Raw genomic sequence first — 70272 nt, forward strand, 5'->3', positions numbered from 1 at the left:
CTATTCTTTTGACCGTAGGATCTTGTTCCATGCACATTGATTTCGTTTGAATATGAGCACATACTTATGTGGAGAGGACCAAATTGGAAGTCATCTAGCCAGATCTAGGAGATGATCGCAAGGAATCCAATAAAAATTACGAACCACTGCCATCAGAGGCCCTAGAATTCTCAGCACTGGGCCTACAGATGAACCCAGTAGAGCATGAAAGCAATTTATTACATGACACTAGCATTTCCTCTATTTCAAGTGAAGGTTGAGGTGTCATATCCCAATGAAAATAGCCATCAATCTATGTATGGGGTTACTGAAGTTCCTTCACTTACAAAACTCTATGAAGTTGAAACCACAAACTCCTATGCTGATCCAGAACCTCGCACAAGCCTCAGTCCAAGTATGACCATACCACACTATAATAGCCATGCTGAAAGCCCCTCGAAAGCTATGAGTGAAAGCCATGGAACTGAGCATATAATGGATAGCAGAAGCTGCAGTGATGGTCTTTCTGCTTCAATTTCAGGATCTCATGCAACGCTAGATGGTAGTGACAATTCTACTGATGGCATGGTGGATTCTCATTCTGATAAGTTGCTAGATGCTTTAGGAGATGTCAGTCCGCCACCAAGGTCAGCTGCTCCCTCTATGAAAGCAATTTTGTTACTGTTGGAACAAGCTGTTGAGAAAGGCAGTGCACTTGTTTTAGATAAGGATTCTTTGGATGCAGACAATATTTATCAAAACACGGTTGCCTTTGCCAAATCAGCTTCATCCGGACCAGTTTTTAGGAAAAACAGAAAGGTTGAGGCTCAAAAGAGTCACAAGCAAGAAGGTTCAACTTTGGAGACTGAAGAAACTACCACTGTTCCCATGAAACGGAAAAAGGAGAACAGTACTAAAATTCCTAGACAAGCAAATTTTGATGACCAATTACTGAATGTTGTACCACAAGGAACATTAGGAGTTGATGAACTTGCTAAACTTTTAACATGATATTGGATGATTTTATCAGAAGTTCTAGTGTAATTTTACTTGGTGGTGAGGATCAACCAGCGACGTCCGAGTTGGGAAAGTGGAGGGCTTGGAGGAAGGCGCCAGACTGGTGGAGGGGGCTGTTATAGCGGAGGTCAACTTGGATCCGGGCAAAGAGGATGTCCATTATTTTTTATCCATTTTGTTTAAGTTTTTTCTGATTTATTGTTACTGCTAAAGTGGTAGATTCTGGTGTTTGTAAATTTTTTTCTGATTTATTTTTTATGTAAATTACATTCTTTTGTTGTTTCCAGAACAATTTTCTTAATTTTTAAATGCTAAGACATCAAAAGTGGTATTTTCTAGTGGTATTTTCTTAATTCATGTTTGATCCAAATTGAACAAGTTTTTAAGTTCGTTTTGATCAATTTACATTCAATTGTTCATAGTTGGTAATTAGTTCATATAAAATTATGAATATTTCTTAGTTTAATCCAGGTGATCTTGTGTTAGTTTGTGCTTAGGAGTTTTATAATAGCTTTATTTAAAGATCTTGGGTAATTACTTGATTTAAAGTGAAAAAATTCTTATCGAAAGCAAAAGCATCAAGTATGGACATATTTACTTTTAAAAAGGCACGTAATGTTAGAAATACAGGGGAAACGAAAGCTGTGTTCTGTCTCTATTGGATCAAACATAGGGGAGTTCCTTCTAGAGCGGGTTTTGGAGGAGTTATGAGAGATGCGTTTGGGAATTGGATCTAAACAACTTCATTCTGAGTTCATGGGTCACCGCAATGCTGTCAGTTACTCAAACTCAGCCTATGCTATTGCATAATCAATCAAGAGTGTCAGCACTTTCAATTTCAGGGAATCATCAAGACCATCCAATATCTTCTGAATCGCAACTAGGATGTTTGGTTGTTGCATACATTGCTATTGCTGATATTTTAGCCAAGATGGGTGCGGATCAGGAGGCCCGTTGGATCGTTTGGCCCCTTTTAGCGGATGCTATGGGTGTTTTGTTTCTCAGGTCTTAGCCTTTTCTTTTTGGAGGTGCAGAGTAAGTTATTAATGTGGTATGATGTGAAAAAAGGTTTTCTGTAACAGAAATTATCGAAAAAATTGTAGTGCTGAACGCAAGGCATTTCGTGAGTCCTGTCAAAGACACTTTGTATGCAGCTGTTGAAAAGTTGCGGCACACACCGATTCTTGTTGACATGTCGTTAGTATTTTGGTGGGGACCATATACTTGTATTCGATTTTGTTATTATCTCATCTTATTTTAAACAATGATAACTAAAATGTTTTTCCTTACTCTAAATATAACCTCAATGGTCTTCTTTATAGTACGAAGTTCTCATCCCTGAGGAAAAGAAATTCAAAGAATATTAAAAGCAAGAAACCATATTTAAAAGAAATATCCTAATAGATTTATTTTTGGACAATGCAAGTAAGAAATAATTGACTCCAAAATGAATAAAGAAAAAAAAAACTAGAATTGTTCAATCTATTTTGTTGAGAATTTTAAGCAGTCCCCTTTGATGTCTCTGGGTCTTGGTCAGTTACAAATCTCCTCCAGAACCAATGATTCTCAAAAAGAAGATAAATCTCCTCAATTGGAACTTTCTTGGTTTCGGGCAAAAGGAAGAAGATAAAGCAACTCATGAAGAAAATTAAGCCAGCAAAGAGCAAAAAGATCCCAAATTTGAGGTGGCAAAGTGACATGAGGAACAATTGAGCAACAAGTGCAGTGAAGATCATGTTGACACACACCACAATGCTCTGTGCAGCTGACCTTATCTCTAATGGGAAGAGCTCACTGGGAACCAACCACCCAAGGGGACCCCAAGATCTCCCGTATGCCAAAACGAACAAGAAGATCACAACAACCAGAATGGCACTCACTCCTCTCCCAAGTTCTTTGCCGTGTCCAAAGTCCACTGCCAAAACTGCACCTGTAATAATCTGCAAAGCAATCAAAAAGCCCAATTAGCAGTGGTTAGCATTGCACTTGTTGGATGAAACTCAAGGACAATAAACATGTAGTAGTAGTAGTAGTAGTAGTTACCATGCAGCAGATCATTTCAAATCCAGCTTCCAGAAAGAACTTTCTTCTACCAAACTTGTCAACCAAAAACATTGAGATGACAGTGGCAACAAGAAGAGCCCCATTGGTGATAAAAGATGAAAACAGTGAAGCATTGGCACCAAACCCCAAGCTCTGGAAAATGACTGGGGCATAGAAGAGGATGGAGTTATTTCCAGTCAGTTGCTGGAATGCTGGAATCCCCAAGGCACCTATGATCAGTTGTGGCCTGTACTTCCTCTTGAGGAGTGTCCTAAATGGGCTCTTCACGGCTTGTGCTTCTTCACTGGCTTCTTTAAGATCCTCAAATTCAGCTTCGACGTTCTCGGTACCTCTAATTCTCTGCAATACTTCTTTTGCTTTATCCAACCTTCCTTGCTCCACAAGGCTGTTTGGTGTCTCAGCACACAAAATACCTCCAACAAGCATTGCAAATGCTGGAAAACCAGCCAAACCCAGAGATATCCTCCATCCATAGGGATGGAGTTTTGCAGTAGCGTAATTCACTAGGTTTGCAATTAAGATTCCAGCACAAGTTGTGAACTGAAACAGTTGGTTCACTGCTCCTCGGTTCTTAGCTGGAGCCATTTCTGAAAGATACAATGGAACAGCCTACACAATTAAGAATAATACTATTAATGGAAATCCATTCAGAAACAACAAAATCAATGACTAAAATGAGTCTTATAATGGTTTTGGAGTATTTCAGCACTTACTTGGTTGCCAAATCCAATGCCTCCACCAAGAAGGACTCTGCCAATAATTAGCATTGCAATGTTCTTGGCTGCAGCATTGAGGATTGCCCCAGCCAGGAAGCTAAGGGCTCCCACAATGATACTGGCCTTTCTTCCCTTCTTTCTTGTCAAAAAGGAAGCAAAGAATGTCATGACCAGTGCTGAGAAATAAAGAGATGATGTAAACAGTGTCAGCACTTGGTCGTCATATTTACAATAGTCTGTTTCATGCAGATGCATCTGCTTCCTTCTGTACACATTTGGGAAGAATTCCTTCAGGAAATCATCCATTGAAGTCACCCCACCTGACGCATCACAAATCATTAATGCTTCTGATTTATAAAGACACTTTAATTGAAAGTTTTATTTAAAATTGAAAATTTTCATGGACGTAAAGCTACCATAAATTCACATTTTTTGCAATAATCTATTAACATGTGACATTTTTATTTTAAAGTTAGCTCGTTAAAATTAATAATCAAGGAATGCTAATCTGATCTGGGAATTGCTTGCCTCTGCATAGACTTTTGTGAATTTTCTTATTTTTATTGCCTAATAATACTGGATTCAATTAAAATAAAGTAAAATGTAAAAAAAAAATTATCGTTTAATTATGAATTATGACATATAGTTAGAAATTATTAATTTTTAAATAATTATTTAAAAATAATAATTAAGATAATTATAATTAATTGGTAATATAAAAAAATTATACTCCAATGCAGAAGCAGAAGCTAGCTGTGTTTGTTTCATTTCCTGAAGAATTGCAGAGTATCATGAAGGGAATTGCTTGGGGCACCCAGCAATTTTCCAAAATGTCAAAAATACTCTTATGATATTTTCGGTTACAAATGACCTATGGATTATTGATCCTTATAATTATACAAATTGTCAATCCGTATTGAATTGTCAATCCATACTTGGTCCATAAGATTTTTTTTTCAAAAATATAATTTATGATTTAATTTAAAATTAATGATCCAAGAAGGAATCAAACTTATGTACATGGCTATATATAACAATATTGGAAATTAATTGTTTCATCAATTTAATCTTAATTTTAGCAATCTAATCTTAATTTTAGTAATAACTACTATATTTTTAAATTCTTATTCTTAAATTTTGATTTTCATATTTTTTTATAACAATATTAAAAATTAATTATTTCACCAATTTAATCTTAATTTTAGTAATAACTACTATATTTTTAAATTTGATTCTTAAATTTTGATTTCATATTTTTTATAAAAATATTGAAAATTAATTGTTTCACCAATTTAATCTTAATTTTAGTAATAACTACTATATTTTTAAATTTGATTTCAATTATTATCTTAAACTAACAATCTAATTCTTAAATTTTGATTTTTGTATTTTTTTATAACAATATTGAAAATTAATTGTAAAATTTCATTAACATTAAATAATAATTGGCAAATCAAAATTAAAAAAAAAATCTAGCAGAGGAAAAATTGAAAAAAAAAATATTCAACAAAAAAAAAAAACCATACGTATGAACCAATTGATGATCTATATGGGGATTTTCCATAAACGAAAAAAAATAATATGGATGATCAATCCATATGGGGTTTTTCAAGAAACAAAAAAAAAAACATGCAGATTGATGATCCGTATGAGATTTTTCTAGAAACCAAAAAAAAAACCATTCATCATGTATGAGATTTTTTCATAAACAAAAAAAAACATATGGATCATCAATCTATGGGGTTAGGATTAACAATTTTTATGAAACATATCCATATGGGATTTTTCCAAAAAAAGAATCATACGGATTGATAATTCGTATGGGATTTTTCTAGAAACAAACAAAAAAAATCATATGAATTGATGATCCGTATGAGGATTCTTTCAAAAAAATGTCATTTTTTTGTTGGAGAGAAAGAAGAATAACAACAATGCATGAAGTAGAGAAAGAAAAAGGAAAGAAAAAAACCCACATCCACACGGGATGTGGAGAAAGAAGAAGAATCCTAAGAGAAAGTAGAACCGCAAGAGAAAAAAGTCACAACCACGAAAAAGAAGAAGGACAACGGTGGCAGGAACATCGGAAGAGGAATGAGCATATCAGAGGAAGACGAAGAGGCGATAGAGAATGAGCATATCAGAGGAAGACGAAGAGGCGACAGAGGAGAGAAGGAAAGTTATACGAAAGAATAATTAAGAGTATTTATAGTATCAGGATTAAGGACATTTTAGACTTTTCGGTATCGTTGCTGGTGCCCCAGCAAAAATACTGAATGCACCAAGTAACACCCAATCATGAATTCAACGAAGTACGAAATTCCAGCCGCGATTCTCGGCAACAGTTACACATGATATTGACAGGGAATATAGCATATGCTTGCTGCTGCTGTTTTATCATCCTTTCCACAATTTTTTTAAAAAAATATAAAATCAAAATCCACCATTTTTATTTTTCTTTCACAACAACGCGACAGAGGACGAAAAGATCATTAGTCCGGCGTGCAACTTCTAATTCGATCTAAAAAAATTTAAAGCAATCAACATTAATTAACCATTAAACGCAGGGCATATGATCTAACATATTCCTCTTCATAAAAAAATAAAAAAAAACCACCGACATTTTTAATTCCGGAGCATTATAATAATTTTTTATATATATATTTGGAGTACCAACGTATTATCATCATCATCGGCTCGGCCTGTCAAATTCGTCGTGAACGAATTTAAAATGTTTTGTTTCAATGAATGTGATTAAGAGGCTTCTGAAATCTCAAAGAGAAAAAGTGAAAAACGATGAAACAAATCAAAGCAGCTAGCAATCGGCTTTAGATCAGTGAGATACAGTCAAATAAAAATGAACAACCAAGACAGAAAATGAAATAAAATAGAGCAAATGGGAATGATGCGAAAAAGGATAAGAGAAACAACACCTGAAACACCAAGATCATAGCCAAAGAGAGAACCACCAAGGGCACCAACCAAGCATGTGTATAAGAAATAGCCATTGAACTTGTGCTCGTAAAGATGAGCCCTTTTCCCTGGCACTCCACTTTCTACTCCTCCACCAGCCATTCTCTATTCCTCTGTGTGTCAGAGAGGTCCACCAAACACAACCTTACACACAAAGAGCATGCTGCGTAATCAAACTTGAAAAGACAACTTTCATTTAATGGTGCTCTAAGATGCGATTCTTTTCCTATTTAATCTTGGCATTAATTTTTTTTGCCTTTTGAGATATTCCCACTGTCCTAAAATAAAATAATTTTCATATTAAGTTATTTGATGTATATAAAAAATAATAATTTATAAAATTGTTATAAAATTAAAATAATAATTATAATGCCAGAGGAGAAGTAATAAATTAATTGAGTTAAAATCATTAGGCACGAAATTTCAAACTATGCTATAGTAGCGTGGATAAAGACAGAGAAGAGACACATTTGAGTGTGGGTTTATCAATATGAGTAGAACGTAGTTCAGCTAGAATGTCCAATCTTATCCCGTCGTATGAAATACGTCGTAGTTCATGAATATGGTTTGTGCCAACTTGTCAATAAAAAATGCATCCTTTGTCTTATATGGGCTACGCTTGTCAACAATTATACATGTAATTTTTTTTTCTTAAAATAGTCAACTGTTGTCTGACAATGGGATGTTAAAGGATGCATTCCAAAAAATTATAGGGAAAAAAATCAAATTGGTTGGAAGTCAATAAAATTGGGAGATATTTAATTTATCTAATTTAAAAATTAGATTATTGTTACGAAATAAATGAGAAATAGTTAAGTTATCTCCTAGTTTGAGTAGATAAATAGGTGATGAAATTTAGCCATGAAGAATTGGTTTACAATTTCTTTGGATAAAAAAATTTAATAGGGTAATTCAATTTTTTAAAGATCTTAAAATAATGTATTTGGATAAAGAATTCGAAAAAAAAAATCAATATTTTATTAGGGTATTTTAATTAATTTAAATATTATGATTTCAATTTTCTTCAAAATTTAAAGAATTTGAAATTCTTTTTATGAACTCAGGACACAACAAACATATTCCTCTTTTACAATCGTTCTCTCACTCTTCTTTTTCTCTCAACGATGATCTCTCTCTAATTCAAAGAGCGCTCAATCTCTTTCTTGGAGGACTCTGACTTCTTTCGTGAAATATAAAGCTTGTTTGTCTCTCGAAAGTTAGTCTCTCTCGCTCTCTCATCTAAGTATTGTAGGATTTTTTCTTGTTCATCTTTGTTTCAATCCTGTTTGTACTGTTTGGTTTCATTCATTTGCATTTCGTGTATATAATCTAGGGTTCGTAGGTTGCATTTCCACCAAACTATGTTGGATTTGGATTTTTGTTTGTTTGATTTCATTATTGATATGCAATTTGTGTGTATATTGAGATTGGTCAAACTTAGAGCTAGTGTATATGAGGGTGTAAAAGAATAAGGATAATGTTCAAACTAATTGTATGACCCATAACACTTTTGCTTGAGTTTACACTTTTCAAAATGTTGAACAGGTTTTCTCTGCTCCAATGGACACTTTTTTGTTGGTATACTATTCTTTTTTTGGTTTGTTTGTATTGAAGTTCTGTAACAGTGTTTTCTAGCTTGCTTACTTCTAGTTTGCTTCTCGTCGTGGAGTGTTTGATGACTTTTAAAAATGTTATGCTGAGTTGAGGTTCCCCTTTTCATAGTGGTTTTGTGTTTATAAAAACAATTTTATCACACATCAGATGAGAAGCTGTGATTTATTGTTTATAAAAACTTGAAGATTCACTATTTGTTATTGGATCTTAAAGATTTACCATTGGCTATTCGCTCTTTCATTAAACCCTAAAAATCTCAAAAAAATAATTATTTCTTAATTTTGAGTCAATAGAGTAATTAATTTTGACAATTTTTACTTTCTTACTTTATCTCTTGTACAATCGATATATTTGCTACGATCCTAAGACAACACTTTGTATCATGGACCAATAGCGTGGAGCGTACTATAAAATGAGAGTGTAGAGACTCTCCTTGACACGTGTGAAACTCTAGAGGGTCATAGAGGAAGTATTTACCGAAAGCGTACTATAGAATGATCGAGTGACACTTACATACACCTTAAACTTGACGTAAGTACATATTTGAGGTGGAATTAGAAGTGACACCATTATTTATAGGCTTAAGTTTCGTAAGGATCTGACACGAGGTGGTTGCCTAATTTGGGTTAAATAAGATCCTATGTTGGGTGAGGAATTTTACACCATTGAATGGGAATCCTTTATAAGTAGGATCAGGAATTGAGACTTGTCTAAAATATTTTCAGCTAGTCGACATGGAAGACAGACAATGACATTTTTTTTAAGGTGGGATAGGACGTGTTTGAATTATGACGTTACCCGGCCAAGGTATCTTGACCTAGATGAAGGTGGCATATTCATGGACCGTAATACCTTCGTGACCTAGTCTGTAACCACACCCAATTTTAAAGTCTAATAGCTTGAGGTAAGCTTGCTCGCACTGAGATTTTGTGAGACCCATTCTGAAAGCAGTAAATATAATCTCATTTTGTTATAAAATAATATATAATCTCATTCAATTAATGATATTTTAAAAAATACATTAATTATCGATTTCAAATTTTTTAAAACATTTTGTTTTATACGGTTTATGCAGGGTGAGGAGATCATGTCAGCTTTATTGCCACTTGATCATTGAACTCATGTATTCAATGAAGTGATCTTTGTCTTTTATGGTGCATGTTGGGAGAGGGTTAGAAGGTGATTATGAAGGAGGATTACCGAAAGTATATTTATGGAGGGTGTGGCTAGTTTATAAAATGTTACTTAAACTTTTTAAAGTTTGTAAAGAAATATTAATGTTAATTTAAAGTATTTCTTGTTTTATTCCTTTTTGTTATTTTGTATGAGCCATTATATTTATATATTTGTTTTCTATTGTCTGTTCCTTTTAATTTATACTCCTTTATGTTTATATTTAAATTGAATTTCAATAACTTTTTGTTAAATTGCCAATAATTAAAAATAATATTATATTATAGTTTAAATTGTTCCTTACAAATTAAAAAATATAGTTTATAAATTTAAATTTTTTTATATAGCAGTAAAAAAAACTATTTTTATATACCTTAGACATATTTGTTTCCCATAAATGTTAATAATATAAAAATAAAACCAAAAATTATTTTGTATAATTTACAAACTAAAATATTAGATAAACCGACTTTTTAACTTGAGTATATGACATGTTTTGTTTTTTTTTACCAAATTAAAGCGATAAATTCGCCATCATAGTTCATTATGTAGAAACTAATTTTGTGAAACTTTCCATCCAACTCCAAAATGAGAGGGAAAAGGAATGAAAGAGGAATCAATAAACAATAATTCGACAGAAATGGAATAATGTAAGGTAAAGAAAGCAATTTGAGGAGTTATATCATTTTACAATTAGTTGTTATTCTCCCCTCACTCATCCACAATACAAGGGTCACCCCAATGGTATTGGTGAGAGTGGTTCCCATGGCTTCTTCTTCTTCGATTCGACCCACTCTCTCCTCCCTTAGATTCTTAACACCGTCATCTCTTTCGCTCTCCAACCCTTCTTCTCGTATCTCTTTCTCCCATCTTCCCTCTCCCTCTGGTAAGTTCCTCTCGCCATTTGTTTAACCTTAAATTTCACATCCAACTATAAATCAAACACCACTTTACTAACCTGAAATTCTGCACCCTTGCTAATTCCCTTTTTGTTTTTAAATATACTATAGTATTAGCAAAACTTGTCATGAATAATTGCATTATTTGATGAACTAAAATTGATTTTGGGTGCAGTGTCTCAATCCAATAGTTTTGGCCTCAAAGCTTCCAGAGAGTTGAGACAACATGGCAACTCCACGAGAATCATGGCATCAGGGGACGTGTCTCAATCGATTTCAGCTGCTTCACCAGAAAATGTGCTTGAGTGGGTCAAACAGGACAAGCGAAGAATGCTTCATGTTGTATATCGTGTTGGGGACTTGGACAGGACCATAAAGTATGTACTATCATATCCTAATTAGGTTCTGTTTGGATAAAACTTAATAAGCACTTATAGGATAAAATGAATTAAGCTTCCCTCACAAGTTAAAATTAACTTACGTAGAGGTTAAAATCAAGTCTTGGAGAAGCTAAATGAGAGAACTTTTATTAAATTGATTGAAAAGTGCTTATCTATGATATGATAAACTTTGTCGAGTGCATGTTTACTCTTGGTGGTTTCAGGTTTTATACAGAGTGCCTAGGAATGAAGCTCCTCAGAAAGAGGGACATACCAGAGGAGAAATATACTAATGCCTTTCTTGGATATGGGCCCGAAGACTCACACTTTGTTATTGAACTGACATACAGTAAGGATCTGACTATTATGTTGACAATGACATTCCTCTTGAAATGTGCAAAATCAAATCTATTTGATGACCTTTCCTAATAATTATAAGACTTTGTCTCTTTATGGAGTAAGTTATGTTGTCTCTTTATGGAGTAAGTTATGCCTGCTTCTGCAGAGAAAGCTTTCAATTAATTTTTGTTTTTCGTTTAACAACATTTCAGATTATGGAGTTGACAAGTATGATATCGGAACTGGATTTGGCCATTTTGGTATTGCTGTTGATGATGTAAGATTTCCAAACTTTAGTTCCTTCTACTGTCCTTCTTAGCATCTTTGCTGTCTCATGTTGGTGGCCTTTATTTGCAATCTCTTGTGACTAGTCATTAGTCAAATTGCGTCTTCTTTATTCTCTTGGGAATCGGGTGTGGAATAGAGGTGCAGTTTTGGTTGTCATTTAGGATTTCTTCTCTATTGGACTTTTGACTAACATATATGCAGGAATTTCTTTGTCTGTATGATTCTTTATAGGTTGCAAAAGCAGTGGAACTAATCAGAGCTAAGGGTGGCAAAATAACTAGGGAGCCTGGTCCTGTCAAGGGAGGGCGTTCAGTAATTGCATTTATTGAAGATCCTGATGGTTACAAATTTGAACTTATAGAAAGAGGTCCCACTCCTGAACCCTTGTGCCAAGTAATGCTTCGAGTGGGTGATCTTAATCGTTCCATAGAATTTTATGAGAAGGTAAGGGTCAATGCTATTTTATGCTGGTTCAGACTTTAGTTTTCTTGTTTCCTTTACTTTACATTAAGACATTTATGTTATTGCTTGCCATTTAGGCATTTGGTATGGAGCTGCTTCGTACACGAGACAATCCAGAATACAAGGTATGACGACTTCCCTTTTAATGTAATTTTCTCTGTGAAATATATGCAATTAATATGCCTTGTACTTAACAGTTAAGATGGTTTAAATTTAGGTTTATGAGATTGTGAAATTTTTGTTATGTATACTTCATGACACCTATTCTGGAAAAATTAAGCTTGAGGATAAGAGAGCTCCTTTCTAATCAATCCTAAATGCTTACATTTTTTATATCTTGTTATTATTGAATAACTACTATTACAAACTTGATTCTCATAAAATATGCACCTTTAGTTTCTTGCTATTTGATTGGTAGTGTACAAAAATATATTCAGTTCAGCATTATAGTTGTTTTGAATGGAAGAATGGAAGACTATTCCAAGTATCTGTCTTACCAAATGCCAATTTCATCCTTTTACTTAACTCTGTCAGAAATCTTCTGAGGGTGCAAGAATGAATGCGAGGTAAATATATTATTAGTGTGTTTGGATTAGCTTCATGGTGAGAAATAATAAATTTTTTTTCAGTGTGAAGGTAAAACAACAAATAGTTGCTTCTACTTTTTCATATATCACCATGATTTTGTGAGATATAATTCATTCCTGTGTGTTATCCAAACACACTGATGGGTTAACAGCTGGTAACTGGAAAATGACACTGTTTATGATCTGCAAAATTTGCCTTTTGGTTCAGGAGTGTCTACAAAGCTGTAGAATAAGTGTCTTACTTATAGATTTTTGTCCTGCGCAATATAATTATGAAAATGAATCCTTGTCAAAGTCCTTTCAATTTGTTCACTTGTGGATAATTCTGTGGATATCTTCTGCAAATGCAACTGCCTTCTGCTCATTTTTTTCTGATTTATGCTTATTTTGACATATTTCTATGACCTTTATAAATTTTAGGTTTTCATCTTGCTTTGTTTAATGGCCTCAATTGTTTCCCAACACCTTATTTGATACTTTGGGCATGTACTTACCTTCGTTTCATTTTCTTTGATGGCCTTCTATTGGGCAGTACACCATAGCAATGCTGGGTTATGGTCCAGAAGATAAAAGCACTGTTCTGGAGTTGACTTATAATTATGGAGTCACTGAATATGATAAAGGAAATGCTTATGCTCAGGTAAGCAGAAGTTTCTCTCTTGGATTGTTCTTTTTTATGGAATCTGTTGCTGCAATTGTGATGTCAGATTTTATTCTGTATTAACAATAACAGCTTCTTTTTTCTTCTTTTTTTTTTTCAATTGAAATTATTGTTACCCTGTGTTTTCGTATCCACAGTTAACTTCATACCCCAAATTATTTAGTACAATAATGGCAACAAGGTTTAAACCTATGACCCCATGCTAACTAGCTAAAATCTCACCATTGGCCCAATTGTAGATTTCAGCTGTTAGATTCTGTAAGGTGGTTAGGACTCTGGAATCAGTTGAACAACAATTTGTGTAGTATTCAGAGTCTATAATATAAAGAGGCTCCAACTCTTGTATTCAACTTTTGAGAAATAACAACATTCTCTCTTTAAAAACTCACACTCTACTTTGTTTTCTCTGTCTACACTTACCTCTGACCTCTCATTTTCTATCAAATTCATGACTGTAATACCCCATTTGCAGATTGCAGTAGGCACAGATGATGTGTACAAAACTGCAGAAGCAATTAAACTAGCTGGAGGAAAGATTACTCGGGAACCTGGAGCATTACCTGGTATCAACACAAAAATTACTGCATGCTTGGATCCAGATGGCTGGAAGTCGGTATGTCTCTTTGATCTTTATTATTTAAAGTCTCCCTGAAAAGTGAAAACTCATGAATGGTTTTGTTTAATACATCCTTGCATGTAATAGCTTGTTGGACTTGAAGCTTGGATAATGCACAACTCATTTTTCCCTCGTGCTGATATTCAACTTATGTATAAAAGAATGTGGATGACAATGATTGAACTCTTGACTGTTTGTTGACAAAGACTCTAATACCATATCAAAAGACACTATCTTAAAAAGATTAAACTATATTTCTAACATGCCTTCTTGCCCTTCACACAACATGCTCATTTTTACAGTAAATTTAACTTTATTTAGAAGAATAAAGGCAATAGAGATGAAAGTTTGAACCACTTGGTCATAAAATTTTTGATACTGTCAAATATAAAACCATTCATATGTCCTTTACTAGCAATTTAAACTGTTGGGATATCAAAGTTCTTAAGACCATGTGGTTTAAAATTCAATCCTTGTTGCCATGTTGCTCTATATAAAAATTAAATTTCAGTACAAGTTAGGGTGGACACCTTCGTTGTTCACATCTCAAGTCTAAAAGGACTCGTGTGAGGGGGTGGGTTAGATATAAAATCATTCATGTGCCTTTACCCAACAGCTTAAGCTTTAAGTTGTTTCATGTCAAATACCATGTAAGCGAGCAATTATCTCAAAAGCTCATTAATTATTTTCTATCTAATGCCTAAAGAAGATCCCAGTTTCTTACTTTAATGCAGATATCTCATTATGATACCATGCAATGGTATTTACAATATCAAAGTAGTAATACTTAGAGATGGTAGAAAATGTCACGGTATCAACATTGGTCGTGTGACATAAAACTTTTCCATTTATCTGCTCCTTTGTTGAATTTATTTATTGGATTTTGTGTTGTGATTGTGATAACGTGTTAGCTTAATCAGAATTCGCCCAGTATGATCAATGCCACCTAATTTTTACAAGTGATTACTATCATTTGCTTGTGCTGTACTTTCGCATTCAGTACATAACAAGGAGTGGAAGGTCTGTCTTCTGTTTGCTTTGGCATGACACATAAGAACATGTTGATGTTTTTCAGACAAAATTAAGTTTTCAACTCAACTGATTAAAGTGTAAGCATGCATTTTTCTTTTTTCATCATGTTTATTTCTCTGTTCGTCCTTTCATTTTTATGTTTGGAGATCTAGCGTCCCGTGCTCATTCATTCTTAGTAATCATCATCTTGTTCATTCATTCTTAAGTAATCATCATTTGTGACTAACTAGCTTTCCCACCTCCAATGTGCAGGTTTTTGTAGATAATGTTGATTTTCTAAAGGAGTTGGAGTAGAGTATTTTGGTAGGTCATCATAGCAATCTTGTGAGATCAGTATCAAAATCTGGCAAAGAATCGGTATTCTTTAAGAAAAATGTATGCATCAGAGTGTATCATATTCAAATCCGATTTTGTAGATAATGTAATAATGACAATAGCACCGACCCCTGTAAGCTGTAGCAAATGTCTTTAACTAAATACAATGAAGCAAGGTTGAGAAACATATGTCGTTTATCTCCATTTTCTTTGGCCTTCGTGATTTTGGCAGTAGGACAAACTTTGTCGTTGTTCACTCAGGATATTTCAGAGGCGTATCATGGAACATTACTCTTCTACTTTTTAGAGTAAATTTTGGACACGGGTCTTTGCCAATTGAATTAGAACAGTTAAATAAAATTATTCAATTTAATCTCATGATTTATTTTTAATTTTATTTTACCATAGTTGAAACTGTTGTTCATTTTAATTTTAAACAATTGAAAGATAACTTATACAATGTTAAAATCTTATTCATAATTGAAATATAACATTAAAATAGTATAAGAGAATAAATAATAAAATAAATTACAGTTTCATATTTTCAAAAGAATAATGCTTATTGTATAATTATTTCAATGAAAATTCAGTAAAAACTTAGTCCATGAATTATTGATAAGATAGTATAAATTTAAATTTCATAACCATTTTTTACATTAAATAACAAAAGATGAAATCATATTTAGTGATTTGATTATAAACAATTTGTGTGATTATGGTTCTACAAATTTTCTTACTACAACAATTACAAAATAGATTTTATTTTTATTTTAAAGATACAAAAATATAATTTATTTTTTCATTATTTTTAAGTTATCCTAATGTCAAAATTTTGCTCAAACGTTGGTTCTGCAACAAAGAAAAAATATTAAAGAGAAAAATATTGATGATAAATGATCATGTTCCCGCAATAAAGAAGAAATAACAAAAACATTGTGCAAGTCTTCACGATGTGTGTGAAATACTAAGCTTTAGGTTCGATTTACTTCCAGTAAAAATTGAATGCAATAGGTTATATGGTATGCAACTCACAGTCAAGCTTATTTTCAATGGTAGTTAACAAAATAATAATTTTCTTATTTCTTTCTACGCACAAAAGAAGGTAGAAAATGATTTGAATGCAAAAAAATTAGCTTCTCAACTATTTTCACTGTGTATATTACTACTACTTTTGTGTGATCATTTTTTGTCTTTTGGCGAAGAAATATAACCCTTCAAAAAAACACATTTTAACGATTTTTGGCAAAAAAATTATGTAAAGAGATACATGTTATGTATTTTGGTGAAGACACAAAGCCTTTGATGATAACATATCCTTTCATAAAATGATAGGACCTTTTACATTTACAACTTTTAACTAATAAACACATTTTCTTTTATGTAAAAGGACACTTTTATAAAAGGATACAATGTTTCATACTTACACTTTTATATTTTTAATCAAATTTAAGTTTTTCTATTAAAATAAAAGTTTTTTATATTATTTATTTATTTCTATTTATTTAAATAATAAGTATTTTTATTACAATATTTTTGTGATTTATTCTCTCTAATAATAACATGATCAATAAAGGTAGATTCTAAAGAAAGGATTACGCCAATTTTGGTGATTTTGGTTTGAGTGAGCGGGAGCAATTATATTTAATCTGGTCCGAATCGTTATATTTTGCCACCTTATACTAGAAGATAGATTTTAGGGTAGGATAGAAACTAGAAGAAACAGATTTGATTAACAGTAGTGACCATGGTTCAGGTAAAAAAAGAAAATTCGTTTGCTACTTTGCTTCCGCATCCTGAGTAATAATAATACTTAAATGAAAATTCCCCTGCCTGGACCCTGCGGTTTTAATTCAGCTATGTGAACGTAAATGTTGATGATGGTTTTTTTCTATGGGCTTTTAAAAGTGGGTAAACACTAAGTACAGTTTTAAAATAAAGTTACTTGACCTAATTTGTTTTTTTGGATTATAAATAATATAACTATTTTATTAGAATAGATAGAATGGTTAAGTATTTTATGTTTATAACTTTGAGGAATTAATGGATTAATTTTTTTTAGATCAAAGTGTTTCTGACATTTTCTTTTTCTTTCTCTAAAAAAAAATTCTTTTTCAAAAATGAATAATGCCTATATTTGTATATACACTCGGCCCGGGTCTCTGAATCGTTGCATGACATTCATTGTGTCTCTCTGTGCGCGCACATATGCATGCCTGGACGAACTCACCTGAACGTGCACGTGCGTCGCAGAGAAGGAAGATCATGGCTTATGGGGTGTCTATGGATTTTCAATTGAACCCTCATAAATAATAAGGCTCACTTGAACTTTTAATATATATATATATATATTTTAATTTTGCAATTTCATTCTTTTTTGAAAAAAAAAATTGATTTCTTACTATTTTAATTCTGCAATTGAAAAAGTAGATAAAACAAACATTTGAGAATAATATATTTGCAAAACCACAAAAGTCAAATATAGAAGAGCAGTGTCAAAAAAGGAATAATAAAACAAAAAAAGAAAGGATGAGGCTTTGCTCAAATTTCTATAACCAGGGTCCAAGTGAATTATGGTCATAATTGCCTTATTACTTTTACTTTCTACGTTTTCTTCATTTGACCTGACTTGATAACGCTCATCATTATGGCACTTCAAGACGAGTGCACTAATTCTTCCTATATCAACACATCAACTTTGTGTTTTCTCTTTCACTAATTAAGCACATCACCAATGGAAAGCAGAAAAAACTCAAAGGTGCTGCACACCTTTTCTTATGATCAACAAGGGCAATACACTTCTCCCTACCTCTCCTTCACCATGATCCATTCCAACAACTTGGAGTGCAATGTGCTAAAGAATAATTCTAATACCTTTTTACCAGCTGAGGCCTCATTTGATGTCCCTTCTATTCCTAAGGAACATTCTATTGAGATGTCAGAATCAGACTCTTGTAGTGAGGAAGGTGGTGATTCAACTGATGAAGAAGTCATGAGCTTGGATGAGTTGCTGAATGATGGAAAAGCACAGAAGAAAATTGAGCAATTGGCTGCACTGGTTGGAGTGGACACTACGGAGCCAGCAATTGTGCTGACGGAAGTAGTGAGAATTCTCAAACACTTGAACCACTACCACTATACTACTACTACTTAAATGAGGCAAAGAATTCCAGTTCTTCTCCCATCATGGGCTTAATGCTTTTTTTTTTCTTTTTCTTGTTGATATGATATATTCGACTTGTGTATTTTCCAGGTTCCTTCTACGAAATATTAGTTCGAGAATCTCTCTTCGGATCGTTTTTACTTTGTTTAATTCGTTTCTTCCCTCTTTGGCTAACTTAAAATCCTTCGTCCTTTGTCGTAAACTATTAGTTATTTCTCAGCTAAATGGTCCTTAAATGTAAGAAAATTATATAAGCAATCTCAAGTATTATTAGAAATCATAATAAGTAGTCCTTCAAATATTAAAAAATTCATCAAAATAGTCATTGATTATAGGGTAAATACTCATTTTTGTCCTTAAATGTGTAATTGGTTGATAAATGTGTCCCTACAAGATCAAAAATACAAAATTTAGTTTCCAACATATGGACATATTTGTCAATTGATATTTTTTTGATTTTTCGTCTTCCTACTTTCAAGAAAAGATAAATAGTTATTTTTGTCCCTGAATATATAATTCTTGACAAATGCATCCCTTGGTAATATTTATTTTGTTAAATTGGTGCAAAGTTTATTTTGGATAATTTTTATTGTGACAGACAAATTATGGTTGATAATCAATATTGTCGTTATTATTATGTTTGTTTTAAATTATGTTTGTCACTACATTTTTTTAAGTAAGTGATTACTGTAATGTTATGCTTTTAACGATACAAAATGGTAAAAATTTATCTTAAAATATAAACGAAATTTCGGGTCTAACAAATTATTCCAATAGAAACAAACTAATATTTAGGTCTAATACAAAATTATTGACATTTTCGTCCAATAATGGTTACTTATTGACATTTTAGTCTAACGAAAAGTACTGACATTTAGATAAAAAAACAATTACTGACATTTTCCTCTAATAATTTTTTTTGACATTTTCGTCCAACAAAAAATTATTGACATTTACGTTGAAAAATGATATCTTATTGACATTTTCATCCAATCTAGTCAGCATGACCACGTTAACAATCATTTCAGTGACAAATTCGTTTCTCCGCGTCGTGTAGGCTATTTTATTAACGGTGATACACGAAAGTTAACAGACAGATATATTTGTCGCACTTTTTTTACATTTTTTGGGACTAAATTTTGTATTTTTATCTTTTCGAAACACATTTGTCAATAAATTACATATTCAGGAACAAAAATGATTATTTATCCTTGATTGTAAAATGTACCAACTCCGAAACTAAACCGACAAATATTCAAGAGGTTATTGATAAAATTTTATTATTTTATTAATTAAATAGGAGAAAGAGTATTATTTATGGACTAAATTAATAATTTGTTCTTTAAAAATTATACTGATATATACCACGAAATGGAGAAATAAAATTATGGTTTTGGTTTGCCTAGTTTCTTCCCCCTTTTTCACTTACAAGTTACAACTAAAAATGGTGCTAAACATAAGTTTGGTTGTTTAAAAGCATTTTCAAAGAGCAAGCTCAAAATTAAAAAAAAAAAGGCTTAATGTCATTGTTGTTTTATTTTGGTACATCAACTTTTAAAAGTTTTATTATGCTTTATGTTTTTAAAATGTATCATTTTGGTCATTTATTCAATTTTCTATTAAAAATGTTAGTGTTCTGTTAATTATTAAATTTTAAAATGATTTAATGTCACTTTGGATTTATTATGTTTTACAATTATTTCGTTTTGGTACATTATATTTTTGAAGTTTCATTTTAGTCATATTTTCGAAATATATCATTTTGATCATTTTTTGTTTTTGGTTAGAAATGTCAATGTCTATCAATGTTTTAAACTTTAAAATAGTTAAGTTAACATAGTAGCGGTTAAAAATCTCCACTGACTTTTTATTTAAAAAATAAAAAATACTAAATGAATGAAGAAAAGATGGATCTAAAATTACGAACAACAACAACCTTCACTCTCTTCTTCTTCTCCTTCTTCTTCTTCTTTTTCTTCTTATCATCATCGAATTTAGTTTAATTATTCAAGAACGATAATAATTTCATTCACCAATTATTCTCAATCACAATGGTAAAGGTTTATTTCTCCTTCTTTCGCTCTGCCTCTCACCATCAACCCAAAAATATTGTTGCCCCCCTTCGCTTCCACCTCTGTTGCAACCTCCCTACATGGTTAAAATTGTCGCCTCACCTAATGACAACAACTGTCTCATCGCCATGGGCAGTAGTGCGTTGACGAAGGCGAAGAAGAAGACCAACAACTCCTAATTGTGGACGAGATTTGACCGGTTGGGTAAGTCAAAATTATTTTCAAATGAAACAATGGAAGTCTTGCTCGTAGACCTCACAAAGAGTCACATTGTGACTTCCTCTTTCATATATGGGTTAATTGGCGAGTTAGGATCACGTTTTTGTCTTTCATCGAAGACAACTCTTGCGTCGAACTCCCTTGCTTTTGTTTCTTATAGCATAGCTATATGAAAGATTTTGGTTTTCTAGTAAGGAGTATAATATTTTTTTATGGTTCCAACGAAATTATGTGTTGATGTCGTTCAATTTATGTGGTGCTCTATTTTTTACTTTTTCAGATCTAGAAGAGATTGGAGGAGATGATGATTTTTTTAGTTGTTTATTTTTTAAAAAATAAAGATAATGACAGTTTTTAGCCGTCATTATGTAAAGTTAATTATTTTAAAATACTTAATGTCATTTTTGACCCATTATGTTTCACAGTTGTTTCACTTTGATATATTAAGTTTTAAAAATTAACCAAATTTTAATGTATCTAACGAAAAAATGAAAAAAAAAATCAAAACGAAAAAATATCGAAGCAGAATAAAAATTATAAAATATAATGAATAAAAAATGACGCTAAACCTTAAAAAATGAAGTCGTTTCCAACATTTTCTTTTCTACATTCTCTCTTTTATATTTACTTTTAATCTTTTTTATTGGTGGTGAGCCTAGGATGAGAAATGCGATAGTCTTGTGTTCTAGCAACTGAGTCCTGTACAAGATTGGCTTTTGTTGATGCTGAGGATGTGTGACGACTCATGGTGGTTGGAGTTTGTTCTGAATGGAAGCTTGCTATCGGTAGAAAGGCGACTTCAAGGGAAGACTTGTGATGAGTTGATGAAGCTGTGACATAGATGAAACCGTGAATGCCATTCTTAAAGTATTATTAGAGAATTACTCATCATCCACGCCATTTATTTTTTGAAATCTAATGATTAATTATCCAAACAATAAGTTATTTCAAAAATACTTTTTTTAATTATGTTTAGCACGGAAGAGCTACTCGATGCATGTCAAAGCCGTGCATGTTTTATGGTGACGGATCCAAAAGGGGCAAGCAGCCCCTAAACCTCCAAAGACTACTTGTATGTGAGAAGGAAAAAAAATAGAATGTTAAGTTAATGTTTACTTAATTTCCTTTTAGTACTGATATAAAAAAAAAATCGTCCCAGTACTGAATTCTATGTTTAACTTTAGACAAAATTAATAATAAATATTTTCATATCTTTGTGAAACTCATAATTTAACAAATAATTTTTTATTAGAAATTAAAATATTTAAATAATTGCATAAAAAGTAAAATCCACCCCTCCTCTAATACATCTCAGGATCCGTCCTTGTATTTCACCCTGTCTCAATGCTATCCTACCCAAACGAATTTTCAAGCATTATTTTAAATAATGAGGGTTACTACAAAAGCGAGTTACCATAAAACTGCCAAAAACATATCAAAGATTGTCTAACAAAACCAATTTGCATAAACCCCTGTAATTGTGACACATCTCAACCCTGTAATTGAGACAATGAAATCTTAAATTAAAAGGTATCTTCAGCATACACAGCCAAGATCTTTAACCATACATTTCAATATGCATTTCAGAATATAAATTGCATTTGAACAACATTTAGCTCTGGCCGCAAACATTGGCACCCTTCTTCAACATAAATGCTACTGGTATCCAGATGGCATTCCAGCAAAGCACTCTACTAATCAAATTCTGAAAGTGCACCTCAAGGATGTGGCTTTCCTGTGTTTCAAGCACAATTTCGATTCACTCACCTGGGAAGCATTTGATAATTCAGCATTTTTCATGCACATACAACAGTATTATTTTGGCTATATATGTTTGAAACACTAACCTCATGGAAATGGAGGATGCCTTGGAATAATCTTTCACAATCCCTGCAATCTTTTTTATAGTTCAACATAATTTGTTTGTTGTTTGTACCAAAACATGGGAGATCTTTAGGAAGATTTAATGCTGGGGTTATCTAATCTAGTAGAGAGAAAAGGATGGCATATGAAATACCTCCAGAGAGTCTGCAAGTTCAAAGTTTCCATTCACCCAATCAATGTACTCTATTTGACACGGTTAGTCTGTGGCTAGAGAATAGTGGAAAACATGAAATACAAATTAGTCAGGAATAAAATCAGCAATTAGACTGAAGTAGAATAAAAGCTAGTGTATGAAATACCTCCAGATTTACTGATAAAGTTACAGGTAGTCTTGCTTATCATTGGAACCACATATCATCTACTTAAGAATGGGATTCAAATAGTTCAATTAAAACCAAATCTTGTTCAGGCTATGAAAATTAGCTGCCTTCAGTTACGTGGCCTCTTTGTAGAGTTTTTATTTTTATTTTTTGGAGACTAGTCTACACCAGCACCAAACAAAATGATAATAGGTCATTGTTATGAACCTTCATGTAGGATTGAGTCACAGGCCTAGACACATAATAACCCTTCTTGCCACCTATGGTGAAAGCAAGAAATAGACTCTTCCTTGACAGAGCCCCTCCTAAACTAACACATACAAGCTTTCAGAAAAAATATTTTCATTAATATTCTAATCAGGTCTTTCCTACAAAGATATCCTTAATTAATAGGATCATAACTAACAACTATCCTAATTGATAAAATAAAAATACAGAGACCCTTAATTAGTAGGATCATATCTAACAATTATCCTAATTAATAAAATAAGGATTTGAAATCAAGATTATGATATCAAAATCTTATTAAGATAGGAAAGATAAAGAAACAAGATAGACTGAAAAAACTCAGATGACCATTGATTAAAAAAATAATCCTACAGAGAATGATGGATAGAATCAAATAAATCAGAGATATATGTTCCTCAATAGACCTTTACCAACCAACATTCATATTAAAAGAAACTCTAGTTTCAAGCAAGTTACCAAGCCCTAGTAATCCTAAAGCAATGGAAATTCAATGAGTAAATTTTTCCTCTTTCCCAAAAAATTGATCACAAAATCTAAGCTCATCAAACTTAAACATTTATTAGAAGTTTCAGAACACTAGAGGACCATACAATACCCTGTCACATATACAAGGTCCTTGGGACCATCAAGCTGAAGTAGACAAACAGACAATACATAATTTTGGCCTGACAACTGAAGGTGTTAGACAGAAAACCTATATCTGCACTAAAAGTTATACAAACTTTACAGGTAGGTGACATTTTTGCATGGACTAAACACTAAGCAGAAACAAATCAATTCATCCCTCATCTTGTCAGCTGTAGCAGTAATTCAAATCTAATTATTACATATTTGGGCCAGCAAGAGAATTCAAGTTCTTAAATTGAAGCACCATTAGGTCCATTACTAGGTAGCTCTCTTGTCTACTGTTGAAGTCAATGACTACTTTCAATAACTAGTGAATTCACAATGTGATACGTATTGTATCAAGGGTGCCAGCAGAAAAAGGGAAATAACAGTAAAAGGAAGAAGAGAAGAGGTTTCCAGAGAGCTATAGCCCTCCCTAGTGAGAGAAATATCTCTGCACTCCCATTTTCACTAGTGATCTCGAGGATGATCCTCAATGGTTACAATCCCCACCCTTATAACAGAATTCTCCCTCTCCACTATTCTCTAACCAACTCAGCAATGCCCATTCTACCCCCTTCTAGAATAACTAAGTAAATGATAATAACAAAGCATCAGCTCATTAACTTGGTCTTGGGCCTACGACTATACACCTTAAAGGGCTTGTCCCATTTTGAGGCACATTTCCTAACACATTGACTCTTCAGCTCAGTGATACTGGCAGTATCAATATTACTTAATGCGTTCTCACCCAGACCTTGTATATGGTTATGCTGAATTATTTATCAGAAGTAGCAGCATCATGGAGTCTGTCAAAATTTCATCCTTCAGACAATATTGATTGGAAAAAGAAGTCCTGCTGTAAAAGTAAAAAAGTATGAACAGATAATTGAGCAGCCCACTTGCAGAATTAGATTTACCAGTTACCACAGGAACATGAAATATATACATCAGTTTATCCCAACATTGAACTACACTAAAATAAAACTAGATTGTTCACTTCATCCCAAGGACCGTATAAATCAACCAGGGAAAGTGTCAAATTTGCACTACCTACAAGTATAGCAAAGCTTCTTGAGCATCATAGTCGTATTTAAAAAAAAACACCAAAATGAAGCCATAAAAATATTGACAAAAATGAAAGACTATCTGAAGCAAGAAATATCTGATTATTCCAACTACTGTTAATTATATCTGACTATTCCAACTATGCTACACCAATCTTTTAACAGCTGTTAATTATATAAAATTACAAATTTTGATAGTGGCAAGATATTGTAGTTTTTCTCCCTTCTTTCAACAACAACTTAAAAGTTAAAAGAAAATGAGAAGTTCCAAATGATGAGGCAAAAATCTTGATAATTAGGTAACGACATTCTTCAAAGGACAACATCCTCATAATCATATAAGTTTAAAACATATGGCACCAAGAACTACCTTTGTTAACTCATAAGAGACCATAATTTCAGTGATCTTTCAGCCATAATGTTTGCTTCAGTATAGCTTACACTTTCAATAACCTGGTAAATAACAAGAAAGTGCAACTAACCATCATGAAATGCAAATCATGTGATCACGAGGAAATTGAAATACTTGACATGAAAACAATTGATAAATATGAAAATCTTTCAGACTATATATCTCATTCTAAGAAATTTCATATATGGATGCTTCCTAACGTGATGTGGGGGCATTGAAAGTGTAAATGTACCATTTTTTTGTATCAACAAATATAACCAGGTAAAAATAAATGAGAAACAGAGACTAAAATACTGTGATCAAAGATATCTAAATAAAAGAAACTGAAAATACATTTGCAATTTATAATATTGACAAATAATTTAGAAGTTTTAAAACACTCTGTCACCATTTATTGTATGGCACAATGATAATCATCATCAAGTAACATATCGGAGTAACAGGGCTACTACACACATTAATGTTACATGAAAACATGAATACAAAATATTGCTGTGTGCCAAATTTGACATCTATGTACAGCACAGGAGCCAAGCCTGGGAAGTCTGTTTTATACCGCACAAGCATTTGTAGTCACCTCAGGAAAGAAGCAACACTAAATGGCCTCAAAATAGGAGCTATGCAATTTGTCAACTTTCTGGCACATTTGCAGTCTCCATGAATTAATAATGACTTGAATATTCTTGACCAAATAATAGGGGAAACAATGCACAGAATCTTCTTCAAAGCTTCATAGCTGGAAATACAACAAAATACAAATGGTCAAGGACAAGAATTACATAATAATACAGCATTGTGAAAAACAAGATAGCAAAATACCATATTTTGCAATCATTTAGCAGAAGACATGTGCTGCAGAGATGACATCAAGCTACTTGAAGGGCCAATTTTACTGCCTTGTGCATGTCCAGGGTTGGAAGCTTCAGCAGACAAGGATTGCTTCAAGGAGTTCCTTTGTGAAGTACTAGCAGGAGAAAATGAAGTAGAGGGAATATTTGCTTCTCCAAAAATCTGCAAAAAAATAACTCAATAATGCTTGCTAAACACGGATTTGTTCAATTTTAGATATGATAGTGTGCAATCACAAAATCATGACTTCTGTGTTGCATCACAGCCACAACAAGAAAAGTTAAAAATTTTAAGATGACTTACATTTTTGTCAAGTGGTTTCTCATAACTCAAATTTTTACCCACTGGTGATTTAAACTGAATTTTAACACCAGAACCAGTAGCATCACCAGCTCTAATACGCTCTTTAACATGCCCTGAATATGAATTAAGACCTGCCAACCAGGCAATAATAATAGAGCATTTAATAAAGTAGAAAAGTAAATGTTAATTTATCCATAAACCTAGACTTACTAAAGTTAACCATGACACACATAAAATGATTTGACCAACCTTGATGATTGTCAATATCCATTGGAATTGCACGACTGTTACTTGCTCCTGGAACTGGCTGTGATATGACATAATTTAATATTGTCAGGAGCACAGGAAGATTCAAGTTACCAAATAAATAGTAACCCTCTTCCTCTGCCTCAAACTATATAAGAATATGGCCCAAAAATCAATTATACTTACAGATAATGGAGGGAGCATTACATTCTTTTGAGATTGCTGGTACTTCAAAATGGTCCAATCAAAAACGTAATCAAAATCATAACCTGACATACATCAGGAAAGGTAAAATCAAAAAGTAACCTTATTTTGTTAGGATTATGACCTAGTGTTATCATAAATATTAAATAAGGCTAGTGCTTTACGTTTTGTATTATATAGTAACACATCATGTCAAATCAATATCAATCTCAGTGAAATTAGTCCTTTTCTTTTATCTCTTTTTCCTCCCTCTATACCTAAAACCCTATAACTTTCAACAAATTCCTTGTATTTTTAGTTAAAGAAAAAACTGCCTTCCCCTTGGTTTCCTAGTAAGATATATTGTTCTCCAAATTTATAATTGTAACAATATGCCCAAGACCAATGCTACTTTTCCAAAAGCATATTGATACAGTTGTACAGCTTATTACTCAAAATTGAAAGAATACTCACCATCACGAGCAAATAGGTCCCGAAATAGGCGCTTCAAGAAACCATAATCAGGTCGTTGATCAAATGTCAAAGAGTGGCAGTAATGGAAATACGAAGCAAACTCTACAGGATGAGATTTGCATAGTACCTTTGGAAAATAACAAACAAATGAGCATATCATTATTTTTTTTTGGTGAGTGAGGGGGACTTCACAAGACAGATATATGTCCAAACACATACCTCAATAGGAGTTGATAATTTCTTCTGGCATATTTTATCATACTTCTGTTTCTTTGTAGCCGCCTTTAGACCTTGCCAAGGAAGGCTAAACACAAATATAGCCATTTGAAGGTGAGAAACTGAAAATATTCGTTATATAATCTGAATTATAGAAAATTTACTTGTAGAAGAAAAGTAGAGCAGAATAACGTACCTTCCTCTTAGGAAGTACAGAAGTACATATCCTAGTGATTCCAAATCATCCCGGCGACTTTGCTCTGCAAAATAAAAAATATAGCATATGAAAAATAAATAAAATTTATTTGGGCTGAATGGGTTAATAACTTTTTCTAACTTATAACTTACCAATCCCAAGATGAGTATTGCAACTTGCATATCGAGCAGTACCCGTTAAGTTTTTGTTCTCCCTGTGTGTTTCTATTGTTAGTATTATTCCAGGGTATTTCCCGTGAATCATAAGAAAGAAGACACAGAAAATAAAGGAATCTTCCAAACAAAAATATAAGAATATATTCATGAAAACTGATTAAGAGGTAGTTTGTAATATGAAAAGAATTCAAAATCAGACGAGGTGGAAATTACAAGATATAAATGTTGAAATCAAAATAAAAATAAAGATTGAACTACTGAGGAATACTATAGAAGTACCTGTAAGGGATGTGGCGATTGGTAGTGGAATCCCGATATCGTTTTGCAAGCCCAAAATCAATTATGTAAACCTGAAAAGAACAGAACAATTACACATATATGGAACCTAAATAACACCAATAAATCCTTTAAGGGAAAGTTCGATATACTATAAAGGAAAAGGGCAATAACAAAATAGTTACCTGGTTGGCCTTTCGACCAAGTCCCATGAGAAAGTTATCAGGTTTAATATCCCTGTGTAAAAATCCTTTGGAATGCACATATTCTATTCTAGTGATCTGTCCAAAAGAAAAAGAACACTTAATATCAAGTACACAGACCGGAGATCTAAGAAAGCAACATTGAAGACAGATTTTCTATTTCAACACGGAAGTAAAGTGCAAGACTAACAGAAAAAATGAAGAAAGTTTGACAGGAAAGGTCAGGGAGTTCAGTTCAGCTCGATCGCTCAACACGCCAACTTACCATTTGATCAGCCAACATTAATACTGTCTTCAATGAAAACTTCCTTCCACAATACACAAAGAGATCCTCAAGACTCGGCCCAAGCAAATCAATAACAAGCACATTATCCTCCCCGTCTATGCCAGACCATTTTATGTTCGGAATGCCACCTGCATGCATGCAAATTCAAAATCTCAATTAAAGTCACCAACTTCCTGGTGCACTTCACCTCCCTAAAATGTTCAAAATTGCAAAATGCATACTTCCTCCTTGAAGAATATTGTATAGCTTTGCCTCGTAAAGCAGTTGTGGATGTTTTGTTTTACTATTCTCCTGCAACACGTGAGAGAGCGATTAAGTATCGTAACACGGTAAAGTTCAATTTCAGTGGATTAAAAAAAACCTAATTGTTAGGTGGCGTAAATCAAAATAACTCATGCCAATTCATGTATAGGTAATCAGATACGTAAATTCACGTATTCGACTTCAATCTGCAAAAAAAAAATAAAAAAAAAATAGCACAGAAGCAGAGACAACTAGGAAAACCCCTAGCAAATAGCAGTACGCGGAGCCTTACGATCTTGACGGCGACGATCTCGAAGGTATCAATATGCGTCGCTGCAGCAAAGAGAGCAATCGATCAGAACAGAGAAGCCTATAATTAACGGTTACAGTGAAATCAATAGCAGAAGAGAGAAAGAGAGAGGGTTCACCGAGGTAGATTTCGCCGAAGGATCCACTTCCGATCTTGCGGCCGAGCTTGTACTTGCCGCCAACGATGCGTTCCATGTTTGGAAGGTTCGAGAAGTGAGTCAGAAGAGAGGGTGGTCGTTGGTTGTCCCTTCGGAACCGAAATCAAAGCCACACAGCACACCAGAGGGAGAGAAAGAGGTGAAGGGTATTATAGGCAAATTGAATAGCGGAGGAGGTGGGGGTATTTCTGTCCTTTCATCGAGTTGTTGTTAGTATGCTCACGAGAACTGCCTAGGTGTTTCCTGTGTTGCCTTTCTTTTAACTCGGGTTGACTGGTTACTAGTCTACTAATGTCATAGGTGGACGTGGTGGAGTACATAGGGATCAAGATTAACATTGTTTGTTTGATTTAAGACGAGAGAATTGATTTTAGATTTATTTTTATTTGTTTCATTTTATCTTGTAAGTTATAATTGATTTTGAGTTAAAATAATTTTTAGTTTTGATTAATAAATTTATATTGAGTTTTATTGTTAACTTGATGTTATAATGAAAACATCTAAACATAAATTATATTATTTTTAAATTAATTTTGTAAAATCAATTTCATTTAAAATTAATTTTGTTAATTTCATCTAAACACTCACTAAAATAGATTAGGATGCTTAATTGAGGTTATAGATTTATTACATGTGTATTTGGATGAACATTGATAAAATTGATTTTGAATGAAATTAATTTTGTAAAATGAATTTTGATTAAAAATGATTTTAAAATAATATGATTTATGTTTGGATGTTTTCATTATAAAATTAAATTAGGAGTAAAACTTCATATAAAAAGTATGATCTAATGCAGAAGTTATTTAAGATTATTTCAACTCAAAATCAATCATGAAACCAAGATTAATTTTTAAATATTTGAAACGTGAAATCAAATATGTAAAAATTTATCTAAAATCAATTTTTCAACGTGAAACCAAAACATACCCTGCATCATGCTCATGTTAGGTGAGGCCAATGATTTTAATAAAGTCTATTAAGTTAAATAGGTCAAATCCTTAGTCATTTAAAAAATCTTTTAGGTCACAAACTAATCTATTTAAAAAATCATAAATAAATGTTCATTGTTAGTAGTATTGTATTTATATGTTATAATACATTATAATCTTACATATACTTATCTTTTTAAATGTTAATCATGTCTACATAAAAAGTCAAGTTAAAACTAATAATTAAGTTTATTGAAAAATGAAGTTATGTGTTATTTAATGTCTCATTGCAAAATTTATTTTAATTATGATATCACGAATGTTATAGTAAACCTTAAACATATATTTATATCATATAAATAAATTATATTTGATTTTTATAAAGCTTAATATACATATTTTTATTTCTATCTTGGAGTTAAATTGTCACAAACTAAAACTTATACATGCTTATAAGTTAGGCCAAACTTTTACATGAGTCACACATATGCCCTTAAAAATGGTCTTTGATGAATAAACATGCATGATTTGAACTTAGCAAAACTTAGTTTGACTCAATTTATTTTCACTCCTGCACATCATAGTTTTCATTTTATTTCCATTTTTCTTTTATTATGTGTGTTAAATATAGGGACCCACTATGATTTTAAGCTAGGTTGGATTGATTAAAAAAAAATCATTATAATAATTGTAATATATTTTTAATTATAGTTTACATTAGTTATCTTATATGATTGAATTTGATATTCTTTAAGTAAAATTTTATATTCGAGTTTTGTGAATAGAAAAAATATGATTAAGAGAAAAAAATTCTATTTAAAGTGATCGAATAAATTTTTTAACATAGATTAATCATTAATAAATATTTCGTATCAATAATATAGTGAAAAAAAGTTATATTATCCGGTGACATTTTTTAAATCAAACATGAAATAATTATATTTATGTTGTGAAAATACTAATATCATATGGTGCTTTTTTAGCATAGCATACAAACACTGTTCAATTAATTAGTTATAAACGACATTTCAATCATGTGTTCACCATGTCATGGGTTAAGAACTCACCTCGGTTTTAGTGTGATAAAACAAAATACGGAGTCCCTAAAAATAGTATTAGGAATAATTTTTCTTAGAATTTCTAATTAGTGCAAATCTTAATAAGAAGTTTTGAATACGAATCCACGAATCCTCTTTTAAGTTTTGCTAATGGCTCTAGGTTGGGTTGGAGGCCCAGCATAACCCAGCCCAGCCCATGATCATGCTGCACTGACGGTTCCGCGTGTAAAAAACTTGTGAGGGAGGCTTGAGAGAGGGAGCAAAGATGGAGAAGATGATCGCAGTGGGTATAGTATGGGGCGCCACCAACGCTATCATGCGCCGGGGTGCGCTACTCTGGGACGAAGCTCTGAAATCCTCCGCAAAGCCACATCCGCACTCAACTCTGTGCCAAAAAATGCGCATCTCCGTCGGGAACTGGGCCAAGCTTCTCTCCATTTGGCAATACTCGATCCCCTTCCTCATCAACCTCTCCGCCTCCGCCACTTTCTTTGCCATCCTCTCCGACGCCCCGCTCTCCCTCGCCGTCCCCGTCACCAACGCCACCACCTTCGCTGCCACCGCTGTCTTCGGCATCCTCCTCGGCGAACGCACCCACCTACCCCGCGCTTTCTTCGGTACAGCTCTCATCGTCCTCGGTCTCTGCTTCTGTATTCATACCTAGTACAATCTCTATAAAATCATTTTTTTCTCTCTCTTAATTATTCTGTTCCTTTAGTTCCGAGATTCCCATTCCATTACATGCCTAGGGTTCACTTTGCAAATTCCTGTATTGGATAATTTATTCATTCTTCCGTAGATAAGAGAATTCAGCATTATTCAGTACATCGTGAGGTGAGTGAACAAGAATGGAATCACCAAGAACGTGACAAGTAGCAAACGAATGTGACATAAAAAAAAAAAACACTTCAGCTGTCCCGATTAGCTGCTGTTGCATTTCCACGCATTCACACAGTTCAGATCTCGCATACATTGAGCTGCTGACTGCGTGAATGCATGGAAAATCAGATGTCTAGAATTGTGGTTTAAAGCATTCCGGAGGGATTTGTCCGTTGAATCTTTTGGTATCTGTGCAGTAGTCATAGATCATGTAGTTGTTCCTGACCCAATTCAGTTGCCCCATCTGGGAGTGACTCAGCTGCTTGTATCTCCGGGAAGTCCACCAATTTGCTGGGAGATTGGAGGCACATTGATTGATGCTCTTTGCTCCGCCCCACTTGCAAGCCCTTGCTCTGAAATGGTGGAATCTGGCCGTGAATGGTGCGCTGTGCCAGTCCGTCTTAACAAGGCCGCCTCTGGTTGCCCAGTCGTCTGCATTCCATAGGGTTGTGTAAACCCTCATTCCTTGCTTGGTTGGGTAAGCAATTCCCTCTTTTTCGTAGTTTCGAAAAACCCGAATTGGCACACTATCAACATACCACCTGACGTACTCGTCATAGACTCATACTTAGTTAATGGATCATACACACTTAGAGAAAAAAATGAATAGCTTTGTGTTCTGGTAAAATTTATCTACTCACACAATTGCTGTGGGATTCCAGTGAATGGTGTAATTGTGAAAATCAGCAGTTGGGTCAAACCAGAGGTAAAATTGTTGCTCTCTGCTTCCTTTTCCTTGTGTGTATATGTTAGTGTGGACAGTGTATGGCTGTCCTGTACTGTTGCCTAAGAACTCAAAATCTATCTCGTCATGTTGGCTTCCTGCAGAGGATAACTGTATGGATTCTGAGTGAGAAACATGGACACTTCATTTAGTAATGGGAGTTTGATAGATTTGGTTGTTCAAAAGTGCGTGTTTTGGTGTCTTTGAGATCTCTTAGATCCGGTGAACTTACATAGTAGGCTGTAACTGTTCCGGCAGAATTACCAGGTACCAGCTTGATTAGCATTTCAATGCTTCCAAATAAGAATGATCTCTTTGATTGAGCAGCTGATCCTGAAATCCATAGGCAACACCACATTGTTCCACTCTAGCTAGTAATAGATGAATGCATTTTTTATTATTTATTTAACGTCAGTTTGCATAATGTTTAGTTTGATTACAAATCTTGTGTAAAGTGGTATATGAACATATTATTGTGATGCTCATGTTATAATTCAGTTGCAACTTATTTAAAATGCAATAAACTATGAAACTTTTTTCTACTATTCCTAACTGTTGGATGCAAAAAATTTCTCGCCAAAAGTTACGAGTCAATTGAAATCTAAATTCATGCATGTTAAGCATAAATGTTTCACCTGAGGTTTTATCCAACACAAGATGAAGGTCTTCGCCCAGAATTGACGCGTGCTGAACACCCCAAGTGAGGTGCATGCTCTTGTAAATGTTGGCATCCACTTGGATAGTGTTGGGTACGACTGCAATCATTAACAAAGCTACCCACATTTTTTCAAATTTTGACATTCTAACTCCTATGAACAACCTCTGTGTTTGCCGTTCTATGAAGTTGAAAACTTGGACAATTTATCATTGGTTGGTGATGTCTTTATATATAAGTTCCAACGAGCAATATGACATTCTAAAGATGAACTCTGTGTGATTATTATACATTTAATTGCTCTGAATATATATGGACCTGTTCATAGGATTTGTCATTTTGATATTATTATTTTTAGAACGGGGAGCCTACAGAATTTATGTCAGGTTTCATAAATAAGTTGGCTCCTGATGGCGTACAAGCGTTTGAAATCTGGTGCGTTTTGTTTTTGTATTTTAAGAATTTCCCAGCTACCACAGTCGTGTCTATAATTTTAATTGTTTCAAAACAATATGTTACACTAAGATGATGTCATAAATCAAGATTCAAAATAATTAGAAATATCAATGGTATATTGATGCCTACATTGTAGGATTCAAGGGAAGTTGGTGAGGTGTTCCTGCTATCTAAGCCTATATGCCTGAGCTAGCTGGAACGCGGGGTGAATATAATTTCGTGCTCAAGACTATTAGAAATGCAGAATGGGAGTAGCATTTATTTTCCTCCGAAAACGGAAAAGAGCCCAAGGGGGTAAGGATATTCCTTTGGGACACGTATGTATCGACCAAAACAAAAGATATTTTTATCCGTTACCTTAAGGTGATTTAGAAATTAATATACAACTACCGCAAGAACTTTATCAGTTTAAAGCTACTACACCAGATTGCTCAAGAGAACAAAGGAGGCGCGTTATTTATTGCCAAGTAATTTGGTACTTAATGTTACCGACAACATGGAAGATAGAAATCAGGTTCAGGTTATATGCTCTTCTTAAAACTGAGAATGGAGTTAGCGGCTTTAGGGAAATCAAGGGGGCGTTTGAGTGAAGGAGTTAAGAAGGAAATGTAATTTAAGAGTGCATTTAAAACTTTTTATAATAAAATTCATTGTTTTTTTTTTGTCATCCTAATGTTAATATGAAATATTTATCGGTTGATAACTAATTTGTATCAGAACTTAAGATCTTGTTTAATGGAGTTTAATTTTACTCACACAAATGATATTTTGGTAGTAAAAATTTATTGTTGGGATGCTTTATAAGAAAATTTAAATTTTAAAGAATTTATTGAGAAATAAAATTTACTAAAAACGAAGAATTTTTAATTCCAAACTAAGAAGAGGGAATTCGAAAATTATTCTCTCCCTCTTGTTGCTCACTAGTTCTCGTGTCTTAATTACTTAGTCAGGCTCTCTCTTGTTCATGCATTTCTTCTCTAATTTAGGTTTATCCGAAAATGATTTGTGCATTTGATTTTATTTCTTAGGTAAGCATAGGTAAGATCGATTTTGTTTATGTTTTTTGTTCATTATTTTGATTTTGCTTCTTAGGTAAGCTCCATTTTAATACTTTTTTTTATCTGTGTTTTGGTACGGTTTTTGTTTTCGTTTTTGTTGGTTGTTATTAATATTTTTGCTTTGCATGACTTGGCATTATGTAGAAAACTAGCAGAGTTCCTGTGTTTCGTTAATTTTCACGTAATGTTCTGATGACTTATATATATATATATATATATATATAATTTTGTATATACAAATCCTTATTCTAAAGTTTAGTCACAATTAATTAGAGCTTCTCATCTTTTTCTAAGAATCTGTTATGCTAAAAGTTTCTATTATTCTATAAAAAAATTATTAAAAGAGTGTCTTTTGAGCGCAAGGTGTGTGACGAAAAGTAACCATCCCAAAAGTACGTATATATATGAACCAAACAAGATGGCAGCCCCTTGTAACGTTTGACAGCCTCTAACAACCCAAAACAACCAGAAATTAAAAGATGCTAAATATGAACTCTATCAGCCACCACCTATGTATCAAAAAATAACGTACAGCTTTGCAATTGCCACACATAAAATGTCCCCACGTCACATGTCCAATGAGCCCCCAATTTGTTACCTTGGTGATGCAATTTATATAGGTTACCGCAGAATTAAGTTTGTCTTAACTCCACATAACCAAAGTTGCTCAAATTAAAGTGGTAATTTGCACCCTGATGCCAACCACGAAACCCCGTGATATGACATGCTATTGTGATCTCATGAGAGTTGTAATATTTTATTGGGGCTACTGAAGAGGTGGTTCATTTGATGCTAATAAGTCATACTTTAAATATCAAAAGCTTGCCTTCTCATCTCAAATATATATTCTCAATTGAACTGAGGCCTCCAATTCACATGTTACCATTCAATAAGCCTCACATATCCATTCAAAAAAGAGAAGCCTTCACAACACGGTCCAATAAGCAAATGCTCCTTCACAGACAATCTGATATATCAATGTAAAAGCCAACCGGATGTTGCCAAGATAATTCAACATTCGTGCAACAAATTAATAAAGTGTGTTTGATATTACGTCATTGATGCACTTTCTCAGATTTAAATGGAAGCAATTAGATATCACTTATGCATCTACTAATAGATGGATGTGATTTCTCATGTTATTAATGGGTTTCCAGACACAGATAAAATTGAAGCCCACGCAACATAACCTAGTTCAAAACACATACTACTAATTAATAAGCAACATTACCCGTGCAATGGTATATAGTAATTAGAAACTTGGGAAAGAACAAAAGTCTTTTCTAATTAATTTCCCTTGAGCATACAAATTGAATGAAGAATTTTAAAAAGAATTGAACAAAACAATTAGAAAATCTCTATTGAATATGCACCCAGATTCCCTTGGCTGCAGGCAAGCCACGGGGAACGACGAAGAGCAAGTAGTATCCAGGAGGAGCAATGGCATTAGATGGAGGTGCCTCCACTCTAACCCTGTAAAACCCTTCTTGGGCTTCTACGATTAACTCGTCAATCTTGAGAAACAAAAGCCTCTGTCCCATAGAGAACCCATGAGTGGTGAAGGGTGGGGAATACATGGACACCTTAATGTTATCCTTTGTTAACCCAGTTCCATCTTACCGAGAAACTTGTCTCAAAAAAACCACCATATGTCAACTCTTTCTCCGAAGCATCCTCGTTAATTTGCGGCCTATACTTGTCAAAGTTGGCGTCCAAATAAGGAGGAGAGAAAGCTTCAACTCTTGTCTCAGTTGGGAACCTATCCACGTCCCTATATGTATTGTGTGTGTTGCTTCCAGAAACCCAAATCTTGCCACTAGGAAGCACCGTGGAAGTGGAGTGGTAGATTCTCGCAATTTGGCTTGCCTTAAGCACCCTAAACCTCAACCCTTTAGGGTCCTCGGGTCTGTACAACACGGGCGTGTAGTTAGGCAAATCAGCATTCCACCATGCAGACGTACCCTTGGTTGCACCATTAATGAGCAAGAGGTGCCCATTGGGGAGGACCAAAAGGTTGCTATCCGAATATGTTGTCGTATTCCCTCCATTCACAACCTTGGCAATTTGGACCCATGTATCTAACGCTTCTCGCTCCGGTACCATCAGGTGCAACCCCTCCGCAGGAGCACCGCGGATCTCCCGTTGTTACCTACATTGATGCTTAATTTTGTCATTAATATTCTTTCCACCCTTTAAAAGTACATGTGTGATAATAATTAATTTATTCAAATTTTAAATATGAAGATTTTTTTTCCTAATTATCTTCATTATATCTAAATGATTTTTATGAACTAAAAAATATAAAAAATATTTTTAATTTTTCTAAAAAATACATAATATTTTTCTCTCTAACTTGTTTACTATATAGAAAATTAAGATAAAAATAAAATAAATACATTTTTTAAAATTTTATCAAATGTATTTGTTCTAATTTTAATAAAAGATAATTACGAGATTAATTTATTAGATATAATTATATCATATTATTTTATCAGATAAATTCAAAATTTATTAGATAATATTTAATTTCAATTGATTAATTTAAAATTAATTAGATAGTATTTTATAAAATTTAATTAAATGAATTATTTGATATGAAGACCTAAATGACGACGTAAGTCATATAACATTACATAATACACAGATCACGTCGTTATTTTTTAAGTCATATCAAAGTAACAACTAAAAAATTATAATATAATGTTATATTAACTTAAATGTAGACTAATGTTCGGGTGTGATTACACATTAGCTAAAAAATATATAAATTTAATATTGTATGAAGTGGTTTGAATTTAAAAAATACTAACAATATAATATTCTTTGCTATTTTATAATTTTTAAGAAGAAGAAAAAACCTTTTCCCCTTTCCTTTGGAGGGGGAGGGGATGTTCTATATGAAATTTTAATTATTTTATTTTCTTCTTTTTTTATTTCTTTTTATATTATTTTTACTAATTCAAACAAAGAATATATAAGAAAAACAAAGAATTAGTCCCAGACACTTGAGAATCTTTCTAAAAATAAAATGTCTACCAAACCAAATTTTTGGATTCAAACTCATGCCCGAGGGCAAGAGTTTTTATACATGAAATCAAATCATGGAGTCAGCATTATCATCAATAGGAAGATACCAAATTAACCATGATGATTGTCATTGTTTTATCTACATAATAGCGTCATCCACTAGGAGTGATTTCTATTAATTACTATTTTGTCTGGATTGTTAATCCTTTTCACTGGTTGTCACTAATACAGCTGTTTTTCCATCATCTACCTCTGGATGTTGATTTGTTGACACCGTACACAAATATAGAGAGTACGGCAAATTGCAAAAGTAGCAAAACTTTATGCTAGCATTGATGCTAATCTCTATCACCATAAACAGGCACCGAGGACTGTTGCTCTTCTTGTAGTACTGACATGACAATTGTCCCCAGGGGTAGCTAGATCTTGTAACCATTTAGACATGTATATTATTATTATGCTTGATTTTTGGCTAAAATAATTATAGCTATCTTTTCCATACCTAAAACTGCACTTATTAAAGTAATTATGAACAGTTTGCAAACGACGTTAACAAACATACCTGACAGTTCCTTCCCATTAAAGAAAGTAACCGACCAAACTTCCATATTTGTCAGAAACACATTGAACAACATATTTCAGTTTCAAAGTGGCAAATAGACTTCTGCTCCCTTGATTCTTTTCTATTTTGACTGACTAATCTGATTCAAAATTTGTCTATTCAACACTAGAATTGAAGTGTATATTTACATATAAATGGCCAGATCAAGTTGCTCAAGTGAGGATTAATCAACTAATTATATCGATGTTGACCAACCTTAAGTTGTTCAATATTTGAAACCGAGTTGGGCAAACCGGTTTTCTCTAACATACACTCACATCTTCTTGTAATAATTTGTTATAGTAAATTTGTGCCTAAAATCCATAACGATATTATTATATGAACTGGAATACCCCTTGTACTCTTAATACAAAATTTTCTTGACATTTAAAAAAATCGATCCATTTGGAGAAAAAAATAAATCATCATTAATCTTATGTCCTTGGTAATGGTAGCAGAAGGTATTAGCAAAGTTCAAATATTTGTATTAATGGTGATTTACCAAAAAAAAAAAGAATCTACCTATATATTTATGATATGTTGATTTAGGAAAACAAAAATTAAAATGATTTTAAAGTTATTTATGTTGTTTTTCATCCTTGAATCGTTCTTTCCAGTATTTACCATATTAAACAAAGTGTTAAATTCATTTTCATGTCTTTAGTCGGGATTACAAAACAGTAAATTTATCTCGTCCCACTTTCAACTTATCTTAAATGGGACAGGACAAATTGATCCACAGCCAAAAAAGTGAATCAAACAACATACCTAATATTCGAAAATGGATTTTCTTCTTTTCTTTTTTTCCTTCATTTTTTCCATTTGATAAGGTTTTGGAAAAATAAATAAAATAGAGATGATACAACTTTATGGGAAGTGACATTTATTTATTCAAAAGCTTAGTGATAGGAGTAATGGAGAGAAAAGGAAATGGATCTCCTTAAGAGTGAGATGATGAAGTGATCTACTAAAAAAGTGAAAGTGAGATATAAAATGAAAGTAAAAAAATAAAACTAATTAAATAAGAAAAAAAAAACAATTCAATCAACATCGGCCATAGCTTTCTTCAAGAATCTATCTTTACGAACGAGTTATAGTTTTCTACCAATCTTCAGTCAGTAACGTGCTTAATTAAGCTAGCGTATCTTTAGTTTATTTTGAATGCAAACCTCGAGCCCAAATCAATGTTGGTTGAAAAATCATGCAAATCTATGTCAGGTCGTTTCTTTCATGAAATTAGAAACCACTCTTTCCTGTTGTTTGTACAAATGTACAAAGCGTTGATGATATGTATAACCTTATATACAACCAGTCAATACATTAACAAATCATGCTGAGTTCATGAATGAAATAGCTATGCTAACTAATGGAAAAACTAAGGACTGTAGATAATAATAACTTCTCATTTCTTTGAGAGTTCATGTAAAAGGATAAAGATTTTGCATTGATTTATATGCAAAGAGTCAATCTATCTTCTATTACACAAGTGATAAGGACATATCCTTCAATTGAAACTTAGAAAAAAAACACATATATTGGCCTGTTCAATTTTTTTGTGCTTTTGCAATTCTCAATTGTAAACAAAAGCGCAACAATATAATATTAATCATATGAGAACATATCACTGCATTTATAAGTGGCAGATCAAAGAGATAATCTAAGCTCTAAATCTAGTTCTTGAGTGTCACTTGATTCGGAGTTCTGACTGCTTGAGCCCACAGAACCGTTCCTATGCTTCCTTGTATCTATGTCTTGATGCGTGTCCTAATTATGGAGGGAAAAAAGCAACAAATATAGTAAGATCATTTTCAATTTACATATTTTCTGCATGGAATATCAAACGAGTTGCATGCACTTTTAAAAAATCTCCTAACATTTAGGTTTAGAAAGGGTCGAGCTATGTTGGATGGAGCAGAATACTGGCTCTCCAAGATGACGCTGGTAGTTTCCCATCTTGTTTGAGAAAAAGAATTTCACATATCAGCAAGAATTCATCATGACAGCAAAACAAGAGAAAGAAAAAATAATCATCTTTTATATATAAACACACTCTTTTTTTATCAATGGCAAGGATCGATGGCTGGAGAAGACTTAATTAAGTACCTTGCTGTATTAGTTGGCTGAGAATCTCCATATCTGATGTTTGTTTTTTGATATTCGGATAGGCCCATCTGCACAAGCAAACAATTGTCAAAATTGCAGGATTCTCCCAAATCACTCTCTTTTCATGTGTATTAGTATATTGTCACACTTCATCCTATGAAAAAAGAGTTGAAAGAAAGAAATAAGGAACTACTTGTACTATCTGCAAATAGATATGTGAAAATCTGTAAGCACGAATATTATCGATGATGTTTTCAAAGACAGTCTTGACGCTTCTCGTCACGCTAAATAATGACTTTATTTAGCTACCAGAACTCAGAGTAATTCAGCCCTTTATGCCTAGGGTTAGTACTTGCATTAGTTGTACTACCCTGATAAAGTAGTAGTAGAGTGTACTTTAATTCAAACTCAACGAAATATAAAGGAGGGTTAGTTCAGAATTTAAATATTATATTGTCAAGTTCGTATATCACATGGATTTATATAATCAAATAAAAAATTACAAGGTGTAGAAAAATAACCATACTTGATTGCTGCTTCGCGTGCGGTGCAGTTATATATACACTGTACACTTGCATAGATTGACTTATCAGTGATGGTTATTTATTAGTCAGATAGGTGAAAAATATGTATGTGCGGAACATGTCATCCATGACAAAAGAATCAAAGTTAATTAATTGGTAAAATTATACTGTCATTTAAGTAAAAGAATAAAACTAACTAGCATTTGAAAAAGCCAAATTAAATTAACCATGATGTTGGGTTGGAATCCATAGGAAGCTGCGTATGATGATGAGTAAGAAAAAGAAGATGATGGCACCGATGAATATGCTATTTGCACTCTTGGATCTTCCTGCAGAGGGACAAATTAAACTCCATTGAATTTAAGGAATTCAAGAAAAAGAATTGTTTTGTTTTATCGAAAGGAAAAAATTAAAGAAGAGAATAGAGAGGTTTACGTTGGAAAAATTAGAAGGGTAAGGAGCGTGCAGAGAAGGGTGATAGCCATGTAATCTGATTTTCTCCAATTGAGCAACTCCAAGACCTCTCTGTGGTTGCTTTGGCTTGTCTGAGTTGTGGCTCTTCTTCCCTTTTCTTGACGAAGAAGAACAACTTGCTCTTTCATTTCCAAAGTTAGGTTCTCCAAAATAACTGCTACCCATATCTTGTGCTATAGCTAGAGACCAGAGAGGTAAGTGTATGTATGCAAATGCAAATCCCGGAAATGGAATGGAGTGAGAGAAAGAATGCATATGTGTATTTTTGCATCGTTGGATGAGATTGTGTATGGATTTCAATGTTATATACGCCTAAATCTTCTCTCCTCCTCCTATCCTCTTGGCTCAAGATATTCTTTTTTTTCTGACAACTCTATTATTTTCATTCATTATTAGTATTACTATATTAATAATGATTACATCATTTATTAATTCTTCTACCCATCTAGATGTTAAATTAGACTTTCTGAAAGCGATTGTCTCCCATTCAATATGTTAAATTATAAACTGCACGCGCCATAAGGTAGACTGCACGCACACACTGTATACATATGGTGTGAGAGTCACAAAATAAAATAAAATAGAATGACAAAATATAAATTTGTACATGCTAATTATATGATACTATTCAATAAGTTTTAATTTAATTTTATTGATAAACTATATTTTGATGTAACTATAATTTCAGTTTTTAATTAATTTAAACTCTTATAATTTTTTATTAATTTTTATTACATTTTTTAGTTTCACTTATTATATATTTTTCACATTAGGAAATTTACTATTGATCTTATATTATTACTTAAAATATTCTCAACCGAGTTTAAAATAAAAATCAATTTAGTAGATGTCGAATATTTTCATTATGTTGATCAATATAATAATTAATTTAAATTTTGTGAAGTATAATGTTAAAATAATATAATAAATAGTGTAATGGTAAATATAAATTTTGTAGAAGAGAGAAAAAATAAATCCTAACTTATGTTAAAAAAAGGTAAATAGAAATTTAAAAATATTTTAAAGATAAAATGATATGAAATATAAAAATCTAGAATCCAACATTTTAAAAATATGTTAATTGAAGTAGTGTTCTAAAAAACACTACAAGTTACTAGAAAAATTATTTATCAAACATTATTAATAAGATTGAACAAAAAATTTCAGCTATAATATATAAAATAAGTTAGAAAACAGGCTAAAAATGTCTGAAAAACATAACCTCAATTAATAACTCTTATTTTCTTATACTGCATTATCTTATATTTGATTTCTTTCTTCTTTTCTAATAGGTAAAATTATTATTTTGATTTTTTTAATTTATTCAACTTAATTCCTTTATTTTTAAAATGTTTAATTTGTTCATAAAATTGTTAAAACATATGCAAGATAACTTTGCATTAAAAAAATATAGGATAAATAGTCAAATTTATTTTCAAAAAATATAATACGGTGATAAATTTATTCTAAAAAGATGAAAAATATAAATTTAATTTCTGAATATTTTACAAATTAGTTTTATTATTAAATTTGTGAGAATATTTTATTATTAAGTTATAATGTTTAATGATCAATTTGATAATAAGTCATATTTTAGGATTAATTTGATATTAAGTTATAAAGTTTAAGGACTAATTTATTATTAAATTATTTACATAATTAATTTATCAAACTTTTTATACATTCAGAAATTAATTTAAATTTTTTATTTTTCAAGAAACAATTTTTCGGTGCTTCATCAAAATTGCAGGAACAAATTTCTCTATTTAACAAAAAATATATGCAAAGTAACTTTGTTGATTTATTTTCACTAACGAGTAACGACGTTCATTGGCACTCTAATATCATTAGTGAGAAAATATAGGAAAATAGTCACATTACATATATTTTAACAATTAAAAATCAAATTAAAAGTTTTAATAATAAAGGTACCAAATGAAATAAATTTTAAAAAAATAAAGAATCAAAAAAGAAAACTAAACAGAAAATGTGCTTTTATATGTGATTATTTTAATTTTACTGATTGGTGTAGATGACAAAGCTTCAAATGGGTTCCACTTTGCATGAGGTTTCCTAGTTCACGGTCAATTTGTCTCGGCTGATATACACTAAACTGAAAAGGCACAGCTGTAAATTCCATAAGCAACTAATTAACAAAGGAAAAAGAAAAATAAATGCAGTAACACAGTTTAAAACACTTAGTTCATACTAATATTAATTTACTGGCCAAACCGTGTTTGAATGATTCCAATCCATTTCCTTATTGTAGTTTTAAACCTGTTTTGCTATAACCTCTTACAAGCTTTTTAAACAATAAATAAAATATTAAATAAAAATAGATTTGCTCAATATTTAATTAAAAAAAAAACTATATATGATGATGCCTTTTAATTAACAGGAAAAAGAACTAAATATTTTTTATGGAGTTACGATCCACAAGTTTATGTTCTTAATATATCTAAAAGTAGCAAATATGTAGTTTTGCTTAATATATATGTATATATATAAAAGGAGGCATTGACCTAGAGATTGTGATAATTCAAACAGTATATAATATAATATTATTATTATTAATGTGGTTATAGTTAAGTGTTGAGAGGCCAAATCTAAGTGAGCTGTTTCCCGCATGATTTGTGGGTCATATTCTATGAGTTGTTTGTGTGGTGGAAAGTGAGAATCCTCCAATTTGTTAGCCAGACATGTGAACCCATTCAAATTACGAGAAACCCCCCTAATCCCCACCAAAAATATGTCATTAGTTCCTTAAGCAACTGTAAGATATAGAGTATTACAGTTATAAAGAATACAGATTCTAATTTGAAGAAAATATTATATATATATATATATATATATATATATATATATATATAAAATATGTTTTCTTAATTTTATCATAAAGTCATATTAATAATAAATTATAATTAAATAACAATATAAAATTATTTTACATTATCAATATATATAAATATATATAATGATAATCGTTAAATCCATATTTTATTACATATCATTACATACAATAAGTTTTAAGACTTTTATAATAATCTTCTTAAAAATTATACCTACTACCATAATTTTAAATTGGTTAATGGAGTAGTTTTTTAATAGTTTTAAAGCAATAATTAAAAATTTTATTTTTTATACTATTTTCTAATCTATAATTACTTTATTTTTCCCATAACTTTTTTCTTTTCTTATTATTTCAATCTTTTCATTTTATTTTCTTTTTCACCGACCAACCACTTTTGAGTTTTCACCCCTTTAACTTTTTGGGTTTATTATCTTTTTAATTCTTATATTTTTTAGGATTTTGTTTTGCTGTCTTATTATTTTTTTTTACTGGTTTTGATCTCTTAACTTTTCTTTTTCTTTACTTTTAGTCCTAAAATGGGAACTAATAGTAAGGACAAAAAATAAATTAAGAAAACTTAAAGTAAGAAAAAAAATTAAAAGATGTTGACCAGTAAAAATAGTTAATGGACTACAAATAAAAATCCTAAAATGTTCAGGGGTTAAAAATATAGTAAATCCTAATTTTTTTTCTATTCTTCCATACCTAAGGTCAGAGAAAATTCATTAGATTATCTAATTTTATTATTATTTTAGAGGATTTTGGGTTCATTTATTAAATACTAATGGTTTTTATCCTCAAATAAATAAATTGCAAAATATTATAAGGGAAGTTAATTATTATCTATTTCATTTTCAAACAGATTCTTAGATTTTCTTTTATTTTATTATTTTTTGTTTTATCTTTAGGTGATAAAAGAATGAGGATTAGATATTTAATAAATCAAGAAACAAGACTAAGTGTGTATTTGGATTCATGTTGAATAATTCAAAATCACATTGAGATACCAGGTATAGTAATTTTAGGTAAATTTGTAAATTTATGCTAATGAATTGATTAGTTCTAAGAATGATTTTATGTTAAACTAACTTTAAATAACTTTTGTATTGATATAAAAAATTATTACATTGAGTCTAATACTGATTTGCTTTTAAAATAAAAGTATCTAAAAATAAATCACTTCACTTTACAAAACCAATTACTACGTACCATCAATTTTACAAAATGATAGTTTGCCGATAAAAAAATAAAATTATAGTTTCATTTAAAATTAATTTTGCAAACATTTACCGAAACACTCACTAAAAGACAACCGATTGCAGAGAGTCATTAAATTTAGCTTATCTCTTTGGTAAGAGCTATCTAAGCATATATAAAAAAGGGTAATTAGAACTAGGGATATTTTATTCTATTCTCTAATTTAACAAGAGTTCTAGCTCTCTTTAGGAGTTTTAAGAGTATAAGAGGGTGATTAAGGTAAAAATTCATAGAAAGATTAAATTGGCTTTGTGGTTGGAGAAGAGAGAAGGGTGGGAAAAAAAAGTCATAGGTACTCAAAGAAGAAAGGTGAAGGGAGAAGGGTGATTAAGATAAATACATGTGTTTTTTTATTTATTAGTAATTTTTAGGTAAAAAAAACGATTTAATCTAATTACAAAAATTTATTTTGGATTGGTTTAAATTAGATTTTAATAGAATATCAAATGCAGTTCAAGTTTATATTCCTATTTTGAATATTTGTCTCTAAATTAATTTTAAGTCTTGTTCAACATCATGATCAATTAATATTGTCTATATGATCTATTTATTTAAATTATATTAAAAACAAGCAAAATAATTTCTCAATAATATAGTAAAATGAATTTCTTATTATCTAATGTTATTTACATGTTTTTTTTATTTTATTTTAAGTTATAATAAGAAAAAAATTAATAAACTCAATTATTAATTTTATATCATATTCAATTGAGAAAATAAGAAAATGAATCAATTGCAATAATGGTGATTTAATTTGATTTCCACAATTTTAATTTACTTTGAGATATGTCGGTCTCCTAAGACTTGTTCCTTAGGGATTACTAGTAGTGATTAATTATATTGTCCATGAAGCAATGCGATAGGATAAATTCAGTCTACTTACTAATGACCATTACTTTAAGGAAAGCATGTAATAAATAAATTAATTAAACCCAGTCGTACGTGAAACAGATGACTCGCCACTCATGGGATAAGAATTAAAAAGCTACCGCATTTATAGTGCTGGAGTGTGTCATAAATTTAAGGTGCACTTTCTAATTTGTATTTATAATGACCTAAGTACAAAAACTTATTCCACGAGTTGAATCAGCAATTTTTAGTGACATTATCAGATCGGAACAATTAAACCCTAATGAAAATAGCTTTTTTCATTATAGAGTTCCGTACGTATTATCATATCCTTTTAATAAAACTTCACTTATCTATATTTATTTAAAAAAGCATAAAAAAATTCATAATATTTTATTAATTATATAAAAACTTAATACTGTGTTCATCCATTCTCAAATTTTAATGGATATTGGCTTAATTAGTAAAAAAATAATTAAAATACGCTAAAAATATAATTTTATATTGTCATTTAACAATAAATTATAACATATATTAAATTGTTTATAATAAAGGGTTTTGAATAATAAATAATAAATAACATAACCATAAAATTATGGTTAAATTAATCAGCAAGTCCATATGAACTATTTGATTATTCTTAATTAAGTCTCTAATGCACAAACCTAATTAATTAAAAAATAAATACAAATTTAGAAATCCAATAAAAAAAGGAAATTAAGAATTTAACTAAAAATTTGATAAAAGTTTAGGTCCCACAAACCTAAAGTTAACACGAGCTATTGCAATAAATGAAGTTGAGTTAATAATTCAAAAAAACATACATGAGAATCTAATATGTCAAATTCACATCTAGTGAGGGAAAGATAAAAGTGAAAAAAGTATAAGTATTATAATTTGACAAAAAGAGAGAGATAGTGAGGAAAAAAAAAGATATTTGTTAGCTATTTAAAAAAATATGAGTGTCCATGTATTCTCACTTTAATCAAAATTATAAACCCTTTTGTAATATCAAATGTTTAAGCTTAAAAAAGAATAAGCATAAATAATATATATATATATATATATATATATATATATATATATATATATATAATTTAGTAGAAGCTCATGATCATTATTTATTGTTTTTAATGATGATTTGTGAAGAAAAGCAATCTTAACAAATAATCTCTGGCTAAAACCTTGTAGAAAGAATTTTTTATAATGTCAAATTAGTTTTGCAGGCCTAGTCACCCTTCTCCCTCTAGCTTATAATGTAAGACACTGAATAATTCTATAAGAAGAAAAAAAAACCCTCATATCTGTCATAATGAGCTACCTCGATATGACATTGAACAATAGATAATGTGTATGAAAAGGGAACAAAAGTACAAATTTCTGTTGAATTTACACGTAGCCTTAATTATTTTTTAAGAGGAAGAACAATGATTATATTAGTATTACAGTATTATTTAAGCACATGATCTTCTATTTTAATTAAGTGAGCTATAGTGTTGTTTGATAATGTCATAGAGAGAAATTAATATTATAGGTCAATTCAATCCACAATAATTTCAGTAATAATATAGTAAATTAAAATTGAAAGGTCATATGTTTCATATATTATATGTTGGTGAAAAAAGGTTAATGGTTATCAAGGTCTAGTTTGCTCTTATCATGTGTTCCATCAGCATGTGTTGGACCCATTCTATATGTGAATTTAGGAATTTATGATAGTTGAGTACCTGAATATGATGTCTTACTTTTGTGTCAATAGCTGAATTTTCTTTTACCTATTATAATGAGATAAAAAAATTAGAAAATTATATATTGATATTAAATTATCACAAATACTCCTATATATATGGCGTTACCTTCTATATATTTTGATCATTTGTTTTGATACAATATCACAAGTGGCATGTTTATGGACACTTTGGCCCTCAACTGTAACAACGTGTTTGTCATTATTCTTACCATTGTTGTGTGATAAAGATCAAAATATTGATAAGATATATATAACATCACTAATTTGACCTTACAGATGAAAATTAATATGATAACATGCATTTAGTGTTTTACGTAGCTTTATTTACTAACTAACTTGTTATTTTTATTTTGATGGTTGTAATTTGTAATCACTTTCCAGATTTGGTATTAGGATCTAACTCAGATGAATGTCTAAAACAACATATTGTGATTCCCCCATATTTGGCCAATAACGTGAAGGCACGCGTGGTTTGATCAGACATGTTAATTTATAGTTAGTTTAATTTAATTACAAAATAAAATTGCAATGCAAATGAAAAAGTTATATACATTTTCCTCTTAGGTTTTACCATTTATACATGATTTAAAGACGTACTTCCTTTCGATAAATATATAAACAAAAATAATTAATTTCATGTTAATTAAGAAAATTAATTCATCATTTAATTTTAAAAATCTGAAATAAAAAAAAATATTTTAAAAATATTTAATGAGATTTCTTATCAAGAATAAAAAAGAATTATTAAAAATAAAATTATAATGAAATAAATAATATTTTAAGAATGATAACAATAAAATAAAATAAAATGAATTAAATTTATTTATATTTAAGTTGAACGAAATACTTTTTTCTTAAATAGGAGTCAAAAGGATATAGAATTATAGATTGAATAGGTTTACCATATATAATGTATGGAAGACAAAAGAAAGTGGAAAAGGACGGTTGGGATATCCATTAGTGATTTGTGGACAGATGCAGATGGACTTATTCGCAGAAAAGGCAACAAAAGTTCCCTAGCACAACACAACCGCTCCCAGATCTGCACAGAATCACTCACAATCTCATATTATATTATATTCTCGCCTTTATCTTTTTTATAAACACACGGGGACTTGAGCCTAGCTACCTCTCGCCATCTCGTTAAGACTTCTCAATATATATATATATTGTTACCTTTGAGACTTCTCAATATTCAGATTTCAGATCTTATTATTATACACACACACGGGGACTTGATTATTTTTTGTTTGCAAGAAAAGTAACTTAATTGACGTATATATCTTTGTATATATATATATATATATATATATATATATATATGCAAGTGGCAAATGCATATGCCTAGTCTGAACATATTAATTTTATAAACCCAAAACTGATGAGTTTGCTGTCACAAGTGCGTATACTTGGTTTTCTAGCTACCTACTTTGGAATTCCAAATTAAGAAACACCCCCACTCTGAACTTCAAACTTGCGGCTACCTCATGACCTAGCTAGATCTCTATTTCTTAAGAAATATTTTGATGCCCACGGAATACATGTTTTGCTTAGGTGGAAGATTTTCTTACAATATAAAATTACAAGTCTCTACATATATATATATATATTAACTAACGTGTTTAAAATATTGATTAAGAAATTAAAAGAAAAAATATTTATTATAATACATAATATTATGTTTTTCATAACATTTTTTACATTCTTTTATAATTTTCACAATAATTTTTTTTTTTTTACTTTTTTAACCATTACCCTGAGGATATTAGTTAGAAATATCATAAATATATGTATTAGTACAACTGGAACGTGACCTTGGAAACTACTTAGGAAATGGTCCTGACCACCACATGCGGAGAGGAACTGCAAAACTCAACACTTCGTTTGCCTTTGGATACGTAACCCTTATTATAATTTTTTTTTTCAGTTTCATAAAGGTCCCAGTGATTACTTGGAAATGTGGCAATATTAATCGGATTGGTCCTCCTTGTATCCTAACCGTATATAAATATTTCTGTTTATTGATTCAGAAAACCCACATCCCAAGTGCTCTCATGATCTATCTTAGATATGGTTTGATACATTTGAGTATCATCATATCAGACATGATTGTATCTGATCTTAATTTCATTTGTTATATTATGTGCACTGTATTCATTAGAGTACTGTCTGCTTTGTATCTTCCTATTGATCAATCATATGATTTTCTATCTTTCCAGTGGAGGGCACATCAGAATAAGATTCCTTTTTTACTTTAGTTTAATTTTGGTTTGATGTATAACTGGAAAGATTCAATGGAACAGGTATATTGGTTATTGGCATCATAATCTTTCAGGGGAATTATAGTATTCCTTTTGCTGTTACAATGACATGAGCTTTTCAGAGCTTATGGCATCATATGATCAATTTATGTCATACTGAATATTTGTCTTTCAAGAAATCTTAAGTTCCAACATTGTATCAAACACACATATTGATGATCAATTAAGATATGTACGTGGTGGCTACAGGTGCTGGCCAAGGGACCCCAAATTAAACTATGAATCTTATGCCGCATGGTAATAATATTTGGCCTGCTTCAACATTGATAGCTTGCAAGTTAATTTTGAATTTCAAGTACATTGGTTTATAAATAGGGCACGCACGACACTTATGCGAAGACGACGTTATTATTATATAAACGAGACCTTTTTTTTTAATTTGTTAACTCTAGTCTTCCCTATGCATATGTGCATATATTTATCTGAATAATGATTTTGTTAAATTATATTAATTTGATCGTTTTCTTTTTTAATTAAACAAAAAGCAGAAATTTAATTAAAATGATTACAATCAGTTAATGAATGTGCAAGTCTTGACTCATCAAGAGTCAGCCATACTGAGCCGTCGATGACATATAATGCCTCTGCTTTTCACGTGTCATTGAGATTTCTTCTCAGATTAATTTGGCTGTTTTTGAATAAAACAGAGTATCTTCCGTTAAAGTTCTGTTTAAAGAACAGAGTTGGTGCTTAGACTATATTAGTTATACGAAATCGATCTCTAGCACACCGATGATGTCATTCTCCTCAATCTTTAAATTATTATGAGAGTTCCACACATGCTCATCGATTATTTTATTGATTATGAGGTTGTTGAATTAATCCTTAGATTTACCTTACCCAACAAAACGAATGCATACTTCCCATAAAGATTTGCTTCCGTGCATGCATGTGATCTCACTATTATTAAATTTTCTAGCTTCCCATGTATTGTCTTGCAATTCTTTATGTCGTTTCTCTTTTATTGCATTCCATGGCTTAACCTTTTTTTATCTGGCTGATTAAGAATGTGCTTGTGGGAGTTAAAAGTAAAAAACTTTTCTAAAACGGTAGGAGAATGACAGAAAGTACCTCTAGCTACATAAAACATATAATCGGAAACTGTTGATTGCTTCTTAAATTCAGTTAAGTGGATTAGGTAAATCTATGAAAACCGCAACCTATTAGTGTAGGATGATTACAATGCATATGGTTGGCTTGATCGATAGCATTATACTAGCTATCTTTCTTTAATGGATTATTTTAAAATAATATTCTATGGCTTGGTTAACAAGTAGGATGAAAGGTTTTTCTCACCCTTTTTATGACCGGTTTATATTGCCAATAATGTTTGAAAGGGTTATAGTATACTGGTTTGGTAATTATACAGGGCTGCAGGATTGTTGGTTTTTTTTTTTATCGGGCCAATGGTAATTGTTTGTTAGTAGAAAAAAATTTAAATTCACGACTTCTCTTTTCCTTTATTCTTCCTCTATTACCAAGCCAACCTTATAATCCCTCTTGTAGGAATGTTGGTAGGATTTTGATTTATAACAGATGAGATGGGCAGCAACATACTTTGTTTATCTGGATTTCAAATTGATAGGAGGTGTTTTGTGACTTTTGTGGCTGCAGCTTGGGAGGGAAAGTTTATATATGAATATGATTACTATATCTGAGATACGGTACCCTTGTACCGAAATAAATAAAATCTGTTTTTGCTGATAAAAAAAAAAAAAATCTTTTCCATGGGATGGGACTTGGGAGCCAGAAATGTAACGTGAAGGAGTAGAAATTAAGCGGCCAAGATTAGACCAAATATATGTTATATAAAAGTGAAAAGACCACCTACTAGAAATTACGAGAAAATTTAATTACTACTGAGACCAAGTAAATAAGTTAATCTAATAAACACACAAACATATATGAAAAAAAAGAAGTCACAAACTTAGAGAACATGGTATCCACGCCCCACGCCTCCCTTTATTTGTTCTTCTACTCCCCTGAAGTTAGCCAATAAACATTAGAAAATTCTTTTACACTAATCATGTATAGAAATTAAACTTTGAAATTAAAGGAAATATGAGATGGATTAAGTGGTTAAGAAAGAAGAGAAGAAAGGAAATATTGTGGGTCCAATCTCTGTGTTAACAAAAAATTAATAATTAACAATCAACATTTATCGATAAAAAAAACTTTGAAATGAAAATATATTATTTTTATAAGAGGTGTTTATTAATAATGTTAGAGAAGTTAGGGAGTGTGTTAAGTTAGCATTTTACATAGAAGAGAATTATTTAATGTACCTCATTTTTTGCTTGATGCACCTCCAAAGTTTCTAATATCCCCTCTGTATCCTTTCTTGCACCACCTCCTCCTTGAATCACAACCACTCACCCCCTTTTTCATTTGCATGCCGCCACCTCGTCACCACCCAAACACATCTCACTCACACCCAGATACATGCACTTCTCTTTCCTTTGTGCGCCGCCACCAAAGAGAGTCTTCGAGGTGAAGTGTGCGAATGTGAATGTGAGGAGAGGCAAGAAAGTGAGGCGAGTGAAGTGTGCATCAGTGCAATGCTAAGTTTAGGTCTAGAAGATGAAGGTTGAGGAAGAAAGGGTAAGTGTGGTGCTGAATTTTGGTACCTTCGATCCCATTATTGATTGTTCAATCCGTAGTACAAAGAAATACATTATGGATTGTCCAATTCATAGTATAAATGCATTACGAATTACTCAATCCATAATGCATTTCGTGGGTGCATATCAATTATGGTGGGGCCTGGGTGTGTTTGGTGTGCAGTTGCATGGAAGTGACAAAATGAAGTCGCACACACACGACACACGGATCCGATGATGATGGTGTTGTGTTTGGTGGGGAGAGGAAGAAGAAGGATAGAAAGGGCATACTAAATTTTTTGGAGGTGCAAGAAGTAAGCACAGATAATAAAGGCTTAGCTCGAACATTGAACCCAATCTATTTATGTTTGGGGCTTGGAGCACTACAAATCTTTGTCCGTGTGAAAAGCCCAGTAGCGGCTCGGCTCGACTCGGCTGTGAAGCGCGCCGAGCCGAAGAGTTTCATCATCGTTTCGTTTATGTCATTTGGTGTGGAGCGGCCTCTGAGGTACAGACTCTGCTTCGACCAAAACGATTCTTGTATTGTTGGATAATTTTGTAGAACTCTGTTATCACTAGGTGTTTGAACTTTGAACTATTGGACTCACTTCTTACTGTTACAAATTTCTTTTTGGAGCATTCTTGTTCCACCATGTGCTTTGAATTGATTTATTCAAGATAATTTCCCTTATTGTGTCGTAAAAGGACTTTCATGGCCATGCTATTTATCTGTTTAAAAATTAAAGAGAATTTGATCAATACATTTCACTTAGACAATCCTCGTCCGTAATTTTAGCGTGGGTTTCTTATCGTATTATGTTACATTGTGATTGAAATGTCAATACTCAGAGGTTCAAATATTTTGTGCTCTAGAGTCTAGACAATAATCTTGGAGACATTAAGATTAATGAAATCTAAATAAGATTGTTGCAATTTGTCGCAGAGTAGTTTTGCCAAATGTCAATATAGAAATTTCAGCAACTCTAACCAAGGCGAAAGAAATAATTGGGGTTAGGGCTTTGAACACTTCTAATCAATGTGCATGAATGAAGTGATAAAATGAATAGAACCTATATGTGTAGTGGCCAGTGGGAGAGAGTAAACCATTTTAGTTTATATCTTCATAAACAGAATTCACTGACAGTTTTCATATATACTCGAATTCGTTGGCCATATTTGTCTCAGTAGAATTGAAACCTGGACAATTTTCATGAAGATGTGTGCAATATTTCTATACTTATTGATGATGATATTGGAAATATTCGATTATGTTTCTTAATGAACTACGGTTGTGTTTGTATGGACATTAATGCTGATATAAAGACCAAATTGCATCATGTGATTCTTGTTTTTACAAAAAGGGAAACTGTACCAGATGTTTCTGATGCGCAGGGTGAACCTGAAAGCAGCAAGGGGTTGGTTGACAATGTTTCCTTCTGAAGTAAAAAATAATGCACAAGATGAAACTTCTGAAAGGTAGATATGGAGGCCAACACATTAGACGCTTGGAAATGGAAATGGGTTCAATTCAATGATTTGAGAAAGAAAAATCAGCGACTTTCCCATATTTTTGCCATTAGATCAATCTAACAAAATTAAACCTTTTTAAAAAAATACAAAATTTATTAAGATTTGAGTAATATTAAAACATTTTTGACATTCTATTAATTAAAGTTAAATTTATTTTATCTACCAACATTTTATTAATAGTATGTCAAAATCCAAAATTTAAAAGTTAAAAGTTAAATTTAACATTTTTTTTAATATTAAGATTAGAGTAATATTAAAGTTTAATTTATCTTACAAAGATAATTCTTTAATTTAATGCAATTTATCAAGATTTGAACTTTAATTCAAATTATAATTGAAATTAAAAAAAATTAAACGAATAAGAATAACATAAAGGTAATCAAATTCTTTTTTTTAGGATAAAGATAAGTCAAGTTCTTAATACAAGAAAAGTGACATGGCATAGTGAGAAGGAGATAATTTTTAAAATGACTCTAATTTAAAAATAAATATTTAACTTTACATGTAAGAGTGGACACATAAAGAAAGTATGATATTTCTTTTCTTGGCTTGCCATGACAAACAAAATGCTCGCTTACAGAAATGCAAAATTTACAAACTACGGTAAGCCATGATGGCAGTAATTGAAGTGTGGGAGAACAACCTAAAACCTAAAACCTTAAACCTTAAACGTCTACATCAATGATATAGACCGCTACTACAACAAAACTAATATGCTGTCATCAATATATCTTTCCCACTAAAGTTCAGGACACCCCAATCTCGTATATAGAATTATAGGTAAGAAACAAGGTATTATATGCTTAAATGTGATCTTCCATCTTTCCGGATTAGAAGACAAAAGCATACAGCATTGGCACTAGTTACGACTTTTGCACTTTTCCATGGCTCTAGGTGCTGCAATGATCACAAATTTAGATGAGTGTCATAATAAAGCTTTCAAAAAAGAAAAAAAAAAAAACAAGAAATATAGAGACCAAATTCTATGGTAGCAATTCTGGACAAGGGTGTAAATGGAGACCGTTTTATCTTTACCCCTTTCCCAACTTCAAATTATCATGGAGATATTTATTTGGATCTGAACCAAACATCATCATCAAGACCAATAATATATGCAACAAGACCATATTAATCTATTTTTTTTAAGACAATATATCAATTTAATGTTATATATAACTCGCCCTAAAAAAACATTATAAATAACTAACTAATAAAATTAAAGAAACATGAAACTAAAGTCAAAGCATTAACTATGGAGTACAAACCAGGATTCTGTTTTCCAGTTTGATTGATGAGTTTCCTGTTTTCTCAATTCTACAACTATATAAACGAAGGAAAGCAGAGTATAACAGATTAATTAAAACGAACGTTGGACCTACCTAGCCCAATTGCTTCAAAACTCTTCATTATCCTCAGCCTCTTGCAAGACTCAGTGAACATCCTGAAAAGAAGAATAAGATCATTTCAGATATGTCCTAGAAATTATTGTCTATCAAATTAGTGAAAATCCGAAACATTCTCCTAGAAACTAAGTCAGAAAATGCACTTACTCCCACGGAACATCACCAACTAGCATCCAATCTCCGTCCTTGTCTTCATAGGTAAGAACATATTCTGAACCATGAAGGAGATCCATCAATCTACTTTCACTTAAATTTTCTCGACTAGAAACCCCATAAGAGCCACATTGACCTGAATTTGTCAATAAAAACATCATCAGAATACTACATGCATATTATTCAGTTATGTGAGTCTATGCCATTGAAACACTATACAACGGTTGAAATACACCAATATTACTAACAAACAAATTCATGCCACCAACCAACAGCTGCACTTTCTAAACATAAGAACTTACTGAGTGTAAAACAACTAAACATCTTTTCAAGTGCCAAAGAGAGGTCCTTGTAAGTGGTAAAACTATTCAGATCCACTTTCCTCAAGTATGGGGCGCCTTCCATGCTGACTTTAACATAAAGGCATCCAGACTTGGCTTCTGCATCAGTATCATTCTTTTGAGGCTGAGAAGCCATTGAGTTCTTCCTGAATGAACGGATTGGTGGCCATCCCACAACCTGCGCCCTGATTCACATAACAATAAATTTAATTACACCCAAATTCATTAAAACTTTCAATTATCAAAGCCATTGATTAAATTCTTCAAAACAAATGAATCTAGATAATAGAGATTTGCATCCTAATCTCTAGGGTGAAAATCTTTCAGCATCAGGATCAGGAAGCACAGAAAATGATAAATGGAGGAGTTCAAACCCCAAATCATATACCATAACAAGAATAGCATAGACAGCCAAGACAGGTGAAAAATTATGGAACAAATAAAGTAACTATACGATGATTATTAACATAGAAGGAATATCCTCTAAATTACAAAGAACACAAGTAATAACACTTTCTTTAAAACTAGAGGCTAACATGAGAATAATCAGCAACAGGCTGAGTTAATTTATTTCAATTTAAATTCCAACTGACAAAAATAGAAACAACAGCAAAGCAGCTTTATCCACTAGCTAAGGTCAGTTACATGCTAGGCTTGATTAAAGACTAAACAGAAAGAGAAAGGAAAAAAAAAAAAAAAAAACTTTCCTCTTCCTCTGAATCATCTGCATGCCTACCCAATCACTCAACACGAAAAGAAACATCTTGCTTCCAACTAGCTAAAAACACACAGAGAAACTATAAACACTAAATAGAGACAAGACAAATAAATAAAATACTTTCATGAGGGCAGAACCAACATCAACAAGCTAAACAAAACTAAAAAACACACACAGACACAGCCATCTAATAGTAATAGCAAGGAGAAAGTAATTTACTTAGCAGCTGGAGCAGAAATCTGGGGCTTTTTCTCATGCAATGGTTTTGGAGAGCGTGGAACAGTTTCCTTGAGAACAGAAGCACCCAAAGCAGTTGGTTGGTTGGTGCAGTCTGTTGCAGTGAGAGTGAGAGACTTGGCAGCACTAACACTAACAGCACCCCTTGGAGAAAACAAGGCAGCATCTTTTTCAGATCCACCATTCCAGTTTTCATCAATGGCATCAGAGAAACCCCTCTTGGCCCCAGACACCACCACACTCCTAAACGCACCCTCCCTCTCTGGTGACTCACACCCTGGTAACCCAAGCCTCAGCTCAGTAGCCTTCAGGTTCAACCCTTCTTCTTCTTCTTCACACCCTCCTTTCATTGAAGGAACATCTTCCAATGCCTCAGACATCAACACCACTTCTAACTGTTTCACAGCACAAATCAAGAAAGAAAAAGAGAAAGAGAGAGAATATATGGTATTGAAGAATCACAACTCCACAGTAGAAAGATAGTATATGTTAAGTTAGTGAATAAGTGAATGAAGCGTTTTTCTCTTTGCTCTGTTAAGTAGTGTTAGCCCAATTACATTGAAGGGAGCAAAAATAAAAATAAAATAAAATAAAAACACAGAGAAGTGGTTTCATTAAACAAAGAACGAGGATGTGGTTTGCAAAAGAAAATGCGCAACTGTTTCCGCTTTAATCTACATTTTTTTAAAAAAAATTCTTTGAAGGTTGTGTTTCCTTTTTAGTTTTTTTTATAAATTTGTGTGAATCTTTTTGTGGCCAACTACTCCGACAACCCACAGAAAGTACCCGGCATACTTTGCTTATTTTATCTATTTTTTCTTTAAAAATAAAAGAGTGTATGTTACTTAGAATTTAATAGTTAATAATTTACAGAGTTATTATAATTATAGTTTACTATAAAATGATCGTGCAGGTTTTTAAACCATAAGCTTTATCCATAATGATTTAGTCCATCGAGATATTTGGGGTGTATTTAATTAGAATTTTGACGGATTTTAAAAGATTTTATTTTATAATTTTTTTAATATTTAATTAAGATTTTTAAAAGATAAAAAAACTTATAATGTTCAATTAAGATTATTGAAATTTTTTTAAAGTATAATAAAATTTGGTGGTGATATTCAATTAAAATTTTTTATCACTTAAAAAATCATTTAATATTTAAAATCATACAAATTTGAATAAATTATATTATTAATTAAATTTTAATAGATTTTATATAACTTTTTAGTTGTTTCTATAAATACTAAATCCACCAAATAATCTCACCCGATCTTTTGAGACTTTTTTTCTCTCACTCTCTCTTAGTTAACAGTCTCCGTTGACACAGGCAGCAAGATTCCATTCCCACACGTTTTTTTCCAGCTTTCAGGTTTTCTCCTTTTTTTTCGGGGTTATTTTGGTTATTATATATGATTTATTCTAGGTTATTTTTTATTATGAGCCCCTAATCCGTGTGAAGAACACACTTGGCTGTAGTACGCTAATGGTTCTTCCGTTTTTCTTCCCTTGTAGTATTTCAAACTTATGGGTAAAAAGAGAACAGAACCATTGCGTCTTATTTTATTTCTTACTATCTTTTTATTGGAAAACAAAATGATAATAACAATATTATAAATATGTAGTGGAGCATGTATGAAGGTAATGACATAGAGGAAGAAGAAATTAATGACAGAGAAATAGATGAAGAAAGGAACGAAGATATAGATGATGAAAGAGTGGATGAAGAGTTTTATGAAGTCATGTACACATGTGATGGCAATTTATGCATTAATGCATGTGCTAAATCAGTTTTCTAGTTTGGGATAAATATATTGAGCGTCCATTAACTCAACGAAGAATTACTAACTTGGGATATAACAAATACATCAAGCGTTAAACAATGATCCTGTCACCTTCCGACAAGTATACAGAATGTATCCAGATGCATTCAGAATATTATGCATAATTATGAGAGAAAGAACATCATTGGAGGATATAATATTTATTTGCATTGAAAAAAAATCTTGCATTATTCCTATACATCATCGGTCAGAATGCTCGATATCGTGTAGTAATTCGTAAAGAATTTGGGTGATCACAATTTGCTACTAGTGAAAATTTTCACAAGATTTTGAAGGCCTTAAATTCAATAGCATTTGATTTGATGGCTAATCTAAGACCAACTATACCTAGTAAAATAAAGGAAAGTACAAGATTTCACTCTTACTTTAAGCTATGTGATAATTATTTAATTATAATTTGTTTGTAATTTATCATTATTATAATATGTACTTTTATAATATGGTTATTATCATATATGAATAAACTTAGGATTGTATTGGAGCTATTGATGCTACACATATTCTAGCAATGATGAAGGGTCAAGAAGTAAGCAATTATCGCAATTGCCATGGAAGGATATCACAAAATGTATTAGCAACTTGTAACTTTGATTTGGAATTCATCTTAGCGGGTGGGAGGGTTCACCTCATGATTCCAAGTTGTTGAGTGATGCTTTCACAAGGAGGAATGGACTTAAAGTTCTCCAAGGTAGGTACTTAATTTTTAGATAATAAATGTTTTTTTTTTACTTTTTACTTTTTATACTAATTTTATATGTATTGCATATGCAATCAGCTACGTTTTTGTGTTAACATATACAACACTTCATAAAGAATGACGCTTTGATGAATTTTCAATTGAGTCATTAGACGAGCCTTCATCTTCAGAATTAGTAGTTAATGAACACCATAATTTTAAACTTATTACTTAAACCCAAGAGTAGAAGAAGCTAATGCATGGAGAATTAGTATAGCTTTAGATATGTGGAGAAATGCTATATAGGAGGAACATTGAGTTTTTATATATTGTAACTATCCAACTTCAATATTTTTATGCATTTTGCATGCTCTTAAACTTTTTTATTATTATATGATTGTAATGAACACTTGAATTATTGGTTTGCGTTGAATGATTTTTTTGTGCATACTTTTTCCAATTTTATTAATTACAAAACAAAGAACGCATGCCAAAATCATCCTAGTTTTATTAATTAGGTGTTTTTATCCTCTTGAGTGGTCAATTAACGTGCCAAGAAATGAAATTTCAAAACATAAAATTTGGAGGCCGAATTCATTATTGTTAGTTTACAAATATTTGGTGATCTTGAAATTCCAAAAGTCCTCTAAATTTTTTTAAAATCTATAAAATCTTTTTAAATATTATGAATTTCTAATTTATAAATCCATTAAAATCTAAACTATAAAATCCTATAAAGTCTTTTAAAATTAGTAAAAAGAGAGACAATTAAAGATAATTAGTGAAATTTTAGACATTAATAATCAGTAAAATCAGCTAATATTTGACGCAATTATTTGATTCCGTGTATACATTTTTTAGACAATTTTTTCATTTAAATATTTCTGAAAATTATCTCTAAATTGGACAACTATTATAAAAGATAACTTCTCAAATATAACAGTTATTTACATCTTTTAACATTTTTTTTACATTTTTAATTAAAAACTAAAAAAAAAATATATTGTTGGTTAGAGCACCGAATGTCTATTTCGAACTACAAATATTAAAAGAAAAAACTATAACCGCGTGTAATTTCTATTTTCGTTATTTTGTATAACGCGCTAATTTGCGCCAAAAAGCTAAGATGCACCCTTGGTAGCGCTTGGAAGAAAGGTGAGACAGTGAGGGTGGAAAGGGGAGCAAGGAATAAAAGAAAATCTTAAATTACTCATGTTTCATAATTTTTACTTTTTATTTTTTATTATTTAAAAATGGTCTTTTTAATTTTTATAATTTACATTTTAATTTTTTTTAATCTCTATAATTTTTAATGTGTTATTTTTAATTCCTATAATTTTATGATTTTTATTTTTTTTAATCTCTATCAATTTCAAATTACATGAACTAACTAAACAGAGAATTAAAATATAAATTATAAGGATTAAAAAGAATGCTTTTAAACTACACAGATTACAAGAGAATTAAAATGTAAGTTATAAAAATTAAAAAGATTATTTTTAAATTATAAGAATTAAAAAGATAAAAAACAGGAACAAATTAGTAATTTAATAATAAAAAAAATGGAACAAACAGTCTCTCTCAAAAAGCCAAATTTTCATGCGCCTAAAAAAAAGAGTAAAGGAAAATCAGTGACCGTAACAAGTTCCAGATTTTCTTGGCTCTTATGCTGCTTTGCTTTCTTGGATTCTCGTGAAGAAAAGAAAAACAAAAGTTTGAAGATGATGGCATTGGAGAGGCCAACAAAGAGAAAATTAACGAATACCAAATACAACAAAAGTGACAACTAAAAAAGACATCTGCAGGGAAAAAACAATAGTAAACGAGAAAAACAAAAATGAGAGAAAAAGAATCGAATTTATTATCATACAATTAACTAATTAAGTTCATGACCAGGTTTATGAGTTTTGTTCTTGTCATTAATTAATTATTTGCAATTCCTATTATCATTATGGATCTTGTAGGCGTAATATTACTCTCACTACTTAGCCTTCAAAGCTAAAAAATTGCTTAATACTAGTAATAATAAAGTATAAAAGCATAGGAAGAAAAAAAAAGTTATAATAAAATATTCATGTTTTTGAAGGAAAAAACCTAGAAATATGATTACGTAAAAGGTTAAATGATTGTGCTGTATTTTTATTTTTTTACAAAATGAATGATGAGTTGTTTTAACTTTCATCTCATTTCATTGTCCTTCTACTTTTATCTTACAGCTTTCACTTATTTCAAACACAGTGTAAGTTTAGAATTAATTTTGAGTTAAAATAAATTTAATAAATGTGTGTTTGAATACAATTTCGAAACATATATATAGTTTCTCTCTCCACGTTTCACAAAATCGATAAATTATTGCTTCTGAGTAAAATAGTCCAATTGACATGATTTTAGGGAGAGATGTTCCTAATCGACGCGCTCCCTAACGCACACTAAGTAGCTCTCAAGTAGGATAAGAAAATCTATGTCATGTTAAACTAAATTTTTCCTGTTAACTTACTTTTAAAATAAAAATATTCAAAAGAAATTACATCACTTTAAAGTTAAATTTGACCAAGATTAATTTAATTTAAAATCAAATTTATAAATATTCACCAAAATTTTGTACTGAATGTGTTTCACCACGTCTATGTGATCTCTCATCTCTCCGCCATCCTATATTTTTTATTCTTGGTTGTTTATTTATCTTTTTAAATAATTCACAGTAGCAAAGTCACTAAAGAGTAAGAAAATTGATTAATATGGAATTCAAAAGTTATTCGTTCCTATAACTTGACATCATTTATTGGTCCTATCGAGGATAAAGATTAGCTTTGCTAACCTTTTTTCAACAAAAGTTTAATATTATAAACCCCAATAAATTGTGCAATGTTCACTATTAGTTTATTTTTAAAATTTTACTTATTCAATATATTATTTAAATAGGACAAGGATTTTTTTAAAACTAATGTCTTTAAAAAATAATATATATATATATATATTTACAATATAAAAAATTATACTCTTATTTTTAATGGTAATTATATATATTAAAATTATTAATTTTTATAATAACTATCTTATTATTCATATTAAGGATATTTTTTTAATTAATAATATTAAACTTAAAAAACATACTACTGATTAGAGATTCTTTTATCATTTTCTCAATATACATTCCGGACGTGCTTGCGAATACAGGGGCTGCTTCCCTTCTCCTTTGGCGGCTGCTCTTTCTTTTCTTTCAGCATGTTATTACCAAAAAAAAAAAAAAAACAAAAGAATTGTAAGATGGAGTCTTTAGGTGAGTTTGGTTATATAAAAGAGAAAAAAATAAAAAATAATTATAAAAATATTTAAATTAAAGTAAAAAAAAAAATGTAAGATTCACACTATTTTTCCCACAACCAAACAAACACTTAATGAAAAGAATAATATAGGTACCCAAAGGAAATCGTGCGAAAAATATGGGTTGGTGTGAGAAGTGAACGGTACTCTATATGCAATCATTTTTTAACCTGCAATCATTTTTATTTTAACAATATAATAGTTTTTATTTTAACAATATAAAAGTTATAACTTTCGATCATATAATTATTGAGAAAAAGGGTTACAAATTCACAAAGTCATAAAATCACAATCTATTATATATAATAAATTTATTAACTTTTAAAATAATTATCTTAAAATAATTTAAACAATAATTTATGATTAAATGATAATTTAATTAAAATTATCTTACACTATCCATATATAATTTTTTTTCTCTAATTATTTATGCTTAGTTTAAATTATAAGTCAATTATTACATATATAACATGATTATTAAAACTGGATCGAATTGGCTAATTCAACCGTAAACCAGCTTGTCATATGATCCTAATAATCCTCAAAACAGCTTTAGCTAATAACCATTTCTGAACCGATAAAATTGGTCAAGAATCGAATGAACCGACTAAAATCGATAGTACACTTTAATTTGGGAGAAGAATGAGATCATTTTATTTGTTTGGTAACGTATAATTATTGTTTTCCTTAAGTATATATTTTAAGTTTTAATATTTAATATTGTTAAATGGGTTAAACAAATAGAAAGTAATAATACCTATAATTAACCATCTTATGACAACAGTTATTAATTGTTGAAAAGTCAAGGAGCACGTACATAAGAAGTTGTCTATTTTGACCTACCTACATATATCCTCTTTTTTTCTTTATGCACCATAACGTAAGTCTATTTTTTTAAGGTATAAAAAATATTAAAATAATTTCATTCTTTTCAATAAAACATTTTTCAAAGTATATCCTAAAGAATTCAACCCTTACTAATATTTCAGTGTGGGTGATCATGGATTTAATTTCTGATCCACACAAATAGAAAAATATATATTAGAAAAAATAAATCTCTTATATATGAGTATCTCAAAAAATTAGTCATTGACCTGAACCAAAAATACCTTAACTCATCTAAATAAATTCATGTGTACATATTTTAACGGTAGGCTATACAGTTGGTCACAAGGTAATGGAGTGAATGCTGTCTCTTAACTCTCCGATAACGAGCCTCCGCTTAAGTACTATTTTTCGCACGAATCATAGTTATGCAAACAAACAAACAAACAAAATCTATTTGGATTTCTTGTTATTTGAATTAATTAGAAGTTTATGATTTTAAATAATTTTTTGATTAAGCACTTAATATTAAAAAGAATAATTTAACGGTTACAGAATCGCGCGTCGAAATTCAGGGACCTCGGATGTTAAATAAATAATCTTACACTAACAAATATTCTTTTGTAAAACTATTGTTGACAAGTATTTATACGTTATAAACATAATGCAATGCTCAGATTTTTTTAACTCAAAACTACCGTTAAAACTTTATAAATTAATAATGTGAAGATCAGATAAATTTATTAATTTAAAAAGTTATTAATTTATCGATAAATTAATAATTATTAATTTAAAGAGTTTTTAAGTAATTATACTGTACATATCAAACAAAAAGATAAATTAGTCTATGCCTCTTAAAACTACGTTGCAACGAACCTTGAGACTCAACGTAAATTAGTAACTATTGTATTCATATGCATTGAACATCAATAATAACTTTTGAAGTACAGTAAATACCGAGGAAGCACTTATGGCGTCAAACACTTTTTACAACTTTATGATACAATACATGAGCTATTAGATGCAATAAGAAAAGTTAGAGATTAACTCTAAATAGACTTGAACTTTAAAGAAAAACACACAACTATTAAATCATATTTCAATAGAGTGTAATATATTTTTTTCAATTTCTATGAATTATTAATTTATGATTTTCTTGAGATCGAAAATTATAAAGAAATCTCACGAAAAATTATTATTTTATTATTTTATCGAGTTTTTCAATTTTTTACATTAACTCAAGTCGGAATCAGACAAATTTATTATTTTAAAGAATTTATTAATTTATCGAGTATTAATTTAAAGAGTTTGTACTATAGTTAAAATATTTCATGTATCTTAAAATTAGTATAATTTAATAACTTCAAAAGAAGACAAAATCTCAAACATCTAACAAGTAATTTTTTAAAAAAGAATATATATATATATATAACTAACATAACAATTATCAAGTTCTTGAATGATCAGTAGCGTGTTGGGTATAACTTAAATTATATATAAAAAAAAAACACTCATTCTTTGGAAAATTATAGTGCTGCCGTGTATATAGGAATGGCAAAAAATTTCACACCCGTACATAATTAGTGGGGAGGGGTGTGAAAGTTTTTGTCTTACCTACCTGCGGATTCCCATTACTCAATAATATTAAAATATTTTAATATGTATTTTTTAGTTGTACTTATTTTTTGAATATAATTTTTTGTTGGGTTTATATTTTAGTGTATTTTTATTTGATTTTTTTTTACTCTATAGAGTAATTTTGCTTGAAGCTTACAAAATAAATTTTTTATTTATTCATTTTTGTAAAGAATTATGCATGGATATTTCTAATTGTGAAGAATATTTGAGTGCTTTTTTTGTTGGAAATAATAAAATTAGTTTTTTAAAAGAAAATGTTAGAATAAATAAAAATCATAATATTTTTTTAAAAAGATGTTTTAAAGCTTTTTTATTTTTTAAATATTCACGTATACCCCCAAATATATAAAAATAAAATAAAATTGCGGGTATTCACTTAATGGGTACTTGCATTGGTAACAGGTGGCGGGTAACTACTACTCATATCTGACTTATCCCATTGTAATTCCTAAACGTGTAATATTGACTTGATCAAATTTTGGTTAAGGTATTTATTTAATTTATCGAGGTTTCAAGTATATCAACTCTCTTCTCTTATGTGATTGTTGTAGAAAAAAGTTAAATACCTGCAAAAATATATTTTGAAGATTTAGTTGTCAATAATTTTAGCAGAGTAACCATGTGTAATAAATGTGTACTTGAAATTGTAAAGGTTGATTAAGTTGAATTCTCTAGAACAAGGCTCAAGGTATCTAAAGAACCATGTTAACCCACTTTGGAGTAAGACATTATCATTTTAAACTCTTTGGTATAGGTGCACTCTTATGAGTCTAAGTGTATTATGGCAACCTTACTAGGCGGATTAGGCTTTTAGCCCCAATTAGATTAGTAATATACTGTCTAAGGTGGAAATATAGATTTGATTGAACTTTGATATAACTTTGATCGAAGTAGGTATATTGCTGATTGAGATTTAAAGTGTTCGAATTATTATTCTCTTCTCTCCAACGTGACAAAGATATCAAAAACAAGAATTAAGTATTCTACAAAAGGCACCTTGATGCCTAAGTCAACATTGATTTTACAATAGTAACGGTACCGATCTGTAATAAAAGTATACCTACCACTACACATGTTAAATGAGCTAGATTCCTAGGACAAGACCCAAGTTTCTAAAGGACAATATTATCCTATTATAGAGTAAGACACTAGCGTTTTACTTTAGATCAAGGTGTGATCTCATGTGTCTAATGATAATGTTAACTTCAGTCAACTCCTAATGTAATGGGTTAGTTTACCCTTTGTGTTGAGGCACTCTATTAAGCAGAATGGACATCCAGCCTAGTTTAAAATAATAACGTAGTGTTTAAGATGTGAAAGGTTGACTTGACTAAACTCGTATGTATTCATTACAAACATATAATTTCATGCTGCAACCACAATATAAAATGATGGTTAAACTCATTAAAAATGAAAGTAAATTATTGAAATGGAAACATTTTTTTACGTTTCAAAATTATTTTTTTTATTAAACTACCTTACTCTTTACTAGAAAAACAAAAAGGCATGAAGCTAATGAATGAAAAGTGAGTTGAATAGGACCGTTAACAAAACAATTTGGAAGAGACTTAAAGAAAGAATTCATATTCCTCGATGGGTCCTGTTATTGAAAAATGAAAATTCTTTCTTGTAGTTGATGGGTCCCAAGAACAGCAGTGCTAACAACATTGTAATCGTTTCGGGCTAGACCAGTGCTTGGATTTCTCTCACTTTCTTTCCCTTCTCTAATCAAACTATGATGGCACTCCACTATCCTTACATTCGATAGTGTTAGTAAGAAGAGGCTTTCTGGTTGTGGGTTAGTTAGGCCAAGCCCAACTATATCCCAATCACAATCCCATGTTCGATGGCTGTGTCAATTTGTGGGGTCCAATTTGTCATGCATTTTCCCTACAGTCAAGCCACAGTGCTAACTGGATAATAAGATAAGCTTCAGCTTTTTAACTCGTACTTATGAGGATTCTAATCTTTTTCCTCAGTACTCAATGCCATCGTATCCAATTTGTGTGTGGAATATTAGAATAATGAACTGTGTAATTGCTAATCCTCATTGATTATATATAATTTTAGCCCTATTTGCCGATGGTTAATTTCCATGTTAGGCCTTGTTCGAATCTACAAAGTAGTATCTATCTAATCTCCCATGCTACCCAAGCATCGTACGAACTACTAATGCTGGGACAGATCGATCGATGTGTTTTAACTTTTGCATCTCATTATCATCTATTTATCAATAAATTTTGCAGACTATTCCAAATATTTTTTGATGAAAATACATTATTTTTTTTATCAGTTGAAAATGCATTAATTTATATCATCTATTATTTTTCTTTAATAAAAAAAATACTGACGAATTAAATCTTTTTTGAGACAAGAGCAAATGATAGTAGAGTAATAATTTTGTTCCTCAAAAACAAAAGTAGAGTAATAATTGACTGACACCCTTTTACCTATCTCTTGCAGTTGGATATTCTATAAAAATTTCAAGTTTTGTTTTGTTTTTTATCAGTAAAAAAAAAAAAAGCCAAAATCCAGCCAAAAAGAACGGGCAAGGACAACACCAAATAATGAAAACTTAAAAAGCGTAAAAAAATTTACAGCTCCCAAACAGGTACTTGAACAAAGTTTAACTCAAGCATATCAGGTTGTCATAATCGAACCAGAGACTTTCTAGTAAAGGGTACAAGACAGCATGAATCTTCAAAATAACACTCCCTTGACCCCATCAAGGATTTGATATAACACAAGTGGAGTCCCAACCTACTTTTCTTAATTTTATAGTCCTAAATGGACAATCATATTCCTGTATGAACAATAGCACAGTCTGCACATCTGATGCACTAGATCAGGGAAACCAGGCCCCACAATTTCAGTTGCTTGCCAAAGATTCTCCTTACCGAAATACGTAAAAACAATTTTTATAAAAAAAAATCATATATATGTGTGTGTGCATGTGAGTGGGCTTGAATATATTACCTCTATGATCACAATTTATAATTAGTTACAACTATAGCTGCAAAAATGCAATGGTAATCAAGCTTACTTTTAAGTTTTTCTTTTGGTAAATAGTTATTAGATTAAGGTAAGTAAAGTGAACCATCTTCTTTCCACGTCAATCAGAGATCACATCCTAACTTTTCATCATTCGTATGGGTCTTTGGTTTGTCTTTTCAAACAGGGGGGAGGGGTTTTGTGAATCAAAAATATTGTCAGTATAAAATCTTAAGAATAGGTGCTGTTATAAGAATGTTATTAATATGCAAAAGTGAAAAAGTCCTATCATGCAAAGTTGTGTCTTCTTTCACGTGTATGGAGTAGTGGTTAGATTGCGCATGGATGGAGTACAAAAATAAAAAGCCTGTGTAGCAGCTATAATGCAGAGAAGTGTTGAACCGCAGTGAAGAAAAGAACGTGAGGAGAGAGGCATATTGGATTCATGTTGAAATACTAGCTAGCTAAAGTAATTTACTAATTTACATAAATTTTTATACCTTTGGTCACCCGTTGAAGAAGCAAAGAATTAATTATGATTTTAAAATTAATTTTAAGTTAAGTAATGTTGCTTTAAAAAAATTATAGTGTATATTTAATGGAGCGTTGCGGTAAAAAAAATCATATTCATTTTTACGTTAAATGTAAATTTACTTTTTTTAGTATAAAAATATTCAAATATAAATTACTTCAGAAATATGCTAATAGTATTATACTACTAACTAACTTGAGCATTTAAATATAAATTACTTCAAAAATATCAGATTTGATTTGCCGTTCAAAAAAAAAAAAACTTCAGAAAAATCAATTTTAAGCGAAATCAATTCAACTTTCACCCAAACACTCCTTAAATAGGTGTGTGAGTCTATGAAATCCATAAAGGCTATGCTAATTCAAGACCAACATCCATTACTGTAAAACCTTTAGGCAAAACTATATGAAACCATGCATTGCATGGTTACTGGTCACGGGTCAGTACATACAGGGACAAGGATCAAATACTTAAAAATTGAAGTTTACTAAAGTCTTTGGTATTTGCTTTTGGTAATTTGGAGCAACCATCTTGGCAATGATCTAACGTTAGCACTATAGTGTTGAAAAAATCAGTAAAGAGGGCCATCAAGACTAGAAGAAAGACAAATAGGGATTCAAAATTTAATTAAGCCTGTATATATTTAACCACCCCACATCACTTTTAGGAGCTGCAACCAAACCTCCTCTTTCCATTCTGAAATAATTACTTGATGACCATAT

The 70272-nt window shown here is 31.2% G+C and overlaps 8 protein-coding genes and 1 long non-coding RNA gene across 35 annotated transcripts in view; 3 read left to right on the forward strand and 6 right to left on the reverse strand.

Moving 5' to 3' along the window:
* The window catches only part of LOC102666790 (CRS2-associated factor 1, chloroplastic), a 2276-nt gene extending 955 nt beyond the window's left edge, over window positions 1–1321 (forward strand). Inside the window, exon 2 of the mRNA XM_014775863.3 lies at window positions 19–1321. Coding sequence (XP_014631349.1) covers window positions 205–990 — 786 coding nt within the window. The 5' untranslated portion in view covers window positions 19–204 and the 3' untranslated portion in view covers window positions 991–1321. The remainder of the gene's footprint in view (window positions 1–18) is intronic.
* Window positions 1322–2378: 1057 nt separating this feature from the next.
* LOC100781006 (sugar transport protein 14) lies at window positions 2379–7002 on the reverse strand. 2 transcript variants are annotated; one of them, XM_003525235.5, is made up of 4 exons: window positions 6707–7002; window positions 3774–4096; window positions 3040–3669; window positions 2379–2936 (listed from the first exon to the last, which is right to left on the reverse strand). In XM_003525235.5, the coding sequence occupies exons 1-4, from the start codon at window positions 6846–6848 to the stop codon at window positions 2496–2498; spliced, it is 1536 nt and encodes a 511-aa protein (XP_003525283.1). In that variant the 5' UTR covers window positions 6849–7002; the 3' UTR covers window positions 2379–2495. The 2 variants fall into 2 exon arrangements, with proteins under 2 accessions (XP_003525283.1, XP_040871617.1); XM_041015683.1 differs by lacking the exon at window positions 6707–7002 and adding an exon at window positions 5822–6634.
* A 3082-nt stretch (window positions 7003–10084) lies between these two features.
* On the forward strand, window positions 10085–15299 carry GLYI-4 (putative lactoylglutathione lyase). 2 transcript variants are annotated; one of them, XR_001388506.3, is made up of 10 exons: window positions 10114–10419; window positions 10608–10809; window positions 11037–11161; window positions 11364–11428; window positions 11671–11883; window positions 11979–12026; window positions 13021–13128; window positions 13622–13762; window positions 14766–14874; window positions 15050–15299. XR_001388506.3 is itself a non-coding variant. In XM_006580413.4 (9 exons), exons 1-9 carry the CDS (start codon window positions 10275–10277, stop codon window positions 15089–15091), a joined length of 1089 nt encoding a protein of 362 aa, XP_006580476.1. In that variant the 5' UTR covers window positions 10085–10274; the 3' UTR covers window positions 15092–15299. The 2 variants fall into 2 exon arrangements, 1 of the variants encoding a protein (XP_006580476.1); XM_006580413.4 differs by lacking the exon at window positions 14766–14874 and having other exon boundaries at window positions 10085–10419.
* Window positions 15300–22065: 6766 nt separating this feature from the next.
* Window positions 22066–29506, reverse strand: LOC100779936 (casein kinase 1-like protein 3). 16 transcript variants are annotated; one of them, XM_041015690.1, is made up of 19 exons: window positions 29181–29444; window positions 29045–29085; window positions 28731–28800; window positions 28489–28637; window positions 28206–28301; window positions 28024–28094; window positions 27721–27782; window positions 27569–27632; window positions 27376–27460; window positions 27157–27283; window positions 26686–26768; window positions 26503–26560; window positions 26254–26384; window positions 25921–26112; window positions 25679–25837; window positions 25060–25142; window positions 22581–22654; window positions 22411–22460; window positions 22066–22298 (listed from the first exon to the last, which is right to left on the reverse strand). In XM_041015690.1, the coding sequence occupies exons 1-14, from the start codon at window positions 29254–29256 to the stop codon at window positions 25933–25935; spliced, it is 1293 nt and encodes a 430-aa protein (XP_040871624.1). In that variant the 5' UTR covers window positions 29257–29444; the 3' UTR covers window positions 22066–22298; window positions 22411–22460; window positions 22581–22654; window positions 25060–25142; window positions 25679–25837; window positions 25921–25932. The 16 variants fall into 16 exon arrangements, with proteins under 16 accessions (XP_040871624.1, XP_040871622.1, XP_040871625.1 ...); XM_041015688.1 differs by having other exon boundaries at window positions 22066–22330; XM_041015691.1 differs by having other exon boundaries at window positions 22066–22330; window positions 25658–25837.
* Window positions 29507–31367: 1861 nt separating this feature from the next.
* LOC102665209 (transmembrane protein 234 homolog) lies at window positions 31368–33357 on the forward strand. 9 transcript variants are annotated; one of them, XR_005891629.1, is made up of 4 exons: window positions 31368–31826; window positions 32009–32566; window positions 32751–32794; window positions 32917–33357. XR_005891629.1 is itself a non-coding variant. In XM_041015707.1 (3 exons), the coding sequence occupies exons 1-2, from the start codon at window positions 31475–31477 to the stop codon at window positions 32531–32533; spliced, it is 600 nt and encodes a 199-aa protein (XP_040871641.1). In that variant the 5' UTR covers window positions 31370–31474; the 3' UTR covers window positions 32534–32566; window positions 32751–33357. The 9 variants fall into 9 exon arrangements, 4 of the variants coding, with proteins under 4 accessions (XP_040871641.1, XP_040871642.1, XP_006580473.1 ...); XR_005891625.1 differs by having other exon boundaries at window positions 31371–31826; window positions 32286–32566; XR_005891627.1 differs by having other exon boundaries at window positions 31371–31826; window positions 32324–32566.
* On the reverse strand, window positions 32950–33651 carry LOC100788487 (uncharacterized). Its single transcript, XR_005891630.1, has 2 exons — window positions 33448–33651; window positions 32950–33145 (listed from the first exon to the last, which is right to left on the reverse strand). It is a non-coding gene; the product is annotated as an uncharacterized lncRNA (long non-coding RNA).
* Window positions 33652–36339: 2688 nt separating this feature from the next.
* LOC102660794 (aldehyde oxidase GLOX1) lies at window positions 36340–37084 on the reverse strand. The gene is made up of 2 exons (XM_014776066.1): window positions 36602–37084; window positions 36340–36513 (listed from the first exon to the last, which is right to left on the reverse strand). The coding sequence occupies exons 1-2, from the start codon at window positions 37082–37084 to the stop codon at window positions 36340–36342; spliced, it is 657 nt and encodes a 218-aa protein (XP_014631552.1).
* A 2910-nt stretch (window positions 37085–39994) lies between these two features.
* On the reverse strand, window positions 39995–42061 carry LOC100779060 (protein SPEAR3). 2 transcript variants are annotated; one of them, XM_003525231.5, is made up of 5 exons: window positions 41672–42054; window positions 41464–41565; window positions 40713–40780; window positions 40484–40562; window positions 39995–40373 (listed from the first exon to the last, which is right to left on the reverse strand). In XM_003525231.5, the coding sequence occupies exons 1-5, from the start codon at window positions 41963–41965 to the stop codon at window positions 40254–40256; spliced, it is 663 nt and encodes a 220-aa protein (XP_003525279.1). In that variant the 5' UTR covers window positions 41966–42054; the 3' UTR covers window positions 39995–40253. The 2 variants fall into 2 exon arrangements, with proteins under 2 accessions (XP_003525279.1, XP_040871643.1); XM_041015709.1 differs by lacking the exon at window positions 39995–40373 and adding an exon at window positions 41239–41276 and having other exon boundaries at window positions 40489–40562; window positions 41672–42061.
* Window positions 42062–55326: 13265 nt separating this feature from the next.
* LOC100778529 (auxin-responsive protein IAA27-like) lies at window positions 55327–58353 on the reverse strand. The gene is made up of 5 exons (NM_001252879.3): window positions 57703–58353; window positions 56727–56950; window positions 56419–56560; window positions 56248–56309; window positions 55327–55765 (listed from the first exon to the last, which is right to left on the reverse strand). The coding sequence occupies exons 1-5, from the start codon at window positions 58098–58100 to the stop codon at window positions 55728–55730; spliced, it is 864 nt and encodes a 287-aa protein (NP_001239808.1). The 5' UTR covers window positions 58101–58353; the 3' UTR covers window positions 55327–55727.
* Window positions 58354–70272: the final 11919 nt, after the last annotated feature.

This window comes from Glycine max, chromosome 5 (assembly GCF_000004515.6).
Source record: "Glycine max cultivar Williams 82 chromosome 5, Glycine_max_v4.0, whole genome shotgun sequence".
In the NCBI taxonomy this organism is placed as follows: Eukaryota; Viridiplantae; Streptophyta; class Magnoliopsida; order Fabales; family Fabaceae; genus Glycine; species Glycine max.

What these genes read in the sequence shown, in the direction of transcription:
- LOC100778529 (NM_001252879.3), bottom strand. Translation starts at nt 58,100, where the DNA reads ATGTCTGAGGCATTGGAAGATGTTCCTTCAATGAAAGGAGGGTGTGAA. An exon ending in ATTTCTGCTCCAGCTGCTAA is followed by an intron (nt 56,951 to 57,702) that starts GTAAATTACTTT and finishes TATGTGAATCAG; the next exon opens with GGCGCAGGTTGTGGGATGGC. An exon ending in TTTTGAAGCAATTGGGCTAG is followed by an intron (nt 55,766 to 56,247) that starts GTAGGTCCAACG and finishes TGATCATTGCAG; the next exon opens with CACCTAGAGCCATGGAAAAG.
- GLYI-4 (XM_006580413.4), top strand. Translation starts at nt 10,275, where the DNA reads ATGGTATTGGTGAGAGTGGTTCCCATGGCTTCTTCTTCTTCGATTCGA. An exon ending in TGTTATTGAACTGACATACA is followed by an intron (nt 11,162 to 11,363) that starts GTAAGGATCTGA and finishes ACAACATTTCAG; the next exon opens with ATTATGGAGTTGACAAGTAT. An exon ending in GAGACAATCCAGAATACAAG is followed by an intron (nt 12,027 to 13,020) that starts GTATGACGACTT and finishes TCTATTGGGCAG; the next exon opens with TACACCATAGCAATGCTGGG.
- LOC100779936 (XM_041015695.1), bottom strand. Translation starts at nt 29,256, where the DNA reads ATGGAACGCATCGTTGGCGGCAAGTACAAGCTCGGCCGCAAGATCGGA. An exon ending in TAATGTTGGCTGATCAAATG is followed by an intron (nt 28,302 to 28,488) that starts GTAAGTTGGCGT and finishes TCTTTTGGACAG; the next exon opens with ATCACTAGAATAGAATATGT. An exon ending in GGATATTGACAATCATCAAG is followed by an intron (nt 26,385 to 26,502) that starts GTTGGTCAAATC and finishes CCTGGTTGGCAG; the next exon opens with GTCTTAATTCATATTCAGGG.
- LOC100779060 (XM_003525231.5), bottom strand. Translation starts at nt 41,965, where the DNA reads ATGCATTCTTTCTCTCACTCCATTCCATTTCCGGGATTTGCATTTGCA. An exon ending in GATTCCAACCCAACATCATG is followed by an intron (nt 40,781 to 41,463) that starts GTTAATTTAATT and finishes TTGCTTGTGCAG; the next exon opens with ATGGGCCTATCCGAATATCA. An exon ending in GACCCTTTCTAAACCTAAAT is followed by an intron (nt 40,374 to 40,483) that starts GTTAGGAGATTT and finishes CTCCATAATTAG; the next exon opens with GACACGCATCAAGACATAGA.
- LOC102660794 (XM_014776066.1), bottom strand. Translation starts at nt 37,084, where the DNA reads ATGGTACCGGAGCGAGAAGCGTTAGATACATGGGTCCAAATTGCCAAG. An exon ending in TTTTTGAGACAAGTTTCTCG is followed by an intron (nt 36,514 to 36,601) that starts GTAAGATGGAAC and finishes TCTATGGGACAG; the next exon opens with AGGCTTTTGTTTCTCAAGAT.
- LOC102665209 (XM_041015707.1), top strand. Translation starts at nt 31,475, where the DNA reads ATGGAGAAGATGATCGCAGTGGGTATAGTATGGGGCGCCACCAACGCT. An exon ending in CCTACCCCGCGCTTTCTTCG is followed by an intron (nt 31,827 to 32,285) that starts GTACAGCTCTCA and finishes GTATCTGTGCAG; the next exon opens with TAGTCATAGATCATGTAGTT.
- LOC100781006 (XM_003525235.5), bottom strand. Translation starts at nt 6,848, where the DNA reads ATGGCTGGTGGAGGAGTAGAAAGTGGAGTGCCAGGGAAAAGGGCTCAT. An exon ending in CTATGATCTTGGTGTTTCAG is followed by an intron (nt 4,097 to 6,706) that starts GTGTTGTTTCTC and finishes GTGATGCGTCAG; the next exon opens with GTGGGGTGACTTCAATGGAT. An exon ending in TTGAAATGATCTGCTGCATG is followed by an intron (nt 2,937 to 3,039) that starts GTAACTACTACT and finishes ATTGCTTTGCAG; the next exon opens with ATTATTACAGGTGCAGTTTT.